General features: G+C 40.5%; 3 protein-coding genes across 5 annotated transcripts in view; 2 read left to right on the top strand and 1 right to left on the bottom strand.

The window, feature by feature from the left end:
• Positions 1 to 2,788: 2,788 nt before the first annotated feature.
• On the bottom strand, positions 2,789 to 22,607 carry canx (calnexin). Its single transcript, NM_001005668.1, is given in 15 exon segments — positions 2,789 to 5,483; positions 5,924 to 5,997; positions 7,806 to 7,938; positions 8,846 to 8,965; positions 9,508 to 9,723; positions 9,820 to 9,976; positions 10,073 to 10,186; positions 11,885 to 12,074; positions 12,785 to 12,977; positions 14,347 to 14,428; positions 14,878 to 15,019; positions 15,816 to 15,874; positions 16,306 to 16,379; positions 17,148 to 17,357; positions 22,564 to 22,607. Coding segments are annotated over 14 exon segments (1,815 nt in total). The 5' UTR covers positions 17,355 to 17,357; positions 22,564 to 22,607; the 3' UTR covers positions 2,789 to 5,429.
• Positions 22,608 to 22,857: 250 nt separating this feature from the next.
• Positions 22,858 to 59,689, top strand: ltc4s.2 (leukotriene C4 synthase, gene 2). 3 transcript variants are annotated; one of them, XM_031897591.1, is made up of 7 exons: positions 22,858 to 22,963; positions 26,037 to 26,278; positions 46,733 to 46,842; positions 48,048 to 48,147; positions 49,741 to 49,811; positions 51,403 to 51,484; positions 59,167 to 59,689. In XM_031897591.1, exons 3-7 carry the CDS (start codon positions 46,785 to 46,787, stop codon positions 59,276 to 59,278), a joined length of 423 nt encoding a protein of 140 aa, XP_031753451.1. In that variant the 5' UTR covers positions 22,858 to 22,963; positions 26,037 to 26,278; positions 46,733 to 46,784; the 3' UTR covers positions 59,279 to 59,689. The 3 variants fall into 3 exon arrangements, with proteins under 3 accessions (XP_031753451.1, XP_031753452.1, NP_001106565.1); XM_031897592.1 differs by lacking the exon at positions 26,037 to 26,278; NM_001113094.1 differs by lacking the exons at positions 22,858 to 22,963; positions 26,037 to 26,278 and adding an exon at positions 42,005 to 42,129 and having other exon boundaries at positions 59,167 to 59,687.
• A 6,878-nt stretch (positions 59,690 to 66,567) lies between these two features.
• pcdh12 (protocadherin 12) overlaps positions 66,568 to 72,089 on the top strand; it is an 11,470-nt gene continuing 5,948 nt past the window's right edge. The window contains exon 1 of the mRNA XM_004912811.4: positions 66,568 to 70,216. Within this exon, the coding sequence (XP_004912868.2) occupies positions 67,280 to 70,216 (2,937 nt within the window). The 5' untranslated portion in view covers positions 66,568 to 67,279. The remainder of the gene's footprint in view (positions 70,217 to 72,089) is intronic.

A 72,089-nucleotide genomic window follows, 5' to 3' on the forward strand; every position in this document is an offset into this window, starting at 1 on the left:
ACTGAGAGCTATCTCCCATACCCCTGTATTCCCTCACTTATACTGAGAGCTATCTCCCCTACCCCTGTATTCCCTCACTTGTACTGAGAGCTATCCCCCCTACCCCTGTATTCCCTCACTTGTACTGAGAGCTATCCCCCCTACCCCTGTATTCCCTCACTTGTACTGAGAGCTATCTCCCATAACCCTGTATTCCCTCACTTGTACTGAGAGCTATGCCCCCTACCCCTGTATTCCCTCACTTGTACTGAGAGCTATCTCCCATACCCCTGTATTCCCTCACTTGTACTGAGAGCTATCTCCCATACCCCTGTATTCCCTCACTTGTATTGAGAGCTATCTCCCATAACCCTGTATTCCCTCACTTGTACTGAGAGCTATGCCCCCTACCCCTGTATTCCCTCACTTGTACTGAGAGCTATCTCCCATACCCCTGTATTCCCTCACTTGTATTGAGAGCTATCTCCCATACCCCTGTATTCCCTCACTTGTACTGAGAGCTATCTCCCATACCCCTGTATTCCCTCACTTGTACTGAGAGCTATCTCCCATAACCCCCCATGACCTCTCTAACTCAATCATGTCCCGTTTGAGCACTGGAGACCAGAATTGGACAGCATATTCTAGATGGGGCCTTACCAGCGCTCTGTAAAGGGGAAGAATAACCCCCTCCTCCCGTGAATCTATACTCCTTTTAATACAGCTTAAAACCTTGTTTGCCCTTGCAGCTGCTGCCTGGCTGGTCAAAAAATGCATCACTAGTATATAGTCTATAAACCCTTGATGATTTTTCAGGGATTTGTGGGTTCTGCCCCAACTCTGTATTACATATTACCCCAACCTCAACAGAATTCAAGAGATTTTTATTTAGACCTTTTCACTTCCTGACACACTAAAGGTCCCCATATCGCCAAGCGAGTGGATCTTCACCCGATATCCCCACCTACGGGTGGGCGATATCGGGTAGCTAGTGGCCTTAAAAAAAATAATCTGATCGTTTGGCCCTGGGGCCAAATGATCGCATTACATTTGTGGCTATGGGGCAGTCGGTTCGGGGACCGCATCAACGAGCCGATACGGTCCCCGATCCGACTGGATTTTCTAACCTGGCCGATCGATATCTGGCCAATTTCAGGCCAGATATCAGTCGGTCAGGCCGCTCGTTTCTTCCCATACACGGGCCGATTAGCTGCCGATATCGGCAGTTTCTATCGGCCCATGTATGGGGGCCTTTAGGGTGAAGACACACAGAGCTACTTAGTAGTAGCTACTAAATGCCAGAAAATACCCTGCCATAGACAATACTGAGACTTGCCCCTGCTAAAACATTCAGAGATAATTATCAGTAAATGATCAGCATTGTCTCCTTTTGTAGCCGGGACTTCACCATTAAGGTCATGGTCCTGTTTCTCCTGGAATTTTAATGTTCCCACAAAGAATATTATATTACCTTCACCCCTTCTATAAAAATGATTTAACCCAGCTAGACTTTACCTCCTGTATTGGTTTATTTTTGTATGTGATCTCTATGCTTAGTGTAAACACCACTTTATTGTACAGCACTGCAGAATATGTTGGCACTTTATAAATATGGGTTTATAATACAGTAATGCTAATAATGCAAATGCAAAGTCCAAAGATAGCAGGTCAGACATGTAAACCCTGGTTTAAGTGCCGCGCATACATGTAATCTCTTGCAATAATGCAGCCCAGTAGCCCAATGTCAGTAATTAGTTTGGTGACTGGTCTGGGCGAATCTGAGGTGCATTTGGTGTTGGAGAGGGCATGGCCAGATGCACCCAGGTCCCTTTGGGAACTCAGATAAGTGCATGTATCCCACATGCAGTTTGTGTTACTGCTCTTTAGGGAGGGGAAATGCACCATAACAGATCACATTCATCCATGAGTTTGTACCCAGGTACATATATGTATGTGTATCATTCCATAGCACCTTCCAGGACTATAACATGTTTTTTGCACTCTTTTCAGTCCATTAAATATACCCGTTTAAATGTGCATTTGAGTTTAATGTGTATTTCTAGATTCTTCTAGCTTAAGGCTAATGTCCCACAAGGACATTTAGTCGCTGCAAAGTTCCAGTGACAAGTTGCTCATTCTTTTCCTATACATATACACACTGTATGTGCACTATAGTATAAAGCTACTGTTGGGCCCGACCTGTTTTTGCAGTAAAGCATTCATTTCTGTTACACCTTTTCCAGGCCTATACTCTATAGTACATTCAGTTTATTCTAATGCAGTAAAAAAATAACACCAATTCAATGTTTTCTTTCTGAAATAATAAGATAGGATTGTTTTGCCTCCAATAATAATTCTATTGGGTGTTTGAATGATTTTTTTTTTTAGTAGACTTAAGGTAGTGATCCCCAACCAGTGGCTCGTGAGTGACATGTTGCTCCCCAACCCCTTGGATATTGCTCTCAGTGCCCCCAAACCAGGTAGTTATTTTTGAATTCCTGACTTGGGGGCAAGTTTTGGTTGAATAAAAACAAGATTTACTACCAAATAAAGCCCCCTGTAAGCGGATAGTGTGCATAGAGGCTACCCAATAGCCAATCTTAGCCCTTATTTGGCACCTCCATTAACGTTAATGATGCTTGTGTTGCTCTCTAAGTCTTTTTACATTTGACTGTGGCTCACATGTAATAAAGGTTGGAGATCATGATAAGGAATAAACTACAGTAGTGATATTTCTGCTATGTTATAAATGAAGTGCAGCAAAACACATTCACAGAAATGAATAAATTGGCTCCAAAAAAAAACACACTTTTTCTTAAAAATTTTATTGTGTTCTGACTCTGAAACCCTACATGAACAATATAATTTACGTTGCCACAACAAGAGCAAATTAAAAGACTTTACACATTACAGTAAGTTGAAGGCCTGCCAGCAAATAAAATACATATTTTTTTTGTCATCATAGCTTGTGCCATCAAAACACTGCTGCAGCATTCATCCTTGGCTTAGGAGAGTTTTACTCATGCAGTAGTGCCACTGGGACAGGCAAAGAAAAGAAATGCCTTAGTGCACCCCAAGCAGTCATTTTGTTTGGAAATAGCAAGGGAAATATAATCAATCTATAGCAAAGAGAAAGAAATTTAAAAAGCAGTTATGGGGGATTCAAACCAGGAAGAAATCAAGTCAGAAAAGAATTGTTCCTAAATCTAGCATTAGCCTGTATCAGCGCTGAACAACCATGAACCCTCTTTCCATCTCACATCTGGGGGTCTAATTATTTGCTCCAACCATACCAGCCTGTTACACGAGTCTATTGTTCAGTTACCAGTCTAGTATACAAGGTTAACAAATTCCAAATCACAGAGAAAATCAGATTTTGCTTCCCGCAATTGTAGCTATGAGAGCCAATGCATATGCAAGAACATAGCATGACATGGTACCGAGGAAAATGGCTGAATAAAATCATTCATTTACAAAGTGATCAGTAGAAGAATGTGTCATTTAGGCAATGAAAATATATAACAGGTATTATTTGTCAACTACCCCAAAAGGGCCAGGCCGTCTAACAACTCAATCAGCACTGAAGATTTGACCAAAGAAATACATATGCAATTTGACAAGTGGACTTTAAAATAATCATTATATGGCAACAGCAAGTTGTAATTTTGGTCTCCTTGATTTCTCAGCAAGACAAGCAGACAAAGCCACAAGGACTGTCTCCAAGGTTGCCTTACTGTGCTATAAAGAGAAGAAGCTTAGGCACTGGCTGTAAAGTACCTGGCTGTCTGCATTTCATTGTACAGCTGGCATTACAAGTGTTAATGGGAAACCCCTTTATTTGTGTCACCGACAAACCATTCCCTGACCGTGTGATGCAACCCCTCCATTGTCCCATTGTGAAATGTTCGATCCTGGGGCTTGAGGTTCCTCTGCTTTCCATAGCAAGCGGGTGGCTCAATTTAGGGCTCCAAAATATTGGCAAGTTGACCTATTCTACCAAGATATATTGAAATTGCACATTAGGGCCCTTCTGCGCCCCCTACACTCCTGGGTCCCCCTGCAAACACAGGGTCTGCTTCCTTTGTAGTTACACCCCTGGTTGTGCACAGATTCTCTGGAAAGCAGATGGACTTCAAGTCCCAGAATCCATCACTTCACATTGGAACAAAAGGAATCTAGTCGCTGCAGCACAGGCAGACTATAATGGTTTTCTTTTTATCTGTGGAATTAGGTATGTCTGTGTTGAAAAAATTATATTCGTATATTCCTGACATTAAAAGAGGTTTCTCTTCAAGAGAATTTCTAGCAAACAGAGGCCAGCTACCACCTGTCATTAACCTTTTTCTGCAAAGGAAGTCAAAAATACACTAGAAAACCGCTTGCGCTCAGGCCCATACTACAGACAAAGTGTTAGTGTCTTATGAGACAGGTCCATGCAAGAACTGCACTGTTTGTGACCTGGAGAGAATATGCAGGCATTCATGCCAATTTGGGAGTATCCAATTCTGCTAGTAAGCAAATCACAGAAAAAGAAAAAGGCTAACACTGATTAAACAGCAAAGTTGCTTTAAATAAAGATGTGGAAACAGAGTTTCAGTGAAAAGACAAAAAACAAACAAACCAGGGACTGTCAACTTCTGTAAAACCCAGTATGAACACAAAGGGAAAGTTGCATATGGATATATTTACACTTGGGAGCACACATGGAAGTGAGAAGTATCCGGGACATCTGTTTACCAGGTAATTCTAGCATTTTGGTCCATAAAGACTTCAAGTGCTGGCGGCTTAACAATAACCAGGGATAACATGCATGTTGTCAGCACTACTGACCATGCTCTCTAGAACCAAAGCCTGTATTGAAAACACTTGTGTAAAACGGGGAGTAAAACAAAAAAAAAAAAAAAAAAAAAAAGATATGTCCCATGAACAGCAAGATGGGTTACTTTAAACTTGAAGGAGTGGAAACAGCAAACCAAGAAGCCATTAAACAAATAAAAAATGCATTTTAGATCTTACATTTCCTAAAGCTCTCCTCTGACTTTATTTTCTAGGATTAATACGTTTCATTACACTGAAGTATGGAAGAGTTTGGCAATACTAGATTTCTTCTCCTTTTAAAAAGTTTTAATTTAAAAAAAAAAAAACAAACAAAAAACAAAAGAAAAACAGTACAGTTAGTTCTTCATGTTACACTGCACATCCCACCAAGAAGTCAACTAGTATTAAATGCATTGAGATTACAGGAATGTTGCTTTTCTTTCATTACTTGGGTATCTAGACACGTGGTTTAGTTCTCAGCTGCGACTTGTGGGTGACAATGTATCGTGGCTTCAGTGTTACGATGTTCCTGGATAGTTTTCTTTCATCTCTGTAGAAACAGAAAGCTCTTTATATTAACTTCTGCCAAGTGTCCAAGTTCATTGGTGGATTTTTAATATATATTTGTTTTCTTAATCTCTTCGAGGTTTTCGATTTCTTGGAGATCTGTTTATAATGTCATCCTCCTGTAAAAAAAAAAAAAATAAAATAAAAAATACTTTATATGTGGCCTTTTGTGTAGATGCGGATTTGCACCTGTGTCTGTGTGGGTGTGTGGTGGCCCTGTGGGTAGAACCTCTATGGGGGACACAGGACTTCCCTCCTGGAAACAGGGGAGGTTCTTCTTCTCAGCCGGTTTGTTTTTTTTCTGATTAAGTGGCTTCTGATGTTTTGCTCAGTTCTTTGTTAATAACCTGAGGTGCCTAGTGACAGAGAGGGTTATGTAGAGGGGAGGACTGCAGCACAGACAGACTATCATGGTTTCCTTTATGTCCTGCCTCCTGATGGGAGGGGATTTAACACCATGGTTAAGAGAAAATGATGTATCGGTGAGCAAAATACCATTGAAACCTTTATGCAGGGAAACATCGGATTCAGTTGGTAAAAAACACACATCAATTCTTACCTTAGTTTTAATCTCCTCTTCTGCCTCCTCTTCCTCTTGGCTTTCTTGATCTTCAGCTTCATCCTGCTTTGGTTCTGTAAGGAGCAGATTAGACGGTCAGATTTCTTTGACCTTTAAAATGTAACTCTTGCCCAACAGCCCAGACATCTGCTTTGTTGTAGCTTTGTGTTGTACTTTCACATAGAGGCTTTGATAATTAAACATATTCAGTTGTACAAATGACTCCTCCTCCTACTGGGTATCTTGAGGGATACGGAACTGTGGTTTGAATTTTTGGTCAAAGGCCTTATGCCACTGCAGCTTGGAGAACTACTCATGAAGCAACTGTGTGCACTCTGGAGAATTTGATAAAAAAAGTGTTAAGTAAAAGGAGCAAGTTACTACCAAACATATCTGTTGTGCTGACATTTGGTGCCTAGTCACTTAGGAGGTAGTTTTAACAAGTAGCTCACAAACCCCGCCTTAAGAAGGCCATACATATTATAAGGCCATCAGGAAGAGGACTGCATTGACGAGCAGATGATCCAATGGAGAAATCATACAGATCTTCAGTCTAAATAAGCAGAATTTGCAGCTTAAATCTACCCAAGACTAGAGAAAGTAGCCTTGGACATGATCTGCCCTGCGAGGAAACTTAAGGCAACTTTAGAAACATGTTTTTTTTCCACCGGTGATTTACATTACAGTCTTTAAAAAAAAACATTCAGAGGTGACCTCTAGCTGTCCCGCAAATAGTCTTCTATAATCTCCTTGTGTGTCACTAGCCTAAAGAGTGACTGAAGTTTATAAGAGCACAAGTCACATGGCTGAGGGCACTTGGGAAACAAAGAATATGGCTAGTCCAACGTCAAATTCAATAAAAAAAAAAAAAAAAGTGCTTTTAACGAAAGGGTTTCAACACAGGATTCTGTTCTGGGAGCGCTATCAACTGATGCATTTGGTTTGTAAAAAAAAAAAAAAAAATGTGGAAGTCTGGAATCTCCTTAGGTAAGAACGTGGCAAAGAACACTTTTTTATCCCTATGCAAAAATTAAGATAGCTCTGCCGATTGTGAAAGCTAAATGATGGAATTTAAACAGTACCAAGAAAACTGGCCAGCAGGAAGGCCAATTTATATGCATTTACTGGGTGCCAATGAAGGCTTTACACCAGCCCAGGTTTGCAAGCAAAGCACACACCCCTGCTTAAAATGGTACAGCCCTTCCACTGTTTTTCTAGCTGTGGTACAACCCTTCCACTGCTTTTATAGGAAGAAAAGAAGCAGAATCTGTAAAACAGATGACTTAAAGTGATACTGACACGAAAAAACAACTTTTTAAAATATGAATCTACATAAAAAGTTACCTATAGGTCATGTTGACCATTTGTTGCTGATAGACCTGCTTCTGTAAATAATTGTTACTTAAAGTTCCTAAGCCTGACTGTTTTGCCAACCTGACTGTCCCTTCTCAGCCCGTCAGTTATAGCTTCTAATGCTTACGGCCTACTGCTGCACAAATATGGCCGCCCCCTCATGGGGGATCAGATAGGGAATGTCAAAGCATCTGACAAATACTTATGGCAAAATTATAAATAGCATGCAAAGACAGTGTTATGATAGATGTAAAAAAGGGTTCATTTCTGGTGTCAGTATCCCTTTAAAGGCAAGCTATAAGGAGAAGGGTGCTTCTGATGATTTGTCTTTGTTAATAAATTGTGCATTGTTGGTAAGTTGAGTGCAGTAGGTTTTTGCACATTTACTAGCACCCGCCATTTGCTTTGGGTGCCAGTGCTGGTTATAGAAAGCGAATACAAAATTAATCTTCAAGGGTATATTGCCAAAAACAAAAATTTAGATTTTTTTACTACTGTTGCGGCTTTATAGCTTGGAAACATTACTTACCACTTTCTTCAGCATCCTCTTCCTCTTCAATCTTATTGGCCTTTCCTTCTTCCTCCTCATCCTCCTCCTCTTCCTCTTTTACATCAGGCTGTGGAGCATCTGTCTTTTTGTGTTCTGCATCCAATGGCTGTTTCTGAATGCAGGATACCAAATAAATATTAGTTATAATGCCAGCATTGATTTAATATTTTAAAGGACAAGTGAAAATACAAACGTAAGTAAAATACACAATAAAACATGAATGATGCCTTGCAAATATATGTACTATGAAGAGAATTACATTGGACTAATACATTTAAAGATCAGTTCAAGGTGATACATATACAGGTACAGGACCCGTTATCCAGAATGCTCGGGACCAAGGGTATTCCGGATAAGGGGTCTTTCCGTAATTTGGAACTCCAAACCTTAAGTCTACTAAAAAAATCAATAAAACATTAATTAAACCCAATAGGATTATTTTGCATCCAATAAGGATTCTTTATATCTTTGTTGGGATCAAGTACAGGTACTGTTTTATTATTACAGAGAAAAGGGAATCATTTAACAATGAAATAAACCCAATAGGGCTGTTCTGCCCCCAATAAGGGGTAATTATATCTTAGTTGGGATCAAGTACAGGTACTGTTTTATTATTAGAGAAAAGGGAATCATTTAACCATTAAATAAACCCAATAGGGCTGTTCTGCCCCAATAAGGATTATTTATATCTTAGTTGGGATCAATTACAAGGTACTGTTTTATTTCTACAGAGAAAAAGGAAATTAATTTTAAAATTCTGAATTATTCGATTAAAATGGAGTCTATGGGAGACAGGCTTTCCATAATTCGGAGCTTTCTGGATAACAGGTTTCCAGATAAGGGATCCCATACCTGTATAACTTAACAATAATGTTGCCTGTGCTAGAAACTTTGTCATTTTTTTTTTAAGGTGTAGAAAGCATACAAGAACGTGTAATTTCTTTATGTGGAGAAAAAAAACTATTTTTGTTTTTTTAGTCAAGAGAAAATTGCGTTTTCTTTGGTTCTAACAAATGTACCTTTCCAGAGCAGCAGAAGAGAATGACCAGAAAAACTGGCAGAGCCACAGTCAGAATATAAACAATCCAGAGCCAGGGCCTTTCCTCCGCAGCCGCCATCATTTGTCCCACCACACTGGGCTGTAAAAGTAAAAAAAAATAATTTAAAAATGAAACTGCTAAAAATCTGATACATTCACTCTGAAGCACAAAAAGACTTGGTTTTTAAGGTTTTAGAGCAATGTCACATGAGGAGACTAGTCGCCCTGCTATTAATCCCCTCTAGCGGTTGGTAACTAATTGCCTTTTAATGCTTTCCTACCAACAAAAACATAATCCACCCGTAAGAAACCATGAGAGTCAGTCTGGCTTTCCAAACCACATCAAATTGTTAGACCTCAATCTGACAGGAAACCTATCCAATTGAGTAGGCCCATCTGAGGGCACCATACACGTGCAGATTATTTGCCAAAGTGCTCGAAAGTACCCAAATCTGCCTGTGGATGGCCACCTACAGCATCGTTCTAAGCTTCAGTACAGCAACCATAACATCAAACACTGATAACAGGGAACTACAACCAAGATCTCCAAATTGCATAGATCTCCTATCCTTGCTGGGATTGATACAAAGTAGTGTAAGCAAAAAATGCCTTAGTCTCTTAAAGCGTTAGTCAAACACCTACCGCAGATGCTCCATCAGCTGCCTTTTTCAGGCCCCATCCATCATTAGCCCAGTCGTCAGCCACATTTTTCTCTGAGGTCACAATAAAATTGTCAAAGAAAATATCAGAGGTCATGGACCACAGTTCAAGGCCAACTGCGTAGAATGGAGTCATCCTGAATGGTTCCAGATCTTCAAAGAAATCTGGATTTGGGATCTTTCTTGGTTTCCATATACCCTAAAAAGCAACAAGCACAGAATAAAGAAAAATGTATACATTGTGTCTTTATCGGTTTTTAAGTATTCAAAGTTATACATGATTTACATTTCTTACCTGATAGTTTGGATTATCAATCATTGGAGGCTTCCATTTGCCTTTGTAGCTGGGATTGTCAATAGTTGGACGTTGCCACACTCCACAACCGGGAGCAGACTCGCACTTAGGATTTGCCACTTGTGGTGCCTCCCATTCCCCATCCATATCTTCATCCCTATCAGGAAAAAAAAGAAATAAAAAAATGTCATGCTAGTCTATCGAGTACAAGTATAAGCATAATACTCTAGCATTAAAGCAAAGATCGCCATACCAATCCTCTGGCTTCTCTGCATCTGGATCAGGAATGTATTCAGGTTCATCATCCAGCCAGCCTTCTGGTTTGACAGCATTTTCATCTGGGATCTTTGCAGGAGCATCCTCATCCCTGAATATTGGGGGGGGGGAATTAAAAAAAAAAAAAAAAAAAAAAAAAAAAATTGTTTTTAGTACAAAATAGGGCCACTTTCTGACCCCTGCATGTAAACAAATAAAAGCAGTCATTGCTCCTCCAGTGACATAACTCAAACTTCAGCTTACCCATGTGCAGTTTTGGCAACTATGTAGATCACCTTAACAGGTTTTAAAGGAAAAGTAAAAAAATCTATTCTACCCTGCACACCATTTATTATTTTGAATGCTTTATTAGTTAATACCTGCTAAAACTTGGCTTCCGGTCATCTGAAATAGGGCGATACAGCGATGCAGAAGAAGCAGAATCCACTATGCAAAAATTTACTTCTCCTCCTAGCCTTCCTTCTGTATAGGAAGGAGTCTGGCTAGGATCGATCAATCGATTGTCGCATAGTGGATTCTGGTTCTTCTGCGTCGCCGTATCGCCCTATTTCAAATGGCCGGAAGCCAAGTTTTAGCAGGTATTTTCTAATGAAGCATTCAAAAATAATAAAATGGTGTGCAGTATAGAATAGATTTTTTTTACTTAAAAAAATTTAGTGTTACTCTTCCTTTAATGCAACACCACAATCAGTATAATATGATTATGCATTGCAGAGCTTTATATATTTTCAGTTACATAAGGGCAAGTGACAGAAGACAAACACTATAGCTGCCGATATCGGTCCCTTGGACCGATTTCGGCAGCTAATCGGCCCGTGTAGGGGCAGAACAGAGTGGCCTGGCTGACCGATATCTGGCCTGAAATTGGCCAGATCTCGATCGGCCAGGTTAGAAAATCCGGTCGAATTGGGGACCGCATCGGCTCATTGATGCAGTCCCCGAACCGACTGCCCCATAACTACAAATGTAATCCGATCGTTTGGCCCCAGGGCCAAACGATCGGATTATTTTTTTTTAAGTTTCTTGCTACCCGATATCGCCCACCCGTAGGTGGGGATATCGGGTGAAGATCCGCTCGCTTGGCAACATAGTGTATGGGCACCTTTACCTGGGAAGAATGAGGGGGAGCCATTGCAGCGCAATTTTACATGGGTAATAAATCTACAGATAAGGATAAATCTCTCCCATAGATTTTGCATTATGAAAAGGTTGGTAATTTAAGTTAATAAATTACCTGCATCTAATGTTACTCACTACAAACCTTTGACCATAAATTAAGAAAAGCCAATACATTTTGCCACAGAAAGAGGGATTTTAGTCTTCCCTGTAAAATCCTTTTCTCTCCTTATTATAAAGTTGGACACAGGCACTGTAGTCTTAGGGCAGTGGCACACGGGGAGATTAGTTGCTCCACGACAAATGTTTGTTGTTGCGGAGAACTAATGCAATGGCATCCCTCCGGCTAGAATGTAAATAGCCGGTGGGTGGCATACGGGTCAGTGCGATGTCCCAGAGTTGCCCAAAGTTTCCTCTCAAGACAACTTCAGGTGACTGCGGGACATCACTGGTTAGTTGCCCACGTCAACGAAGATTGAGAAACCCCTGGTTTCAGAATTAGATGGTAGGCAGACAGATGCATGCATACTTCTGCCCATATACTGTAGATCACTTGAATTCTTAGAGAAATGAATTACTAAGCAGTCTAAGACACAGAAATTGGCTATGTAACTATTTTTTAGACCGATATTGTATTATTTCTGATGTTCTCCATTGAGTTTTACCAGCTTACCAGTCATCAGGTTTCACAGCATCAGGATCTGGTATTTTTGGTCTCTCATCCCAATCTTCAGGCTTTTTATCCTCTGGATCTTCTATCTCATTAGGGGGATTCACAGGAGGGTTCACGTCATTAAGGAGATTCCCGCGGTTTACAACAGTTTGATCAACTAGAATTTCGAAGCTGTTGTCAGGATTCAAGACTGTTGGTAAGGTAAAAAAAATGGTAGTTAGAAAAAAAACAACTACATGTAAAATGTACATATAGCTTTATAGAGATTTAAACCATTTTACACTTAATTATTAAATGTGTAAGAATGTTTTTTTTAGGCTTTCCATACCAGTGCTGTGTCACAAATGTAAAGGTTGTAAACCTCCAGCAGTTTTCAGCTACTGTACTCAGCATTTGCTGGGGTTTGCGTCCCTACAGAATTATTCCAAACTTAAAATATTCTCTGCTGCAACTCCTCTCATTATACATTACATACCGTGTTTCCCCGAAAATAAGACACTGTCTTATATTTTTTTTAAGCTCCAAAATATGCACTAGGTCTTATTTTCAGGGGATGTCTTATTTTTCCATGAAGAAGAATACAGTACACATTTATTCCATTTTTTGGGTGGGTGTCTTATTTTCGGGGGGTGCCTTATTTTCGGAGAGGGGTGAAAAATCAGGGGGGGGGGTGCCTTACTTTCGGAGGATGTCCTATTTTCGGGGAAACAGGGTATGCAATTCTGAACTAATGTGCCATTCATCAGTCACACGTTCTGAACTTTCTCTTGCTCCTACAGACCAAGAAAAGGGAATATCCTTTTCCTTGCAAATATAATAGGTGTGTTCCAAATAGCGCATTTCAATTAGGAACCTTTAACCAGATATGCAGAGCAGGGAGGCGTCATCTAATCAAATTACCTAGGGTGTAAAGGTGAGTTTTTTTGTCTGTAAAGTAAGATTTTAGGTCTGCATCTGGTCGTTTTGCATGTTTCTCCTCGTATTCTCCAGTCTTTGGGTTCTTGTGCCGGAAAATGAAGTGCAGTTTGTAATCTTCACCACACTTGTCAGGGCCAAACATGATAGTGTAGGGAGTTTTATCATGGAACTGCTCCTGGAAATAGCACATTTTAAAATCTGTTAGATCACAGTAGTTAATATAGTGGTGGTTGAAATAAAAAAAAAAGTTTTATAAACTTGTTTTCACTAACCAACCTGCCTGCTCCAATCAATATCTAGGTAACAAACCCTATTATCAAGAGCTAAACAGGAGCCGAGCCTCTTGTTCTTCACTAAACTGAAGGGGTTTGTGGCATACTTCTACAGTTAATTTGCCTGATGCTCTGCAGCCTGTGAAATGTTTGTATGTATATCTTTATTTATAAAGCGCTACTTATGTACGCAGCGCTGTACAGTAGAGTACATTAATACAAACAGGGTGTTAAGATAATAATAGATAAATACAAAGTATAACAATAAATACAGATAAATACAGCTGCAATAAGTTAAGAGTCGAGGACACAAGAGGAAGGAGGTCCCTGCCCCGTAGGGCTTACAATCTATATGTTTGACCCATAAGCCTTGGCCCTTCTCCAAAAACCCAAATCGCTACAAAAGAATCTTCCTTAGCTCCCACTGCTTTCTTAATGTTGCATGTAGCACAGGTAATATCTCGGAAATAATTAACATACAAGGCCTCACCATCAGCCCTTCACCTAGTTTTTTTTTTTTTTTTAAATTGTTGTTGAGGACTCCCCCCCTTCCTTTAAGTTAGTGATTGGTAGTAATGTGTACCAAGACCAAAATGTCCCAATAATCTGCTACTCACTCCACTATGTCCACAAGTTACCCTATCCACTTTCTAATAATTGAATCCCCAACTACAACCTGCCTTTCCTTCCTAGCACTCCTCCACCGACTTGTATTGGAGAAGCTGCCCCCCAGGAGCTTAGAGAGTGAGCTTGCTCCTTACATGTAAATCAGAGCTGCCTCCCCACCATCTTTAGCCAAAACAGCAAATCTGTTGTTGTGGACAAGATATCGCCCTGCCCTTCTGTCCCCTTCATCACCCTACCAGTAACCTGCCCTTTCGTCCCCTTCTTTCCCTTTTAACGAACCAGCCTCCCTCATTTAACTCCATTGTCCCTTCTCCACCCCCACCACTTCACTGACCCCTGAGTGAATGCATAGTAAGCTGCCTATCCTCACCCATCTCTGAAGGTGCACTCAATGTTGCAGGCTGCCCCTTTATGTGAAAATCATTCAAAACCAAAATCTACCAAATTATAGTAGAGTTATATTCTATTTTTTAAAAATTAAATGCTTTCCGTATTTGATAATTGCTTTCAAGACTTGATAACTAGAGGTGTTATTCTTTTTTTCTAATTTCCTGTTTCCTTTTTTATTACATTATTCATAATAAACACTATCTGAATCTCCAGATATAAAAATAAATTATATAAAAAAAGAAAAAAAATACTTACAGGTTTCTGTTCTGGAGTCTTGGAAAGTAGTTTCACATATGCTCCCCCACATTCAATTCCATTTTGAAAATTAACTTCATATCTGCGAATGAAATGGAAAAACATATTGAATTAAATACATTTATTTTTAAACAGTGAAGTTTTAAGGCAAAAGAAAACTGACTGTGAGCCAGCTTCCATTTAAGGAGACTCCCTTAAGGGTGATGTCCCATGGGGAGATTAGTAGCCCACCAGTTTATCTCTGCTACTGTGGGACATTAAACTAAAGGTGCTGCTAATGAGGAACAGCCCCATTTAGCCATTCAAACATAACTATATGAAATCTAGTGACATTCTAGTGTATTTAGGATCTTAAGTCACATATGTAATCACCTTTACTCGGAGGAGTAGTGAAACGTTTTCAAGGGAAAAAAAACTCAGAAAAGTCCAGTTGTTTTAGACTTAATTCTACTAGATACTGTGACTTTGGCACAGGATTCTGCTAAAGTAATGCTATTAACTGATGGATTTTGTAACAAGATGCATACTCACTGTACAATTAGAGATTTCTTATCAAAGACAAAGGGCTTCTTCATTTTGCTGGCAATTGCATGGTGTTTTGCACGTGACATCAGGACAAGACCTAGGTCTCCAGGGAGCTTTGTATCTTTCATTTCTAATACTTCCCATTTACCTGGAAAAGAGATTAAGGATGTCTGTGTTGCTGTATATTTGCAAACCATTTAAAAAATGATCCAACATTTCAGTAGATAAGAAACAGGTGCCCTTAGTGGATGCAAGTATACAAGATTTTCACAATTTAACAAATGCTTTCTTCCATTGTTACTAACTTATTACAGGAACTACAGACGTTCACATGCTGACATTTTCGCATTTATCTGCATATGACATGGCAAAAGTAAGATCCTAGCTATAGAGAGCTCCGATGAATGCCTTATTGGTTTGTACTTGATCCCAACTAAGATATAATTAATCCTTATTGGAGGCAAAACAATCCTAGTGGCTTTTATTCAGGCTTTAATGATTTTTTTTTTAGTAGACTTAAGCTATGGAGATCCAAATTACAGAAAGACCCCTTACACCAGGTCCCACACCTGTACTGGATTTCCACCATAAATCTGCTAAACTTGTTTATGCCTAGGGACAAGACGTATTATCTGCCATCATTTTTCTGCTGGCTGAAAAGCACTTATTTCATGGCATGGCTGGAAAATGCCAAGAATACACCCCAAAGGTGTTAAGGTTATCTCTGTTAGTGGTTTGGACTAAGCACTGTAATACAGGAACACTATCATCTTACTAACAGGGGTCCTGTAGCAGACTGAGAACAGGACAAGCTGTTGGAATTGAAACAGTTCTACAGCAGTAAAATATAGGTAACTAAAAGTAACCAAAAGGTAACTAAAAGAAACAGTTAAATATCTTGTGGCAATAGAACCCTGATCATTCAAAATGGAATGAGCCATTACCATCATACTTGGCAATCTCTTCGTCTGTGTCATCTTTCTTGGCTTTGGAGAGAATCCACCTACGAAGCACAACACAATATTATACTCAACACTACAGCTGATAAAAATTCAACCTCATTTAAAGGAGTAAATAAAAAAAAGTGCAGCCATCATTTCAGACTACTTTTACTTCATTTATGGGAGGGTTGTAACTAGCTACTTATCTCATCCATTTTGGTGCTGCCACCTTATAGAGATAAACGCTAAACTGCTGGTATTTACATTAGAGCTTAATGTAGGGGAAGGAATATCTTGCAAGGATACTGCTATATTTAAGCATTTCCTTTGTTTGTTGGTAATCTAATCATTATATTAGCTATAATTACTGAAAAATAGTATTAGTTGGAAATCCCAAGTTTCAATATCAAACACTAGCTCTCCCCACAAGAGATTTTAAGAAAATCAAAGGGTGTTATTTTGTTATTCAGATTGCTTTGGTTATTATACTGACCCATCCAAAGTTCCTTTGTCAAATGATTCTGAAAAATATACTTCTCCTGTTGGTACTGGGGCTTTGTAAGTCACCTAAAAAAAAAAACAAGACACATTTTCATTTTGTTTGAACTAAAGCAGAACAAATTGAGAGAAAAAAAGTTTAAAGGAGACATATTGGATAAATGGGAAAAACCCTAATTTTGTAGGCAATTATGAATAATATACGGTGCTGGTTTAACTTTGTGCTTAGCATTAATCCTATCTGTAACAATGGCCCCTTTATTGGAGCTCCCTATAGATCCTATAACTTCTGTCAGAATTTGAAAGGAGGGGTGGGCGTGTCCTAATGGTCCCTGCCAGAAGCACAGTAGGAGGGGGAGAGCCAATCACAGCCCTGCACTCACACAAGCAGAGACAGGCTTCAGTTCCCTATCAGGTCTGCCTAGCTGCTGATTGGTTTCTATCCTACAGTGCAGTGTACGGAGGGCCGCTGGCTCCCCAGCTCATCCAGAGAATTCAGCCAGCAGGAAGTGGAACTGAGGGGCGGGACTAGTGGGGTTTTTGTGGAATTTCTCAATAAATCAGTCAGAAACACAACTTTTTAAGCACAATCCTTCTATATCTAGAGAAGTATAATTCTCTGGTACATTCATAATTTTTATAGGATATGTCTCCTTTAAACTATGTCCATGGCCATCACAAAAGGGTATAATTATCAAGATACGAAAATAGAGCTTGCCACAGATAAATTTCACAGCTCTATTTACGTCTGTAGGATTTTAGGGGCACCAGTAGGAAAATAAAAACCTTTATGTGCAACATTAGTTGAAAGGCACACTATAACGAAATGTTGTTAACCTTAGGAGCAGGAGGCGGTGTGCTGGTCTCTGGCTTTAATTCTTCAGGATCTTCTAGTTCATCATCGATGTCTAGCCCATCATCTTCATCGTGATCGTGGTCGTGATCATGGTCATGATCGTGGTCATGATGGTGCCCGCCATGCGCATTTATTGTTGCTAAACCATGCACCAGAAGAGTCACTAACAGAAACCATTTCAGATCCATGATCTAGACAGGATGCAAAGATTTACAAATATGAGTGGTTACATTTAAAATAAATCAAAAGTAATTATAGAGCTCTCTCTGGTAGTTTGGGTAAAATATTACAATTCAGTATCACATTCTCACTCTTCGTCCTTGCCTTGGGCAAGGTGCACGATACTGTGCATGTGTACCCAGACCAGAACGTAAAGACCCATAAAGAATAAGATGCCAACATGGTGCTCTTTGAAGGACAATAAATGAGTGTTGATTTTTTGTATACAATTTAATAGCTGTATTATACATTAAATTATAATTATTTAATTAAAACAGATACAACAAATGAACTGGATGCAGTTCATTTGTTGTATCTGTTTTTATTAAATAATTATAATTAAAATTAAGTAAACAGAGCTGCAAGTCGTAACGCTCAAACAGCCGGGAGCACAAGCACTCACTGTTCAGTGACCCATGAGTGCACTGTATGGATTCATGCAATTACCACTGAAGCGAATAAAAAAAGGCTTCGTTTCTGAGGTCCATATCAGTCATTTCTGTACATGAATAGTAAAAGGATCCATCATTAACTAATCACCACAAATTGATTTCCACTATAAGGTTCCTGTATATGTAAAATATTTAACACAACTACACTTCAGATGTTTTGTAGCATAGCACATATCAGTCTTAAAATGTTTCATTTTATGTGTGGTTTATACATGCTATTTCCATGTCTGGTAGCTAAAAGCATAACAATAAAGCTTTACAAATGAGACTAATAATGATAAGAATTAAAGAGGCCATACAGATCAATCCTGTAATCTTGTTGTAATCTTATTGTCCTATACAAGAGGCACCCCCAACAGCCTGCCCAACAAATATCCGGAAATAATCCTATTGTGCTGAACTGCACCAGTGCATTCATTTGGTCCTCTCTTGCTGGGCTTCCCAATGCCTCATTATAATCCAATCAAACAACTGCATCACCCTAACTAGGCCCATTGTAATGGTGGTCGTGTTAGGTAAAGATATGCTTGTTTGGGAACTGTTTGCTTTAGGGCTCTGGCACACGGGGAGATTAGTCGCCCGCGACAAAACTCCCTGTTCGCGGGCGACTAATCTCCCCGAGTTGCCATCACCCGCCATCCCACCGGCGAAAATGTAAGTCGCCGGTGGGATGGCACACGCGGCGGCGGCACAATTTCGGCAAATCGCCGAAGTTGCCTCGAGAGGCTTTTTTGGCGATTTCCCAAAATCGCACCGCCGCGCGTGCCATCCCACCGGCGACTTACATTTTTGCCGGTGGGATGGCAGGTGATGGCAAATCGGGGAGATTAGGCGCCCGCGAACAGGGAGTTTGTCGCGGGCGACTAATCTCCCTGTGTGCCAGAGCCCTTAAAGGTTACATCTTTGTAGTCTACAAACAGTCTACATAACTGATGAGTGATACTGGTGCACAAGGAGCTGCTCTGCTCTTATTACCTGATTATTCATATAAACATGTCCCTGACAATACTGGTCAGCCAGGAGCTGATATGATTGGTCTCACATCAATGCAAGCAAAAACTAGCTGATTAGATCACAGTGTGAGCATGGTAAGTGCATTTCTTGGGTGACCACTGAGTTGATTCAGAGGTCACTAGTGCACAATTGTTCTAAAAACCATCAACAAACTGGTTTGTGACCATAAACATCCATGTCTACCTAATCTACAGGGATTAAACAGTCCTGCTTTGAAAATGCTAATAGATATTTGGTGGGGGGGGAGGGAAAGACTAATGCAAGCAGGTGCAAACCTGCTGTTCTATTTGACCAGATGGCTATCCCCTGAGATGCATCACAACCCTTAATATTGAGGGGGATATTTAAATTCTGTAGAATACAATGGTGTTTTATAGAGCTTATCTACTATGTAACCTGTACAATTTAGCCCTATTTCAATTTGAATGGCTGCTGCCATGGCTACTCAGAAGCTTTGTTTATATAAACCGTAGTAGTCTTTCTGAAGCAAACACCATTTTTACCAGTGTAACATTATATATTATATTAGAATTACTCTGATTTACTATCTTTTTTGGTGTTACTGTTCCTTTAGGTAACTGTCAAAATACCCAAAACATACTGGGACAAATAAATACATAAAGTTGTTAGAGATGATTCTTATTGACTTCTACTGAACCTGGCAGAGTTTTTTTTCTGGCAAATTTGAGGACATTTCTTTAATAAATACCAACTATGCATGGTTTGAAGGAATATCCTTGAGTATCCTTGAATATCCCCGAGAAGGCAACATTTCTTTTGGGTAATGGAAAAGTCAGTATGATCCAACAAAATTTATTTCCCAGCTTAGAAGGCTGTATAAAGTGTATACTACTAATTAACAAATTTGTGTCACATGGGGTGATTAGTTGCGCCGAGACAAACCTCCGTGGTTCCGGGCAATTAAACTCCCCACGATGCTATCCCACCAGCAAGAATGTACATCACCAGTGGGATGGCATACGCGTCACTGCAATGTCCCGCAGTCGCCCAAAGTTGTCTTCAGAAGAAACGTTGGGCTACTGCGGAACATCGCAGTGACGTATATGCCATCCCACCGGCAATTTACATTCTAGCTGGTGGGACGGCATTGCAGTGAGATTAGTCGCCCGCGACAATGGAGGTTTGTCGCGGCGCGACTAATCTCCCCGTGTGTCACTGCTCTAAGGTGAAGATACATAGAGCTATTTAGTAGAAGCTACTTGTCACGGCAATTAAACGACAGAAAATACCCTGCCATAGACTATACTGAGAATTGCCGTAGAGAAAATTATTAGTAAATGATCAGCATTGTCTATTTTTGTAGCCATGACAAGTAACTGCTACTAGTAGCTCATTGTGTCTTCACCCTTAAAGTGGCCATACATGGGCTATTTTAGCTGCCCATTCGGCTCCTTCAGTCCATGTCGGTAGCTAATCTGCCCTGGATGGGGCACTCCAACGGGCCTACCCAAGTGATACCTGGCAGAAAATCAGCCATACATTGATTGAAAAGGTTCTCGCTGCAGCAATGACTCTTTGGTGCAGTACTCGCACGGACAGCCTGTATCTCAATCATTTAATCCGATCATTTGGCCCTAAGGATCTGTCCACCTCAAGGTGGGCATATCAGAGAAAGACATGTGCCAACGTTGCCAATGTATGGCCAGCTTTAGAGGTTATGCTGCATTTACTGCAATTAGGTGGAGTGGACATGGCTGCAGAGGTGTAGGTTTTAAATTACAAATTAAAAACCCATATTTCTCACACAATAGTAACTCAATCTTAGCTGCATGTTTGTTTCAGGTCAGTAAATTGCAAAATATCTTGTGCAACTAAAACTCCAAACTGCATTGGTGGCATGGTGTGAAGATATATTATCTTGCAAAATTGGGCTACAACAATGAGATCAGACAAAGTTCTACTTTGCTGCAAATTCACATAGGGCAGTGGCTTCTGTTTCATTTTACTACTTAAACCGACTTGGACCCAGAAAGGTCACAAACAGTTTGCATAGTGCAATAAATCTCATGGAGGACATGTTGTATATGCAACTCTTAAAGTGGCTGTTAACCTATAACTTTCAGCATCCATTAACAAGTAAAGGTGGGCATACTTTAAAAGATTTGATGAGATTGCCAAATTAACTGATGTTGGTCCAATTAGAACACCGATGTGGTGGGCCAAATCAGGACAATACATTGGACTTGGTCCTTATTACATCAGATTTCTGGCTGAACCTCGGTCAGATTTTGATTGGGACAGGACATTGGTTTGGCCCCATACACAGACCAATAAACTATCAATTCCATTAAAGGTCTGCATCAGCAGCTCAAATCAACCTATATCTAAGCAGTTTAAAGGAACAGTAACACCAAAAAATGAAAGTGTATAAAAATAATATATTATATACTATTGCTCTGCACTGGTAAAAGTTGTGTGTTTTCTTCATAAACACTACTATAGCTTATATAAATACCCTGCTGTGTAGCCATGGGGGCAGCCATTTAAATTGAAAAAAGGAGAAAAGGCACAGGTTACTAAGCAGATAACAGATAAGTAGCATAGACTCCCATTGTATTCTACACATTTTATCGGTTATCTTCTTATGTAACCCGTGCCTTTTTTCCTTTTTCAATTTAAATGGCTGCCCCCATGGCTACACAGCAGCTATTTCTATTAACTATAGTAGTCTTTCTAAGGCAAACACACAACTTTTACCAGTGCAGGGCAACAGTACATTATAATTTAATTATTTTAAAACATTTTTATTTTTTAGTGTTACAGTTCCTTTAAGACTATGAATGATCTTTCTCTGACTTGTCCAAGCAAGCAGTGGGCTAAATTAGGGATGATCTGGTCACTTGGTCTCCAAGCCAACAACTCAGTAGCCCGGCAGGATACGGTTCTCACCCAACAGGATTTTCCAGCCTTTATGAATGACATCTGAATGAATACTGGTCAGAGGAGCCATAATTTTGGGCCAGTACATGGGCCATTAGGCTTGGTCAGGAGAAGCCAAGTCACCAACCAATAACAATAACTGTGTATGGAGCTTGGGGTGTGGAAGGATTGGTTCCCTGCCCTTCATTATTATAATGGCAGATTCCGGCAATCACGGATTCAAGCACTTCCTTGTCAAGATTTGATTCAGAATTATACATACATTTAACAGCTATTGTGTATTTATCAATAACAAGAACATACCTGCAAACTGCAGGGAACTAATGCACACCAGCCCCATAAACTAGGCCTCTATCCACTAAAACCGATGCCTATTGGCCAATTAAGAATTCCCCCACCCAAATCTGACTTCATATAGTTTTTTTTAAAAAAGTCACTTACCCTCAGCTACATTGTTTCAGCAGCAGGCAGCAGCAACAGAGCAGAAAATATAAACCGACAAATACTGATCTCAGTTATTTCACATAACCTTATTTTGTTCAATTAAAGAATCGGGGAAAGTTGCGCAGAATTGCATTTTCTTTACGCAAACACGGTGTTGTATAGAGTTACCCTTTAAAGGCTGGGTAGTGATAACGCCTACCAATGAATGAAGAAGCGAAGGGTAGAGTGATAGTGACCGTACCTCGCTTTCTAACTACGGCAGGGCCTATGCCTTGCCCTTTCCCTCAGTCTAATCATGACTTATCGCTAAATGGCAGCGCACTTCTAAAGAAGGCTTTTGTAAAGGAACGATCCATCATACACTCACCACAGTGACTCAGCCTGCCCCGCACTCCGGTGCCCTCCAAGCCCGCCGCTGCAGCAAGAACACCGTCACGTGCCCAGCCGGGAGTGAAGCGAAATGGGGAGGGGCGATAGGCTATAACTGACGGGCGCTGTTGTCTGAAAATCCTCTTTCAGCTCCACCTTCCTAGCGCATATACCATTGGCTAGCAAACAACACTAGGCCGCGTCTTCCTCTAGAAACGTAGCGATTCATTGGCTACCAGGAACTGTCGATCAAGTACAAGGGCGGGCACCTTCCAGGACCTTCTCTTCGTGGATTGCGATGATTGGCTCATGTGAGAGCTAGGGCGATAGGCGATTGGCTGGGACGGTTTCCAGCCCTTCCAATCAGGTCTGAGGTTCTTGTATCACATGACCTCGAGGTGAGTCAAGAGGAAGTGGTTTTAGATCAGATAGGAAGCAACGTAATCGATAGTTCTAGAATCCTACTCGCTGTCTACAGACACACTGAGTCAATGAAACATATCAGGGCGCTGAAGTCAGTGTTGCGTAATTCTCTCAGCTAGAGGGCGTGTCAATAGAAACGCATGGTGGCTCAAGTCTCTTATAATAAACAGGGCCAGAGTGGATTGTACCACCTAGGCAGCTTGTTAGGGTGGTTTGTCTTGTGTATTTTTTAGCGTGGTAGGGGGACTCCTTGGGGCATGTGTGCTTAGTGTTAAAACAGGTTAACGAAAAGATTGTTAGACGATGGCTCTGCTCAATGCTTCATTTATCTAGATTGTGGGGTTTGATCCTTTTACACCATGGCTTTGCTTTTGGGGCCATGAAGGTGGGGGCAGTTTGGGCCTCTGTGTGCATGAATTGCCAAGGCCTCCTTTTAATCAAAGTCTTGACCTGTGCTGAGTCCTATGGGGTGCCATTTGTCCCAAACACATTTTGTCTGCTGGAGTACATTCTGTGTGCAAAGAACAATCCTCCTTACACAGAATGAATGTTATGTATGGCCATTATCACTGGTTACAAATACAAAAAACATTTCTGAGAATAAAATCAATTTTATGCACAAAGGGATATTATATTACAAACTCCATTGTTAATTTTCTCAAGCGTTCTGTCTCACAAATGTATAACATCCATATAGCCGAATGAGTTCTGTAAAACAAAACTTTGACAAAATATATAATGGTGTAACTGAGTAGCATATTCCAAGCTAGCTTTTCATGACAAAATAAATGCTTGTGACAAAAAGGATGATTCTATAGCTCAGAATTCATTCTAAAATGAATACTCTGTTCCACAAAACTGATAAAATATCCATTTGGTTAAACAACAATGTTAGTCAAATTACTGAACCAATAAGAATCAAGTATATTTATTATCCAATAGCATGCAAGATTTAATTGAAGTCCATTTACTGGTCTTCCTTCCCACTGTTTAAATTGTTTCCATAAAGTGTTGTTTCTATAAAGAGTTCTAACTTTGTATGATTAAACATTCCTGCTGCTAAGGGTTTGGCAGGTGTCAGTAAGAAGGTGAGCCCAAAGTTTTTGCCCCCTAATTGTGTGTAGTACACCCTCAACTGTCCTTTTTACAACTTTTTAAAGATTTGGAGCTACACTTTTATATTCTTTTAAGGCAGGGGTCCCCAACCTTTTTTTTACTTGTGAGCCACACTCAGATGTAAAAAGTGTTGGTGAGCAACACAAGTTCTTTAGATGATGCAAAACAAAGGCTGTGATTGGCTATTTGGTAGCTCAAGTGGACTTCTAGCCTGCAGGAGGCTTTGCTTGGAGTAAAACTGCATCTCTGTGCTTCCAAAACTTGCCTCCAAGCCAGAGATTTAAAAATAAGCACCCATCTTGAGGCCACTGGGAGCAACATCAAAAGGGGCGGTGAGCAATATGTTGCTCACAAGCTACTGCTACAAGCGATTTGACAAAATTAGATAACTGGGCAGCAAACTGGAAAATGAGGTTCAATGTTGATAAGTGCAAAGTTATGCACTTTGGTAGAAATAATATAAACGCAAACTATCTACTGAATGGTAGTGTGTTGGGGGTATCCTTAATGGAGAAGGATCTAGGGGTTTTTGTTGATAACAAGTTGTCTAATGCCAGGCAGTGTCATTCTGTGGCTACTAAAGCAAATAAAGTGCTGTCTTGTATAAAAAAGGGCATTGACTCAAGGGATGAGAACATAATTTTGCCCCTTTATAGGTCCCTGGTAAGGCCTCACCTTGAGTATGCAGTGCAGTTGTGGGCTCCAGTCCTTAAGAAGGATATTAATGAGCTGGAGAGAGTGCAGAGACGTGCAACTAAACTGGTTAAGGGGATGGAAGATTTAAGCTATGAGGTTAGACTGTTGAGGTTGGGGTTGTTTTCTCTGGAAAAGAGGCGCTTGCGAGGGGACATGATTACTCTGTACAAGTACATTAGAGGGGATTATAGGCAGTTGGGGGATGTTCTTTTTTCCCATAAAAACAATCAACGCACCAGAGGTCACCCCTTTAGATTAGAGGAAAGGAGTTTCCATTTGAAGCAGCGTAGGTGGTTTTTCACGGTGAGGGCAGTGAGGTTATGGAATGCCCTTCCTAGTGATGTGGTAATGGCAGATTCTGTTAATGCCTTTAAGAGGGGCCTGGATGAGTTCTTGATCAATCAGAATATCCAAGGCTATTGTGATACTAATATCTACAGTTAGTACTAGTGGTTGTATTTATAGTTTATGTATGTGAGTGTATAGATTGGTAGGTGTGGGTTAGGTGTGCTGGGTTTACTTGGATGGGTTGAACTTGATGGACACAGGTCTTTTTTCAACCCTATGTAACTATGTAACTATGTAACTACTGGTTGGGGATCACTGTTTTAAGGAAAGGTTATTGCTAGAAGCACCAGACTTTCTGTCCTTTTCCCCCTCCCATGTTTCCAACCTCTTTATATATGATTTCTGCACCTGTTTTACAGTGGTGCAGTGAAACAGTGAAAAGCCTCTTTGAAATCTTTAAATCCCTGCAACTCCAGTTGTTAAAAGGTTAACAGTAAGACTGCAGCATCCCCTTAATCACATGGGATTCCTTTTCCTCCTCTAACTTACTCAGCCCACTCCCATAGGAATTGACTTTAGCTCTTGGCTAACTGAGCGTGCTTAGTTCTTCTCAGGTTACCAAATGCCCTCCAGTGTAGCAGCCAATAAAGAGATAGCAATGCTGGTTTCCATAGAAACTCTGCTCTGCTCATGTACTGTTTGCAGATGTAAATGTCACTAAAGATATGTGAGAGGGAAAATGGCTGCAAGGTGAAAGCTGCTATTTGTTTTAGGAAAATGTGATGGTGCTGGTGAATGGAGAGAATATGCAATACAAATGGTGTGGTTTGGGTGGGGTAGATGTGCCCAACTTTTATACAGGGTAGAAAAACGTAGGGTTGACATCCTTTAAACTGCCTCCTGTAATATTTTACTTCTCTCTTTGGCTGCTTTCCTGTTTTTTGACAGATGGTACCTACCTGGCTATTGGATCCCATGACAATGTCATTTACATATACAGCACCAGACAGAAGGACCATAGGGTGGACAGAGAGTGCTCTAGAGAGATCTCATTGGAAGAAAAAGATAGCCCCCGTGGAGAGGGTGACAGCTTTACCTCTGACAGAGTTCACCGGTATACACATTTTGGAAAGTGTGTGGCGAGAGACTGTCAAAGCTCCACACTTCGGCTTTCTATCTTCTTCATTTTGGTCTGTACCTTACACTTTACTTTACAACTCATCTTTCAGGTTTAGGTACACAGAGGTCCAAACAACCCCCCACCAGCCCAGTAAATGACTGTTTGTGGTATCTTACAGCAGCCCCTTTGGCATTTGCCAAAACCCAAAGATTACTAGTCTTGGCCTGTCATCATTGTAATCAGCTTATTCTACTCTCACTGTCAGTTCCATGGAACATACTTTTCTTACCTTTTACATTTTTATTTTCTTACTTTTTTCTCTCACACCGGATCGTATTTTCCTAATAGGTACCCAAGGGGCCATGCCTAGGGGGACAACTTTAGGGGGTGACCTCTGGGTGCCTATATGGTGAATATAAATAAAAATTGCCCCAAAAAGGTCCCTCTGGTGAAGACACACAGAGCTACTAGTAGCAGCTACTTGTCGTGGCTACTAAAATAGACAATGCTGATCATTTACTGATAATTGTATCTACGTGTGTTTTAGCAGAGTCAATTCTCAGTATTGTCTATGGCAAAGTATTTTCTGGAGTTTTTCATAGATTCACTGTTTGCAGGCCAAAATAGGCAGGTCTTGTGGGGGAGGGTAATGTTAAACACAGATGGGTTTTCATAAATGAGTTGTGACTAGGCTGAATCAGGGGTATGACCTTGCATGAGTGGGCCGTTTTTCTTTTTTGGGCTCAGTTTGGCAGGCTCTTTACTAATGGCCCACTCGGGGGTGGGCCATAACCATTAGTCAGTGAAAAGATAGTTTAGCCAGCCTGGGTTTATTGTTTGGCAAAAGAAAGTATTGGACTATTTTGTTTACATTATTACATAATTTGTATGTAAATACCTGCATCAATATGAGTAGCAACTTTCACCTAAGAAATTTACATCCAGAGACATAATTTTGATGAAGTTTAAGAGGTGACACCATTGTGGCTTAGAAAATATTCAGAGCAATTGTGTAGGATACCATGTTGCTGGATTTGTGGGAAAAAAATTGTGTCTGAAATTGTACTTTGCACACCGCAACTTACAAAAGTACATAGTAACATAGTAACATAGTAAGTTGGGTTGAAAAAAGACATACGTCCATCAAGTTCAACCATAATGCCTATACCTAACCTGCCTAACTACAAGTTGATCCAGAGGAAGGCAAAAAACCCCATCTGAAGCCTCTCTAATTTGCCTCAGAGGGGAAAAAATTCCTTCCTGACTCCAAGATGGCAATCGGACCAGTCCCTGTATCAACTTGTACTAAGAGCTATCTCCCATAACCGTGTATTCCCTCACTTGCTAAGAATCCATCCAGCCCCTTCTTAAAGCTATATAATGTATCAGCCAGTACGACTGATTCGGGGAGGGAATTCCACAACTTCACAGCTCTCACTGTAAAAAATCCTTTCCGAATATTTAAATGGAACCTCCCTTCTTCTAAACGGAGTGGGTGCCCTCGTGTCCGTTGGAAGGACCTACTGGTAAATAAAACATTAGAGAGGTTATTATATGATCCCCTTATATATTTATACATAGTTATCATGTCACCTCTTAAGCGCCTCTTCTCCAGTGTAAACAGACCCAACTTGGCCAGTCTTTCTTCATAACTGAGACTTTCCATACCCTTTACCAGCTTAGTTGCCCTTCTCTGGACCCTCTCTAGCTCAATAATGTCCCGTTTGAGCACTGGAGACCAAAACTGAACAGCATATTCTAGATGGGGCCTTACCAGTGCTCTGTAAAGGGGAAGAATAACCCCCTCCTCCCGTGAATCTATACCCCTTTTAATACAGCTCAGAACCTTGTTTGCCCTTGCAGCTGCTGCCTGGCATTGCTTGCTACAGCCAAGTTTATTATCTACAAGGACTCCAAGATCCTTCTCCATTATGGATTTGCCTAGTGCAGTCCCATTAAGGGTATACGGGGCTTGCATGTTTTTACATCCCAGGTGCATGACCTTACATTTATCCACATTAAATCTCATCTGCCACTTAGCTGCCCAGATTGCCAGTTGGTCAAGATCCTGCTGCAGGGATGTCACATCCTGGATAGAATTGACTGGTCTGCAGAGTTTTGTGTCATCTGCAAACACTGATACATTACTCATAATACCCTCCCCTAAGTCATTTATGAACAAATTAAACAAAAGTGGACCCAGTACAGAACCCTGAGGGACCTCACTGAGAACCTTACTCCAAGTAGAGAATGTGCCATTAACAACCACCCTCTGTACCCGATCCTGTAGGCAGTTTTCTATCCATGTGCAAACGACTTCACTAAGACCAATAGACCTTAGCTTAGAAAGCAGTCGTTTGTGGGGAACGGTATCAAATGCTTTGGCAAAATCCAAATAGATTATATCTACTGCATCCCCACTGTCCAGCTTCTTTCTTACCTCATCATAAAAAGCAATTAAATTGGTCTGACATGACCTGTCCTTCATAAAGCCATGCTGATTACTGCTCATAATGCCATTCTCCACTACATAATTTTGAATGTGATCCCTTAACAAGCCTTCAAATAACTTGCCCACCACGGATGTCAAACTTACAGGCCTATAATTGCCAGGCTGAGATCTTATTCCCTTTTTAAATATGGGAGTGACATTCGCCTTCTTCCAATCACTAGGTACCATACCTGATGAAAGAGAGTCTGAGAATATCAGAAACAAGGGCCACTGCAATTCTGCCCCTAGCTCTCTCAGTACCCGAGGGTGTATTCCATCTGGCCCAGGTGCCTTGTTTACATTTATCGTGTGTAACCCTTTAAGCACCATATCCTGTGCCAACCACTGTGTAGTTGGAGCTGAGGCAGCTATTGGGTGGGACTTGGCCCACTGGCTCCTCTACTGTATACACAGAAGAAAAGAACTGGTTAAGCACATCTGCCTTTTCTGTATCCGCTGTAACCATATTGTTATTATAACTCAATGGGGCCACACCCTCAACCTGCATCTTTTTACTATTAATATACTTAAAAAACTTTTTGGGGTTAGTCTTGGCCTCGGCCGCGATGCGCTCCTCATTTTCTATCTTTGCCTTCCGGATTGCTGTTTTACAACACTTGTTATAGTGTTTATAATCATTAAACGCAGCTACTGTCCCCTCTGACTTATATTTCTGACCCTTGTGTGTAAGAAGCCTTATAGAATGCTACTGCATAAGTGTTGGTCTGGTCAGCTAAGGTACATAGTTGGCATAATATTGGTGCTATTATGTCTGTGAGTTTTGTACCCTTGTGACAGAATTCCAACTGCGCATGGTGCATTTGAGGAGGGGAAGGATGATGCAGCAGCCTTAATTTTGTCCTCTGTTTTGGCAGCTTCCAGGTATTTACTTTTAACAGAAGGTAAGTCTAAAAGGAATCATTTATGACTGCAGGTGCAGTGAGTAAAGTGCAATTTTAGGTACATTGCTATGTACCCCCCCCCCCACACACACACTATACAGAGTTTTCCCTCTAGAATTCCAGCATCACTGCACCATTGGGAGTTGCACCTGGCTTGTTTGAGGACAATGCATTAAGATTGCACTTGCAATCTCGCTGAAGATGGTCTGGTCTGATTTCCATCATATACAGCATTCAGTGTGCAAGTGACATTTTTCCATCTTTATTTGGTACAACTGTGTAGTAGGGGTTGATGCAGGGCATTGTGGGAACCCTGGAGCTACCGTCTGGTTAGGAGTTGGCAGTAGCTCCTGGGTTCCCCTTATTCAATCAGCACTACTGCACTCGATTAGGAACAGGAGGCAAGGAGGACTGAGTGGTGGCGAGTGCAACTGTATCTTTCAAAGTAACATAGTAAGTTGGGTTGAAAAAAGACATATGTCCATCATGTTCAACCATAATGCCTATATATAACCTGCCTAACTACTAGTTGATCCAGAGGAAGGCAAAAAACCCCATTTGAAGCCCCTCTAATTTGCCGCAGAGGGGAAAAAAATTCCTTCCTGACTCCAAGATGGCAATCGGACCAGTCCCTGGATCAACTTGTACTAAGAGCTATCCCCCATACCCCTGTATTCCCTCACTTGTACTGAGAGCTATCTCCCATAACCCTATATTCCCTCACTTGCTAAGAATCCATCCAGCCCCTTCTTACAGCTATATAATGTATCAGCCAGTACAACTGATTCGGGGAGGGAATTCCACAACTTCACAGCTCTCACAGTAAAAAATCCTTTCCGAATATTTAAACGGAACCTCCCTTCTTCTAAACGGAGTGGGTGCCCTCGTGTCCGTTGGAAGGACCTACTGGTAAATAAAACATTAGAAAGGTTATTATATGATCCCCTTATATATTTATACATAGTTATCATGTCACCTCTTAAGCGCCTCTTCTCCAGTGTAAACAGACCCAACTTGGCCAGTCTTTCTTCATAACTGAGACTTTCCATACCCTTTACCAACTTAGTTGCCCTTCTCTGGACCCTCTCTAACTCAATCTTGTCCCATTTGAGCACTGGAGACCAGAACTGAACAGCATATTCTAGATGGGGCCTTACCAGCGCTCTGTAAAGGGGAAGAATAACCCCCTCCTCCCGTGAATCTATACCCCTCTTAATACAACTCAAAACCTTGTTTGCCCTTGCAGCTGCTGCCTGGCATTGCTTGCTACAGCCAAGTTTATTATCTACAAGGACTCCAAGCTCCTTCTCCATTATGGATTTGCCTAGTGCAGTCCCATTAAGGGTATAAGTGGCTTGCATATTTTTACATCCCAGGTGCATGACCTTACATTTATCCACATTAAATCTCATCTGCCACTTAGCCGCCCAGATTGCCAGTTGGTCAAGATCCTGCTGCAAGGATGCCACATGTAATTGGAAATTTTTTTTTACACCAGCACATCCTTACCTCCTCCAGAGAATTACTACTTGGTGCACAGCCTAGAGAGCCGGCACTCTCCACACAGTCCGGTCAAAATATTTCAGCCAGCACAACAAGTAAAGTGCAATCAGGGCTTAGCCCCTGCGTGTTTATCCAAAACACGAATGCCTGACAAAGGGGTACGCCCCCGAAACGTTGCTTTTTGAATAAACAAACCCTGAGGGACCCACTGAGAACCTTACACCAAGTAGAGAATGTACCATTAACAACCACCCTCTGTACCCGATCCTGTAGCCAGTTTTCTATCCATGTGCAAATGACTTCACTAAGACCAATAGACCTTAGTTTAGAAAGCAGTCGTTTGTGGGGAACGGTATCAAATGCTTTGGCAAAATCCAAATAGATTACAGTGGCTTGCAAAAGTATTCGGCCCCGTTGAACTTCGCCACATTTTGTCACATTACAGCCACCAACATGAATCAATTTTATTGGAATTCCACGTGAAAGACCAATACAAAGTGGTGTACACGTGAGAAGTGGAACGAAAATCATACATGATTCCAAACATTTTTTACAAATAAATAACTGCAAAGTGGGGTGTGCGTAATTATTCAGCCCCCTTTGGTCTAAGTGCAGTCAGTTGCCCATAGACATTGCCTGATGAGTGCTAATGACTAAATAGAGTGCACCTGTGTTTAATCTAATGTCAGTACAAATACAGCTGCTCTGTGACGGCCTCAGAGGTTGTCTAAGAGAATATTGGGATCAACAACACCATGAAGTCCAAAGAACACACCAGACAGGTCAGGGATAAAGTTATTGAGAAATTTAAAGCAGGCTTAGGCTACAAAAAGATTTCCAAAGCCTTGAACATCCCACGGAGCACTGTTCAAGCGATCATTCAGAAATGGAAGGAGTATGGCACAACTGTAAACCTACCAAGACAAGGCCGTCCACCTAAACTCACAGGCCGAACAAGGAGAGCGCTGATCAGAAATGCAGCCAAGAGGCCCATGGTGACTCTGGACGAGCTGCAGAGATCTACAGCTCAGGTGGGGGAATCTGTCCATAGGGGAACTATTAGTCGTGCACTGCACAAAGTTGGCCTTTATGGAAGAGTGGCAAGAAGAAAGCCATTGTTAACAGAAAACCATAAGAAGTCCCATTTGCAGTTTGCCACAAGCCATGTGGGGGACACAGCAAACATGTGGAAGAAGGTGCTCTGGTCAGATGAGACCAAAATGGAACTTTTTGGCCAAAATGCAAAACGCTATGTGTGGCGGAAAACTAACACTGCACATCACTCTGAACACACCATCCCCCTGTCAAATATGGTGGTGGCAGCATCATGCTCTGGGGGTGCTTCTCTTCAGCAGGGACAGGGAAGCTGGTCAGAGTTGATGGGAAGATGGAGCCAAATACAGGGCAATCTTGGAAGAAAACCTCTTGGAGTCTGCAAAAGACTTTGAGACTGGGGCGGAGGTTCACCTTCCAGCAGGACAACAACCCTAAACATAAAGCCAGGGCAACAATGGAATGGTTTAAAACAAAACATATCCATGTGTTAGAATGGCCCAGTCAAAGTCCAGATCTAAATCTAATCGAGAATCTGTTGGAAGATCTGAAAACTGCTGTTCACAAACGCTGTCCATCTAATCTGACTGAGCTGGAGCTGTTTTGCAAAGATGAATGGGCAAGGATTTCAGTCTCTAGATGTGCAAAGCTGGTAGAGACATACCCTAAAAGCCAGGCAGCTGTAATTGCAGCAAAAGGTGGTTCTACAAAGTATTGACTCAGGGGGCTGAATAATTACGCACACCCCACTTTGCAGTTATTCATTTGTAAAAAATGTTTGGAATCATGTATGATTTTCATTCCACTTCTCACGTGTACACCACTTTGTATTGGTCTTTCACGTGGAATTCCAATAAAATTGATTCATGTTTGTGGCTGTAATGTGACAAAATGTGGAAAAGTTCAAGGGGGCCGAATACTTTTGCAAGCCACTGTATATCTACTGCATCCCCACTGTCTAGCTTCTTACCTCATCATAAAAAGCAATTAAATTAGTCTGACATGACCTGTCCTTCATAAAGCCATGCTGATTACTGCTCATAATGCCATTCTCCAGTACATAATTTTGTATATGATCCCTTAATAAGCTTTCAAATAACTTGCCCACCACTGATGTCAAACTTACAGGCCTATAATTGCCAGGCTGAGATCGTACTCACTTTTTAAATATAGGAATGACATTCCTGATGAAAGCGAGTCTGAGAATATCAGAAACAAGGGCCACTGTAATTCTACCCCTAGCTCTCTCAGTACCCGAGGGTGTATACCATCTGGCCCAGGTGCCTTGTTTACATTTATCTTGTGTAACCCTTTAAGCACCATATCCTGTGCCAACCACTGTGTAGATGGAGCTGAGGCAACAGTGCAGCTATTGGGTGGGACTTGGCACTTTGGCTCCTCTACTGTATACACATAAGAAAAGAACTGGTTAAGCACATCTGCCTTTTCTTTATCCGTTGTAACCATATTGTTACTATAACTCAATGGGGCCACACCCTCAACCTGCATCTTTTTACTATTAATATACTTAAAAAACTTTTTGGGGTTAGTCTTGGTCTCTGCCGCAATGCGCTCCTCATTTTCTATCTTTGCCTTCCGGATTGCTGTTTTACAACACTTGTTATAGTGTTTATATTCATTAAACGCAGCTACTGTCCCCTCTGACTTATATTTCTTAAAAGTAAAAAAAAAATTAACTTCTTTACCTCAGTGTTAAGCCACATAGGGTGATTCTTAACACTTCTACTTTTTCTTATTAATGGAATAAATTGAGAACAGTAATGATTTAATATCATTTTAAATGAAGAACACATAATGCCCCAATCTATGCCCTGAAGCGCTGCCCTTAAGGAGCTAAAATTTGCCAATTAAAATTCATTGTCTTTGTTGCCCCCGTGTAAATTTGTTTCCTGCACCAAACATCGATTGAAATAACATTATGGCCACTATTACCCAGGGGTTCAACCACTTGCACATTTGCTATACGTTCTGGGTCATTAGAGATCACTAGATCCAGTATAGCATGGTTCCTGGTTGGCTCCTCAACAACCTGTGACATAAAGTTGTCATGCAGCAAGTTTATAAACTTGTTCCCATTTACTGTCCTGGCAGTACTATGGCTCCAGGGTAATTAACCCTGAATGGGATTTTTTGCGCAACTGATTGACCGATTTATCTAATAGGGTAATATTTAGTTAATTGTACGAATGTACCTTTAGGATGTTAAATTAGCTAAAAAATGGTAACTGATGGATGAAATGCCTTGATCAGCTTTGCATTTTTACCACCATATTAATAAAATGGGTAAAAGCCAGTGTCAGACTGAGACCCCCAGGGGCCACCCAGAAAACCTTAGACCAAGGATCCACTCTCCAAACTATTTTTCCTTATTTCCTCACTCAACCTCTTAGTTCTCCAAGTCTATTTTTTGTACATGCTAGCATCTATTCTCTATCCTTCCATCTACTCCTCCTCTTTTTTCCTATTCAGAAATAGGGAATGACCATGAAGTAGGCCAAATGGTTAGGAGCAGGAGAGCCCACTAACCCCTGGACTCACTGGGAGTTTTCCTGGTATCCTGGTGGGCCAGTCCGACACTGGTAAAAGCTGTATTTAAGATATTTTCTTGGTTTCATTTGTGCACAGCAGTTAAAATCTCTCAAAGGAGGTAGAAATCCTATTGTTTCTACCTCCATATCTGACAATTCAGCCCTGAACGTCTGTGGAGGGTGGGAACGATTGAAAATCGTCACACGTGGGGCCTCCTTTACCATGAGGTAGTGTGTAGCTTGGCATACAGCTAAACTCCTTCCTTTATTAATTTACTGAGAAAGATTGTTAAGCTTCAGCTTTATTAACAAAGGGAAGGTAAAAATCGGGAATAAAAAAGGACAGTGCTTACTGGTACTGTACAGCATAATATAGCATATACTGCATTAATGCACTCAAAAGTGCATTAAACACTGTGTGAAGTACAAGAATAAAATACACAAATGCATTAAAGAAGAGAGGCATCTGTATAAATATAAGGCCTAGATGCCCGTGCAATTATTGGAATATGGGTGCCTTGAGGTGATGTCATATAACATGAATATAAACTTCATAAAAGTATAAAACATAAAAATAACCATTTATATTGGTACACCAGAGCTAGGGATAGATAATAACCAGTGATGCTACCGCAAGGCTGGATGGGGTAGTATTTTTGCAGATGGAATACTATAGCTGTTAACAGTAGAAAGTTGTCATCTATGCTGATCCTTTTCCTGGATTACACATGGTCACATAGTAAAGGTATTGTAGGTTAAGGGCCATACACATGCAGATTCCAGCTGCTGATTTGGTCCTGCAGACCGGTTCGGTAGCTTATCTGCCCGTGTATGGGCACCCCCAACGGGCCTACCCGACCGATATCTGGCCTAAAATTGGGTTCGATTTTCCCATCATATCGGGAATTGCATCGTTGATGTGGTCCAGCTGCCCATATACCTGTCATTTAATTAATTATTCCTAGGGCCAAACAATCTAATTAGTGCAATATTGCCTATCGTAGGCGGCCATAACGGGAGACGATCTGCTCGTTTGGGGATGAGATAGTACGGTGTGGCCACCTTTAGAAAGGACATTTTCTCAAAACACAATGATTGCAAACATTAATTACGCCAGTAGGTGGTGCAGTATATAAAAAATTACACAGTGCTGGAGGCATAACGGTAGGCTTTTCTTATTAGAAGACCAGTGCTCGGTAAGATAATTTGAAAATTCTTTTGCAATTTGCAGTGTGGCTATTACTCAATTTAAAAGCAGTTAAGAACTTTGCAGTCAGTTTTAGTACCATCTGCATCAGCTGCTGTTTCTTCTTCATCTACCCCTGGTACCTCAGCAGTTCCATTTGTGATTACTGGCTCTCCAGAGGGTATCTTTTCCTGAGAAAGCGTTTCCATTCTTTCAGTGGAATGTCTTTATTATTAAAGTGCATCTCTCTTTCTTGCATAGTATCACAAACATGGGACCCAAACTAGATGAACCTTATATTTTATGTGTTTTTAATTTTCATCTTCCTTACCTTTTCCTAGTTTCCCCTTTTCTACCTTTTTCCCAAATGTTTTTATTGGAATTTGATATTCATCCACCCCCAGAAGCCATTCTCAGACCTAATAACTTTCTCCTTTTACAATCTACCTTTTTGGACCATCTCAAAAAAGCCTCCATTACCTTTTTCAGTTCTTCCTCTTCTCCAGCTTGCATGGATGGAATTTTTTTCTATAAAACTTAACTATACGTTCTTTAAAAACTTTGTTTTGAAAAAGACAACAAATTCTCTGTGTGACCACTGCACTTACCAGTGTCAATATATTTAGGACATTAAGACATTTTACTCCATATATAATAAAAGACACAAAGTTTGCACAGGAGAAGTAACCTATAGCAATCAATCAGCAGGTAGCATTTACTGGTCACCTGTTTAAAAGCAAACATCTTATTGTTTGCCATGGGTTACTGGTTCTGGGCAAACTTGGTCCCTTTTATTACATATGGGGGAGTGTGCATAAAGTGACAAATCTCTCCATGTTGTGTATTTATTACATCATGCAATTTCCCTGCATGTCATTGCCCTAAAAGAAGAATGTAAGTATAGGATAACAGGGAGAAGTACATAATGTCATAAATACACAGTGGCAAATCTGCCTGTTGTATCAGCTTGGCTTTAGTCTGTTTTAAAAGGAACACTCTTCTTAATTACTATTGACACCCTAGAGCAGCGGTCCCCAATCTTTTGTACCTGTGAGCCACATTTAAATGTAAAAACAGTTGGGACACAAGCATAAAAAAAACTTCCTGGGGGTGCCAAATATGGGACATGACTGTCTGCTTGGTAGCCCCTATGTTGACTGGCAGCCTACAGGAGGTTCTGTTTGGCAGTACACCTGCTTTTTATGTAAACATTTAGGTGATAACATGTTCTCTCAAGCTCTTCAGGTTGCTTCCATAACATAAAATAAAGTACCAGTGTGAGAAAGGAATGTATTAATTCAGCACTGTTTATTAATGTACAGGTGTGAGACCTGTTATTCAGAAAACCCCAGGTCCAAAGCATTCTGCATAATGGGTCTTTCCATAATTTAGATCTCTATACTTTGTCTGCTAGAAACCATTTAAACATTAAATAAACCCAATAGGATTGTTTTGCCTCAATAAGGATTAATTATATCTTAACTGTAATCAATTACAGGGGACGGTTTTGTTATTGCTTAGAAAAAGGAATTGAATTTGGAATCTGTGGGAGATGACCTTCCCATAATTCAGAGCTAGCTTGCTGGATAACAGGTTTCCAGAAATCTGATCCCATAACTGTATTTATAAAGCACCAACATATTCTGCAGTGCTTTACAATAACTGGGTGTGTATACTGACCAGCTCGGTTAGACACCAGTGGTAGGTTTAGCGTAGACCAGAAGAGGGAGCAGCAGCCCATAGAATAATTATAAGGTGATAGGCAGTGGCCTTAGGCACTATACAGCTGTTTCTGGTTCACAGGATAACCAGTTACCTACAAGCGCCTCCCTGTAAAAACCCTTGCCGTACAGCTAAGATATTGTATGGCCAATAGTTGCACATAGGTTATTTCTCTATAAATATTAGTGTTGTAACTAGAGTGCACTGTTTTTGTGGATTTTGGATAAAGCTTATTTGGTACGGTTTTCAGTAAAAGCATTTCCCCTTTGGCTGGACATTAAAGGAACAGTAACACCAAAAAATGAAAGTGTATAAATAAAAGTGTAACTAAAATATAATGTGCTGCTGCCCTGCACTGGTAAACGTTGTGTGTTTACTTCAGAAAGTCTACTATAATTTATATAAATAAGCTGCTATGTAGCCATGGAGGCAGCCATTCAAAGGAGAAAAGGCACAGGCACATAGCAGATAACAGATAAAACACTTTTGTATTCTACAGAACTTATCTGTTATCTGCTATGTAATCTGTGCCTTTTTTCCAGCTTGAATGGCTGCCCCCATGGCTACACAGCAGCTTATTATATAAATTATAGTAGTGTTACTGTAGCAAACACACCAGTTTTACCAGTGCAGGGCAACAGTGCACTATATTTTTATTACTTTAAAGCTCTTTCATTTTTTGGTGTTACTGTCCCTTTAAGACACATTCACAGTGTACAAGTTGCAATTTTGAGGGCAGGTATTTAACGATTTCAAAGAGGCTGTTTACATGTTCTTTAACCCCTATCCTGACTTGAAGCATCCTAACACAGTGCTGTCCAACTGGTGGCCCGCTCTGTGTGGCCCCCCACCTGTCTGGCTGCTTACTTTTCTGTAAACTTAAAATGGTATCGGTAATGAGATTAACTTGCCCCCCTGCGTGGTTCACACCTCAAATTCAGACTGTAATTGCTGTATTGTTTAAACATGTATTGTTCACACCTCAGGCTCAGACTGTAATCACCCACATTGTTCACCTGTTCACACCTCAGACTGTAGGAGCTGTGCCAGCATTGTGTCACTGTATGTACCTGGCCAGCCCTTTGCTGCTGATGTGTATTGCACAGGAAGGGCATGGCACACACAGGCAGCATAGGTCAGGCAGTGTATGGCACACATTGGTAGCATAAGGCAGGCAGAGCATGGCATACAAAGGCAGCATAGGGCAGGCAGAGTATGGCACACATTGGTAGCATAAGGCAGACAGAGCATGGCGCACACAGGCACTACTCTGCCTGCCCTATGCTGCCTGTGTGTACCATACTCTGCCTGCCCTACGCTGCCATACTCTACCTGCCCTATGCTGCTTGCGTGTGCCATACCCTGCCTGTGTGTGCCATACGCTGCCTGCCCTATGCTGCCTGTGTGTGCTGTATTCTGCCTGATCTATGCTTTCTGTGTGCATACTCTGCCTGCTCTATGCTGCCTGTGTGTGCCATACTCTGCCTGACCTATGCTGCCTGTGTGTGCCATACTCTGCCTGCCCTATGCTGCATGTGTGTGCCATATTCTGCCTGCCCTATGCTGCATGTGTGTGCCATATTCTGCCTGCCCTATGCTGCATGTGTGCCATACTCTCCCTGCCCTATGCTGCCTGTGTGTGCCATACACTGCCTGCCCTATGCTGCATGTGTGTGCCATACTCTGCCTGCCCTATGCTGCCTATGTGTGCCATACTCTGCCTGCCCTTAGCTGGCTGTGTGTGCCATACTCTGCCTGCCCTATGCTGCCTGTGTGTACCATACTCTGTCTGCCCTATGCTGCCTGTGTGTGCCATTGGAAATATTAATTGTATGGTCCCTAAGGTGTGTAATTATGTGCTGGGGGTTGCTGTGCTATCCACAGGGGAGGAGTGATGAATGGAGGGTGATATCCCTACAGTGAGCACCAACCATTTGGGTTTTTGCTGCACTACCACCATTAGTGTGATAACATGGGTGTGGTTTAAAAAGGTAGAGTGGTCAAAACAGACTTCCATTATCAGCCCTCCACCATGTAGGCCAGAAACATTCTGTTCCTCAGTACCACAGAAGTTGGACAGCACTATCCTAACATATAGTGGCTACTTTCGAGGTCAGAATGCAGTAACAGCACTGACATGTAACTTCCAGGGCTTTGCCTTTTATCAAGCCACAGTAGATTCAGCCTTTGAGGGGGACAAAGTTCCCAAGTCGTATGTCTACAGAAACAGTTGATTCATGTTGCTTGTATAAATACAGTATATGAGGCACAGACCATCAGCCAACTATTTTAATTCCACTGAATGTTTCTGAGAACAAGTGCGAGGGCAGACGAAGTGTATATTCTCTTCTCTCAGTCCACCGCTTTTCTGCCTGGCGGATCTGCTTCCATACGCCACTCTGTGCGCATGCACTAAAACCTATGGCAACAGCTAGAGTATGCGCACACAGAGCAGAGCGGAATGGTGGGCGGCCTGGTAAAAGCGTAAGCGAACATTTTCCAGGCCGACCGCCAGTCCATTCTGTGTGCGCACCCTCTGGCTGTTGCCATAGGTTTTAGAGTTGAAACAGTTTTCCATAAATTGTTACAAATGGTATAATTGCAACATGTAAACACCAGTCTCATTTGCTCAAGGGCTAGGTCTCATAGGGCTTGTTTAAAAACGCGGATTCAAGCGTAAGTAAGCACAAGATGAAGCCCTACTGAAAATAATGGAATACGCACTATAGCAATTTGCACGAGGCACTTGCAAGCTGAAACCCGCCACATGACACCAGTGCTGGCGTTTTTCAGCAGAAACGCTAATACATAGAAGAAACACCATACCTTTGAACTCTATGGGATCCACATGTTTAGAAATACACTTTGCTGAAATACACAGCATATTTTCAATATGGCGGTCAAACACTGGTAAGATGCACATATACATATTTGCGGCATTTTATGTTGGTCACGTAATTATGTAGCGTATTGACAATCAGTACAGCTACATTATGCACATGAATTGCTTTTCAGCTTGGTTTTTGTTCCCACAAACATTTAATAAAATTCGTCAGCGATGTCTTCCTCCAAGGCTTTTTTTGATACGGAACGGCATTACGAACAAACATAACAGCGAAAATGTGGGGAATGAGAAAAAAACAGAAATGCATGTTGGGAAAACAACACTGCAAGCTGAAGATGCAAGCTGTCAGTGCTTACCTGTTGGTTCAGTGTCGCTCTTTTCAGATTTCACAGGCTAAGCCCTAATTTTATTAGCTTTGATATATAAACTATAGTAGTCTTTCTAAGGAAAACACACCAGTTGTACCAGTACAGGGCAGCATTACATTATATAGTAATTACTTTCGTACACTTTCATTTTTTGGTGTTACTGTCCCTTTAATGGGATTTTATAATGTGCATTCTATATCCGGCTGATTTTGGCCAGATAACAGTCGAGTAGGCCCGTTGAAGGGCTCCATGTACAGGCAGATTAGCTGCTGACTCTGCCTGTGTTTGACCACCTTAAGATATTAATGTCAAGAAAAATAAATATACATTTTAAATTAAAATAAAAATGAGATACAAAAAAAAAAGTAACATTTTACACAGCAATATCTGAGCCAGGGTAAATGATTAAATAGAATTATAAGGAAAGGCAGATTAAAGATGATAGTATTACAGATAGAATGACATTTGCAAAGAACCACCAACAGTTAAACGAGAAGGAAAATCATTTTAGCATTTTACTGCCAATAGATTTGCCACAATTAGTGCCACCTAGAACATATTATTTATTCTGCAGAAAACTTTACCATACCTGGGTAAAGAGCCCTAGAAGCTCCCTCTGATAGCAGCTGCCATTTTAGCTTGGTTTTGGTAGCTTCCTGCTGCAGTTATAGCACTTGGAAGCTCAGATTACATATTCCTAAGGGCGGGGGAAGTGAGTTCTTATGCATTCTCATGGGAGGGGGGAGCAGGAGAAGGGAGGGGTACAGAGGAGAGAACTGAGCTGACTCAAGCCCCAAACCTGAATGAGCCCTAAAAGAGAGAAAGTCTGATACCGAAGAACATGTTCACAAAAAAGGAGACAAGAAATCCATTCTTGGTAGAGGACTCTCTGTGAGTGCTTATGGCTGTATTTACATAGACCTTTCTGATAAAGTTTACTTAGTTTTTACCTTTCCTTCTCCTTTAAACATGGGTTATTCCATCAATACACTTATAAAGGACAACCACTGACACAGCAGAATTTTTTATCTAGAACAGATTGCTAGAGGAACTGGGAAGTAAACTCACACAGGTCAAGTTCACACAAAAGCCTTTTTCAGAATGCATCCAGCATTTCTGCACAAATACTTATAGATGGGAAATTTTTCCAGCCCTGTGGGAAGAGTTCTCTCTGCAAGTTTTGTGAGCACTGGGAGTGTGTAGAGCCGTGTTGAGCCCTGCTGTTGAAGACTGAAGTTTGTTAAAGAAAATACTTAAAATAGAAGCTTGGTTGAATTGTTTTAACCCTCCATAGTAAGACAAGTAAGTACAAAATGTGTTTGGACTTCTTACAATCAGTTGGTACAATGCAGTCTGTATGCAAGAAATATTTCCAGTCGTATTGTTTTTTATTCACAGGCATTTTCCCATGTGGGATATGTGTTCGATGTGGAACTGAATAGATTAGTCTATATCTGTAAATGGCTGTTTTTAAAGGCTGTTATATTTTAACCCAAAGGTTTCATTAATAACTAAGCAAGAACTCTGCTAGAGTAACGAGAGGACTGGATGTTATAGTTTAGACTTTGGGAGGCTCCGATTACAAATTCCTGAGTTATACAAGTATGGCATTCTACATAATCAGGTTTTAAAGGGTAACTGTATAAAGCTGTATAAAATATGAGTGCCCCCCAAAACATTTCTATAACATGTCATCCTGATTTTGATAGATATTATACTGCATGTTGTGTTTTCCAGCAGAAGGCAAATTATATAGCAGTGCATGAAGCATTTAGAAAGAGAGCAACTCCTGAGTGAGATATTAATAGTGAAATATCAGGTTGGAAATTGTTCCTCAGTGCCAGTTTTGTGTCCTTTACCCCTATATATTTTTAGCTATAGTTTTAATATATCTATATAATACCTATCAGCATTCCTAAATACAAATGTAAAACATGTTTGCACTGAACTGCCTAGAAGATTTTTCTCTCTCTTAATCCTACCCACTTTTAGTGCTCAGAAATTTGTGACTCTTTTGGAAAAATATACTTGCAACTGACAGGTTTGTTATATTGCTGTCAGGACTTCTGTGTGCTTGGTTGGAGGGTGTTAGAATTTGCTTTGAAATGGATAATTCAGCCTGAATATTGTATATTGTAGCCCACAGCTGCAATGTGTAGATAGATAAAATTGTTATATATATGTTATATAAATTGTACATGTGGTACAAATAGTGCTGGCATGCGCAACATTTTTGGCACACCCTCTCCCTCTGGTGCAGTTATGGTTAGGGCCGCTTTAAGGTACCAGCAGAGTTGGGCAGAGTTTCTTGGGCAGGGCCCCTATTAACCCAAGACATCTGTGATAGAATTACCCTCAAGCACATGAAGTTCAATATAGTGAGGCAGGCAGTGAAGAAATGGTCTGCACTTACTGAGGTAGACATGATGCTCAAGTGTGCGGCCCTGGACCTTGAAAGAGAAAAATTATAAAATGGTGATGCCACAAAAAAAAAGGGAAATAAATTAAAATAACCATACTTTTAGTTGATTAAAACTAGGGGTCCTTCTGCCAAACATTATTGCAGATGAAAGGTGCTTGTTGGCCCCTATCCTGGAGAGCCTGGGCAAATGCCCTTTTTGCCCATTTCTTAAAATTGCCCTGGTTATGGTGCCCACCTGAAAAGTTATGCACACCAACACTTTTTGCAATTATACTTGTGAATTTAGAGTACATAGAATGCCAGTACGTGTATTTGCAGTAGAATATAAAATATCCAATTCATCCACAAAGTAAGGCACAAGTGCCTCTAGCAGCTCCTATTCATGTGAATGCAAAGGCCTGATTCTGGGTGCTCTGCAGTTTACAATGATGACAAATAATGCAATATGGACATATTGTAAGCTTTGACTGTATACCACCCCCAAGCATGTACAGTGGCAACCACGGGGGGGGGGGGGAAGGTTGTTGGGGCATGAGGATTAGCGCCCCCCACTTTTGCTCCCTAGACATAGTAAACTGTGCATGACATGCCCCAAAAATACTGCAACACCCCTTCAAACTCTCATTAACCATAAGGGGTTACTTAAGTTTGTAGCTAATTTAATTTTTGCAGAAGCTTCAATTATTGTTTTATATTCTGTCACACTGGAGCAGTGCTGTCCAACTTCTGTAGTGCCGAGGGCCGGAATTTCTCTAGCATACATGGTGGAGGGCCGCTAATGGAAGCCAGTTTTGACCACTCCCTCTTTTTAAACCACACCCACTTGAAACCACACCCATTTTATCACAATGGTGGTAGTGCAGCAAAAACCCAAATGCTTGGTCCTCACTGCGGGGATATCAACCGTCATTCATATGTGAAAGAATTATATTATGTCATATTAAGACATACCCTTAAATCCATATGCCTCCTCCTCCTCTGTGGATAGCACAGCAACCCCAGTACATAATTACACACCTAGGGACCATTTAATGGCTATTTCCAACTGCTAACAAACTCCCAGAACAAACCCCTGCCAGGTTCACCTCCCACAGGCAGCATAGGGCAGGCAGAGTATGGCACACACAGGCAGCATAGGGCAGGCAGAATATGGCACACACAGGCAGCACTCTGCCTGTCCTATGCTGCGTGTGTGTGCAATACTCTGCCTGCCCTATGCTGCCCGTAGGAGGTGAACCTGGCAGGGGTTTGTTCTGGGAGTTTGTTAGCATTTGGAAATAGTAATTGTATGGTCCCTAAGGTGTGTAATTATGTGCTGGGGGTTGCTGGGCTATCCACAGGGGAGGAGGAGGCATATGGATTTAAGGATATGTCTTAATATGGCATAATAAACTTCTTTCACATATGAATGGAGGGTGATATCCCTACAGTGAGCACCAACCATTTGGGTTTTTGCTGTGCTACCACCATTAGTGTGATAACATGGGTGTGGTTTAAAAAGGTAGAGTGGTCAAAACTGACTTCCATTATCAGCCCTCCACCATGTACCACAGAAGTTGGACAGCGCTATCCTAACATATAGTGGCTACTTTCGAGGTCAGAATGCAGTAACAGCACTGACATGTAACTTCCAGGGCTTTGCCTTTTATCAAGCCACAGTAGATTCAACCTTTCAGGGGGACAAAGTTCCCAAGTCGTATGTCTACAGAAACAGTTGATTCGTGCTGCTTGTATAAATATAGTATATAAGGCACAGACCATCAGCCAACTATTTTAATTCCAGTGAATGAGTGATTATGAGAATAAGTGCAAGGGCAGACGAAGTGTATATTCCTGCCCTACCCTGCCTGTGTGTGCCATACTCTGTCTGCCATACCCTGCCTGTGTGTGCCATACTCTGCCTGCCCTATGCTTCCTGTGTGTGTGTGCCATGCTCTGCCTGCCCTACCCTGCCTGTGTGTGCCATACTCTGCCTGCCCTATGCTTCATGTGTGTGCCATACTCTGCCTGCCCTATGCTTCCTGTGTGTGCCATACTCTGCCTGCCCTATGCTTCCTGTGTGTGCCATACTCTGCCTGCCCTATGCTGCCTGTGTGCCATGCTCTGCCTGCCCTACCCTGCCTATGTGTGCCATGCTCTGCCCTACCCTGCCTGTGTGTGCGCCATACCCTCCCTGCCCTATGCTGTCTGCAGCATAGGTCAGGCAGTACATACAATGTCTGAGGTGTGAACAGGTGAACAATGTGAGTGATTACAGCCTGAGCCTGAGGTGTGAATACTGCAGGGGGTGAACAATGCAGGGATTAAAAGGTGTGAACACCACAGAGGATTACATTTTTAAACAATACAGAGGGTTTACAACCTGAATCTGAGGTGTGAACCATGCAGGGGGCCAGTTAATCTCAGTACTGATACCATTTAAAGCTTACACAAAGGTAAACCATCAAAGCAGCCAGACAGGTGGGGGGCCACACAGAGGGGGGTCGCCAGTTGGACAGCACTGCACTGGAGGATCAGAGTTCAGGATTCTCAAGATACCTTTGAGAAGCACGGCAGGGCTAATTACTGCAACAATCCAGGATGTTAATGCTACTGTCAAATGAGGCTGTTTCTGCTTCCTCTCTGTATCTGCACTCAGTAACATAACTATTAGCGTCAGGGCTAGGGTGCAGGCCGAGCAGCCGGGCCCACTACACCAGACACAGTTTTCGCCATGGATTCACATTGATGCAAGCGTTTGGAGGGCTAGGGGGGGTGCAGGCCTGGGTGCACCCCCGCACGTTCAGTAGTTCTGCACTTGGTTACAATGACAGGCACAGTGTATGCTTAAGTGCAGACACGTGGAGTGGATTTTAGTGTAGAAATGCAAAATTATGCATTTTTCTATACACCTTGAGATGTTTGGTGAGGTTGGAAAAGGTGCAAATCTTGCCTAATAGGCCACCTTGTGCTAGCTAACATTGGCTGATCATATTAGGCAACAATGCAGGCCATCAGGACTGAATCAACAAGCCAATGTGGCCCTTGTTCTGACAGGACTTATATATATCAGACAAATGAGATAAGTGAGAAAAACACTTTCTTTAATATTTGTCTGTACTTGATGTTGGCTATATGCTGAAAAAAGCTTTTTGTGGAGTGGCCATCATTTGCTACAATTATACTACTTTTGTGTTGTAGCCTATCTATTACACTAGAACAACCCCCCCCCCCCCACAATTAGTGTTTTTCAAGAAACTGAAGAAATGGTCTAAAATCTAAAAAATTGTAGAATCAGGGAGATGCATTATTCATTATATATTGGCGGGTCCACAACAAATGGTGTAAAATACAGGAAAACCTTAAATAAGGGTATGTAACATTGAGCTTTGAACTGTGTATAGAAAAGGTATTACACACTGATATACTGCACAAATTACTTTTTTGCTAAAAGAAACTCCATGAAATAATTTTTATGATTGACTTTAATGTCCACCTGAACAGGTCCCTTATGAATTATCGTATGAGAAGGCAGATACGATTCAGAAAATAAAACATGCTACATCACATAGTTCTTCTGGGTGCTGTCACTCTGCTTGGAGTCCTGGAACAAGGTACAGAAAACAGTGCTAAACATTGTCAACAATTCGCAGAATCTGTTAAGCCAGTGATCCCCAATCATTGACTCAGGGGCAACATATTTCTCATCACCCCCTTTGATGTTGCTCCCAGCGGCCTTAAGGGAAAACATGATTCAGTTAATAGAGCTTCTCCAGCAGATGGAGGCTAGCCATATTCTTCATTTCCCAGGGTACCACAGCGATGTGACCTGTTCTTTGTTGACCTTCAGTCACACTTTACTGCTGCGCTGCAAGTTGGAGTGATATCACCCCCTCCCAGCAGCTGATCAGCAGAACAATGGGAAGGGGGCAAGATAGCAGCTCCAGTAGGTATCAGAATAGCACTCAATAGTAAGAAATTTAAGTCTGGCTTGGGACTCCTCCAGTTACATGGGAGTAGGAGAAACAATAGGTTACCTGAAAGCAGTTTTAATTTGTAGCGCTGGCTCCTTCTGAAAGCTCAGACTCAGGTACAATGCACTAAGATGGCGCCTACACACCAATATTACACTGACCTAGCTGGATCTTTTCAGTAACATACTTCAGAACCTAGATCCTAGATACACACAGCTGGAATGTGAAGAATGTGCCAAGAGCTAAATTGCCACTTACAGCTCAGCTTGCCTTTTGTGCCATTAAGGTAAAACGACACCCCCGAACAATGTAGGTCTCTATAAAAGTATATTGCATAAACAAGCTCATATGTAAAACCCTGCTTCATCTAAATAAACCATTTTCATATAAGATAAATATACTTTTTTAGTAGTATTGGGTAAACTTAAATATTAAACATTGGGTAAACTTAAATAGAAAATTGCCATTTTAAGAATTAAGGGCTGCCTCATGGGATGAAAGGATTCACAGTGCACACAAACAAACAAGGGCACACATACATGCTAGGCCCCATCAACCAATTAATGGGCAGAGTTCTGTCTTTTGCTTCCACACCTCTTTCTGTTACAGTTAAAACTGCATTATTTCTGGTCATGTGATCTCTGAGGGAGCACACAGCCCATCACAAAATGGTGGCTCAAGAGAAAAGATGCAAAAGGACAATATTTAATGATGTATATTTCAGTTTGGCGAAAATTTTTAATAGGTCGCAACATAATATAAACTGTTGGTTAAGTATTTATTTTTGGGGTATATTTCCTTTAAGGCATAATTATATAGATATAATTGTGGTACTCTTCTTGCAGCTTACTTTTCCTTACAGGTGATTGCAGCTCGACGAAAGTATGGCGTGTCCCCTCCCAGCACATCTGGCCCACCAGAATTTGACAGAGTCTTCAGAGCCCAGTAAGGAAAACAAAAGAAAGTTTTCTAAACAAATTCATTTAACCAGGTTTGATGAACTCATAAATATGCCAAAAACTAAGGGTAGGCATAAAAGGCATTTGCCTAGTGTGCAACAGTGTGGGTTGCCATTGGATCAGGTCCTGGGTGAGGGAAATAGCGATCTTGGAGAATTATTGCACCAAAGAGGCATATAAAAATTTAAATCATTTTATCAACAACACAAAATGCACTTGGTTGGGTATAGAAAACAACTAATACCACAATATTACAGCACCCCACTATGGGCATTACTGGTTGTCTGGTCCAACATTCTTGGGCCAGGGTTAAAGGATTCTTCTGATGGATACTGTTATGAACTATAGTTACATGGGCAAAACTTGCCCTGATTCATCCAATATACTGTCCAATCAGTAGTTTTCTTTTATTGAATTCATTTTATTACACCATTAAAAGCTAAGTGCTAATTGGTCGGCGCCCTGAACAAAACTTTAGCCATATTTCTACTGGCACCTAGCATATAACTAGCATAATAATAAGTGGTTTCATCATGTAGACATTGTAAGTCATTTCAAATACAATTAATTCTTTTATGGTTGGTGTGTAGCCTGAGATACTGAAGTCTATAGCACGGCCTCTCACTGTGGTACGGGAATTCCAGGTGAGGGATCAGTTGTTGGTTGTTGGCTTTAGGCCTGTCTATATTTGAGGAAGAAAACCCTAGTTAACAAATTAAATGAAAATTATTATATTTGGTCTTGTATTTATTGAAAAAAAAAAAATGATCATTCAACTTTACACTACACAATGGGTTATGTCTATGCCACTAAAAGGCTCTAGGTTCAATTGTCACACATACATTTCATTAAGTTGAATGCCATAGATCTATGTACAGGTATGGGATCCATTATCCGCAAACCCATTAATCAGAAAGCTCCAAATTACGGAATGACCAACTCCCATAAACCCTATTTTATTCATATAATTTAGTTTTTGTTTTTTTTTAAAATTATTCCCTTTTTCTCTAGTAATAAACCAGAACATTGTACTTGATCCCAATTAAGATACCTTATTGGAGGCATTGTTTTCAGTTTCACCCAATTTTAAGGGAAAATTAATCCCCTCATTGGTTTCAGTTTCACTCAGCTTCAAGGGGAAGTTAATCCCCTCATTGTTTTCAGTTTCACCCAGCTTTATACCATGTATACCAAGTAAAAATAATTTTAGCAAAAGTGCCCCTAAATGTAATCATTTTAAAATGTTGTTAATAAGCAACTTACTCTTAGCAACCCCCCTCTCAAAAGTATTCTCTCATGCAGGCTCTCAGTACTTGGAGTTCTAAACCTAAAACTCATAGTTGCCCAAGAGATAGATTGTGATGTACCACTAGATCTTCAGCCTGAGACTAGTTGCACACACTGTACCACTTGGTAATGCAGGTCAGCATTCATACACGTAGGAAGTGGTTGGAAGAAGCAACAGATATATAATTAAATATACATCATTTTCTAATAGCTTAATATATTTAGTGATATATTAGTAAAAATATGCAGCTTTTGCATTTGTGCCTGACCCACTTTCATTTTTTTATTTTAGGGTAAACTGCACAGAATACTTTCCAATGTTCTTAGCTGTGCTGTGGTTAGCTGGCATTTTCTTTCATCAAGGTGAGTCCTTAATGCATGCAGCAACTAAAGGTGAAAAATTGCTCATAATAACAAAGCGTCACACAAAAATATGTTGGATTTGATTGGTAAAATTAAACAATTAAAGAAATGAAAGACTGATTTTCATTTAAAAAGAATCCTTTACATTTAGGGCAGCCCTGCTCAGTGCATTTAGCAGCCTGGTCCCTGATTTTTTCAGATGATTTTGTATGTTTCTGCTAAGATGAGCAGTTGGGCTACGGTAAGGGCAGACGCTAGCCAGGAATGGTGAATGGATTTAACTAATCAATACATTACCATATTTCAGCCAAAAATTGACTGAATTATGCAACAGAGGGCTGTCAATAACAATCCATAAAAACTGTTTACACATAATAAAAAAGCATTGTTTAAAGATGGAGTACACCTTATTAGCTCTCTCCAACAGTGAGCGTGTTGGTGGGCGTTGGCACAGCTGTTACCTAGGCACAAGGATGTATGCTGGCACTGTGAGCAGACCTTGAGGATTCATATGAGAGGAGGGGAAGGGGACCAGAGAATACTTTGTAATAGCATATGAGTTTTTTTTCACAGGTGCCATACTCCATACTCCCAAGAAGTTTTACCAGGGGTGCCTATTGGCTCCATTGTTCTTATTTACCAATGTAAATGCAATTTGGTAGATGCAAAAATGCTTTCCAAAAAATGTTTTTACCAATAATGCAGTATTCTCTACCAGATTCAATGAAAAATAGATGCTGCAAAAAAAATGCCTTTTTCATGAAAACAAGTGCAGTGTGCTTTGGCCAAAAAAATGCAAAAAGCAATGTTTTGTACTTAGTGTTTGTGCTAGAATCCTCTCCCCCTTTGCTGTTGCTCCCAATGAGTTTGCAATTTGTGTTAATGTATTGATCAGTTTTACTCTGAAGAAAAGGGTACTGTGTTATCCTGAAACGTAAGTCTGTGCTGCAATTATGAATTACAAATTCCTGGCTGCCTTTGAGTTTGCTATACAAGTTCATTGGGATATATAAATTAGGAACCCTCCTAACCCTATAGGAAGGTTGTTTTAGCTCATAATTAAGTATTTAGCAGACAGAAGCTATTGATTACATTTTGGTTTAGGATACTGGTTATGTATCTGGACGGCAGGAAATGTACAGAGGACACTCAAATACAATCAAGGACAGATATTGGACCCCTTATCCGGAAACCCATTATCCAGAAAGTTCCGAATTACGGAAAGGCCATCTCCCATAGACTCCATTTTAATCAAATAATTCACATCTTTAAAAATGATTCCTTTTTTTTCTGTAATAATAAAACAGTACCTTGTACTTGATCCCAACTAAGATATAATGAATCCTTATTGGAGGCAAAACAGTCCTATTGGGTTTAATTACTGTTATAAATAACATTTTTAGCATACTTTAGGTAGAAGATCAGAATTACGGAAAAACCCCTTATCTGGAAAACCCCAGGTCCCGAGCATTCTGGATAATGGGTCTCATACCTGTAATAGCCTGTACTTTCACTGCTCAGTAACATTTTTGCTTCAGGGGGACATGACAAAATGTTTAGTCTGTTCAGTCTGAAAGTCTTGTTTTTTTAGGTACAGCTTCTGTCTGCGGACTTCTTTACCTTCTTGCTAGATATCGCTACTTTCAAGGCTACAGTGCTTCACCAAAGGAAAGGTAATGAATAAAGTACATTTTAATGCCTATATATATTATATGAATAAATCACAAGAAAGATAACAGACAAATAAAACTAAACTCCCAAACAATGGTATAACTAGAACTTACTGGGATCCAGAGCACAATTTTTTGTGCTCCATTTGGGCCTCCCTGCTCCTGAGCCCCCAGCAGCTGCTGGATCTACTGTTTCATGGTACACCCTGCTTCTGATATAATTAGTACAGCTATCTAGTTTCTTTATATCAGTGTAAGTTTTCCAGTTGGCACCATTCTAAAGCAGGAAGCCACGCCACATTGCTGTGGGGAAAAGATAGAAGTCATTAACACAAATACATTGTCTTCTCGAAAATCAGAAATCGCTGAAGTTTTGCTTTGAAACTGAGAGTTGCCCAAGTCTATTTTATTTCTGGTTTTTAAAACTAGACAATGATATCATCTATCCCCAAGCACCACATCATGGATCATTCATTGGCTCTACTACGTACTGCAACTAATACGCCTCCATAATCCATAATCCTGCTGTCTGCTCCTTTTTTATATATGTGCTAATAGTACAGGTATGGGATCCGTTGTCCAGCAATGAAAAGCGACAATATACCGCAATGCAATTTCTCACAGTTCCATACACTTTTCACAACAAACAATTTCTTATTTCTGACTGATTTGATTTTTTTCTCAAATTAACAGTCCTTTATAGTATTTGATATTAATAAAATATATTGATATTAATCCATTTTTTTAAAGCAATCCTTATTAAAAACAAAGGGAGAAACAAGGTAAACTCCACCCAAACACAACTTAATCTCTTTGAAAAGTAAACATTATTTCAAGCAATTTTGCAATAAACATCAATTAAAAAAAGCAGCCTTTTCATGAATTTAATGTAATAATATGGTTTGGAACAGTTCCCTAAGCCCCGCCCCCTGGTACACTGCTGATCTGGCTGGCTACTTTAAAACATGTTAGTAGTCGACCGCCCTGAGCCTGCCTTCAGCATACAAATCCCACAATTCCCTGCACACATGGTATCAATAAGGAAATGTAAATCACAGTGCAATGCATTGTGGGTTATCTAGTTCCGGTGTGCTGTCTGAAAGCTGGGGAGAAGTTCTAACAACTTGTAACATTCATGTTTCAGTCCCTCCTCCCCTGCCAGGATTTCAAATGATGAAGAACTGTTTTGCAGATGGATTTTAGCATATAAAAATGGTATTTATTCATAATATACATATTGTGTCGAAGCCAGAGTTCCACTTTAAGTGTGCAGTAACCATGGTTCTCCAAGTTACCAGAAGACTCCTTATTAAGTAAACCCCAATTCCCAAGCAATCCAGTAGATAGATGTTTGTAGTACCTGTATAGAGGATAATCTTCATCTGTTATTGGGTGAGACTTTAAAGCTAACTTTTAATATACACACATATATATATATATATATATATAAATTTTTTTGTGGCCCAGTAAAATAATACCTTTATGTATTTTATAGGGATGCACCGAATCCTGGATTCGGTTCGGTATTCGGGCAGGATTTGGGATTTTTTCAACAGGGTTTAAATTCAGCCGAATCCACGGTCCTGGCCGAGCGGCGGGCAGCAGCTAGCTTTTTTTTTTGTGGTGGGCCCAAGGTACCCCAGCCCAAAGCTTTTGGATAATATAGGCAATATGTATCCTCTCATTAATCTTAATAATGATTGAGTTTTGTAAAATTTGGGAGTGTGGGCCAATGAATTAAGATATGAAAAGGAATGATATGTACGATGGAGTCCACTTCCAATGAGACTTTATGAGTGATTATGTTGGAGTAAATTATGAGTGTACCCAACTAGGTTTTGAAAGTATTGATTTTAAAATTGGTGTGTATTGATACCTTACAATTTTCTGTTATGCACATATTGAGGTGATTTATATAGTCTTGTAGACATGGTTTGTGTTATGAGTTATACATCATAATTATTCGATAGATTGAGTTGTGTTTTATTCATATGCATATGATAGTTGGTGATGTACACTGATTGGTTAACGTTTGTATTTATATGTGTGTTTTGCTTCCTGTCACTATCCTGACAATGATACTGGGCGGATCAAAACGCATAGATATGGGTACAGAATAATGCAAATCTAATTGCCGTGGCGTGCTTTCTACAGGTGCAGGTATATATATATATAAGACACAAGAGCACACAATGGGAAAACAAATCATTCTTGGGTTGTTTTTATTATTTACTAAGAAGGAGGAAAAGGAAAATGTAAGAGGACAATGACTTGATGATGGGGGCGGTAGGTTGATTGCAAAATGAAAATAAATAAATATAAAAAAAAGTAGATTAAACATGCATAGCACTGATAATACTGTCACAGACTCAATGAACCAAATGTTAAACAGCTTTTCTTTTAATGTATGTAAAACTAAAATAAAAGCCTTTAAAAATGAATACAGCTTACAGTAAAAGAGGCATGAGGCCCAGCTATTGTTGCAAATGGAGGAGGCTTCAAAACTAGGTCAAGTTGTTGTTATGGGGGACTTTAATTATCCGGACATTGACTGGAGTAATGGGGTGGCTAAGTCAGAAAAAGCTAGTAGGTTTGTAAATATGCTAAATGACAACTTTTTATTTCAGGCAGTTCAAGAACCCACTAGGAATGACGCTATTTTGGACCTGGTGATTTCTAATAATAATGAACTCATCTCTAACATTTGTGTGGGTGAGCATTTGGGGAACAGTGATCACAACATGGTCTCCTTTGAGATAATGCTGCAGAGACAGCGCTATAAGGGAGTAACTAATACGCTCAATTTTAGACGTGCAGACTTTGCCAGTATAAGGGCATCTCTGCAATGTGTCAACTGGGAAAGGCTTTTCATGGGGTTAGACACAGAAGGAAAATGGAACATCTTTAAAACATTGCTTTGTAGGTATACACAACAGTATATCCCCCTTGTAAGCAAGGAGAGGCATCGCAAAGCAAAACCTTTATGGCTGAATAAAAGTGTTATTGTCGAGGTTGGTAAGAAAAAACGTGCTTTTAGGGCATTCAAGTTAGCTGGGACAGCAGAAACTTTCATCAGGTACAAGGAAGCAAATAAAGCATGCAAAAAAGCTATCAAGCAAGCTAAAATAGAAATGGAAAGGGATATTGCTGCTAGGAGTAAAAAGAATCCTAAATTATTTTTTAATTATGTGAATAGTAAAAAAATGAAGCAAGAAGGGGTGGGAACTTTATTATCACGGGGGGGTAAGTTGGTTGATGAGAATGGGGAAAAAGCTGAAATTTTGAACTCTTATTTTTCATCTGTCTATACATCTGAGGAGCCAGATAATGAAGGCTTCCCTTGTAATATGCCCAGTTCTAGTAATTTAGCTATTGGCGCATGGGTCACTCGGGAGGAAATTCAAAAGAGACTTGAACATGTAAAGGTAAACAAAGGTCCAGGGCCGGATGGGATTCATCCCAGGGTATTAAATGAGCTGAGCGCTGTGATTGCCAAACCTCTTCACTTAATTTTTCAGGATTCATTGAGGTCTGGCATGGTGCCAAGAGACTGGCGGATTGCTAATGTGGTGCCGTTATTTAAAAAGGGATCCCGTTCTCAGCCTGAAAACTATAGGCCTGTTAGTCTGACATCAGTAGTAGGAAAACTTTTGGAAGGGGTAATAAGGGATAGGGTACTTGAATACATTGCAGTTCACAATACTATTAGTTTGTGCCAGCATGGTTTTATGCGTAACAGATCTTGCCAGACTAATTTAGTCGCCTTTTATGAGGAGGTGAGCAGGAACCTCGATGCTGGAATGGCAGTTGATGTCATCTACTTGGACTTTGCTAAAGCGTTTGATACAGTACCTCACAGAAGGTTAATGATCAAATTAAGGAATATTGGCCTAGAACATAATATTTGTAATTGGATAGAGAACTGGCTGAAGGATAGATTACAAAGAGTGGTTGTAAATGGAACATTTTCTAATTGGACCAGTGTGGTTAGTGGAGTACCGCAGGGGTCAGTCCTTGGGCCTTTGCTTTTTAACTTGTTTATTAATGACCTGGAGGTGGGCATAGACAGTACTGTTTCTATTTTTGCTGATGACACTATGGGGCTGATTTACTTACCCACGAACGGGTCGAATGGAGTCCGATTGCGTTTTTTTCGTAATGATCGGTACTTTGCGTTTTTTTCGTATGTTTTGCGATTTTTTCGGATTCTTTACGAATTTTTCGGATCCAATACGATTTTTGCGTAAAAACGCGAGTTTTCCTATCCATTACGAAAGTTGCGTAAAAAGTTGCGCATTTTGCGTAGCGTTAAAACTTACGCGAAAAATGCGCAACTTTTCGCGTAAGTTTTCTTTTCAATGATTTTTATTTGCATTTTAACTTTTACAGGTTGGATATCAATATAATGTCATTTTGAACAATCTATATCCTTAAAGAGAGAAGAGAGAAAAGAGAGAAGAAGGAAGAGAGAAGTGGTCCCATTCTTGATAAATAGTGGGGCCAAAGGGTGAATAGGAAAGACATAACAAGAAAATAAAAATAAGAGAAAAAAAAATAAATTAAACTTGACGGTTTCTTTATATTCAAAATTGGTCATTTGAACTTAATAGTATGGTGTAGCCTTTGAGGTCCCATATTAAAAATAAAACTCAATAAGGTCAGCATCTGTGGGAGGACCGTTTGTATTCAGCCCCAATAAAGTTTACCTTGATTCTTATTTGTCTCGACTGTCCTTTCAATAGTTAATTTAGGATGTAAATGTGGATAAGGTTTCTGCTGTTCGCGTAAGTTTTAACGCTACGCAAAATGCGCAACTTTTTACGCAACTTTCGTAATGGATACGAAAAACTCGCGTTTTTACGCAAAAATCGTATTGGATCCGAAAAATTCGTACAGAATCCGAAAAAATCGCAAAACATACGAAAAAGTCGCAAAATATTCGTTTTCAAGTCGGAACTTTTCCAATTCGGGTCGGATTCGTGGGTTAGTAAATCAGCCCCTAAATTGTGCAAAACTATAAGTTCCATGCAGGATGCTGCTGCTTTGCAGAGCGATTTGACAAAATTAGATAACTGGGCAGCAAACTGGAAAATGAGGTTCAATGTTGATAAGTGCAAAGTTATGCACTTTGGTAGAAATAATATAAATGCAAACTATCTACTGAATGGTAGTGTGTTGGGGGTTTCCTTAATGGAGAAGGATCTAGGGGTTTTTGTTGATAACAAGTTGTCTAATGCCAGGCAGTGTCATTCTGTGGCTACTAAAGCAAATAAAGTGCTGTCTTGTATAAAAAAGGGCATTGACTCAAGGGATGAGAACATAATTTTGCCCCTTTATAGGTCCCTGGTAAGGCCTCACCTTGAGTATGCAGTGCAGTTTTGGGCTCCAGTCCTTAAGAAGGATATTAATGAGCTGGAGAGAGTGCAGAGACGTGCAACTAAACTGGTTAAGGGGATGGAAGATTTTAACTATGAGGTGAGACTGTCAAGGTTGGGGTTGTTTTCTCTGGAAAAGAGGCGCTTGCGAGGGGACATGATTACTCTGTACAAGTACATTAGAGGGGATTATAGGCAGTTGGGGGATGTTCTTTTTTCCCATAAAAACAATCAGCGCACCAGAGGTCACCCCTTTAGATTAGAGGAAAGGAGCTTCCATTTGAAGCAGCGTAGGTGGTTTTTCACGGTGAGGGCAGTGAGGTTGTGGAATGCCCTTCCTAGTGATGTGGTAATGGCAGATTCTGTTAATGCCTTTAAGAGGGGCCTGGATGAGTTCTTGATCAATCAGAATATCCAAGGCTATTGTGATACTAATATCTACAGTTAGTACTAGTGGTTGTATATATAGTGTATGTATGTGAGTGTATAGATTGGTAGGTGTGGGTTAAGTGTGCTGGGTTTACTTGGATGGGTTGAACTTGATGGACACTGGTCTTTTTTCAACCCTATGTAACTATGTAACTATGTAACTATTGGACCCCCCCCCCCCCCCCCCGAAAAACAAAAGGTAATTGAATCCAGAGGAAAACTTCAAGCCACATCACCCGATTCCCACTTAAATGGTGAGTTACCTCTCCAAGGTGATGTTTTTGCCTTCCCGTTCTTTGGCACCAGTGACGGAGCATGATTGCATACACGTGTGAGCTTTGGCCTATAATCTGCACATACATCAGTGTTATCAGCTAATGGTGCCTGTGTTCTGATGTTGCGCATCAGTGCTCCTTTGCACTTTGTCTCTTGAGCCCATAAAACACAGTAGTAGTAGATGTTAGGTTATCTTGATTACCAGAGAGAGGCTTGCATTTGTCTTTTATTGTTGAAGACTTTTTTTTATGACCTGACCTATCCCCTGACAACTGTTGTCAGGTACTTCTCTTGACCCTTCACCTGTGATGCCCGAAACTCATGGGAGAGGCTGGATTGGGGTCAATCAATTGTCCCCTTTATCAGGACCCTCCCCCACTCTGTTCCATCCAAACTTCTGACAGATACCAAAGATTGCCTCTGTTATTTATATACCCATGCCCTTCAGTGATGTCCAGAGGATGGGTTGCAGGCAAGTATATAAGTCAGCATGGTGTGTTGGGCAGCTTAGGGTTGCTGCAGGATGAAGAAATGTTGATCTGCCTTAATACAATTGGTCTCATGCCTTGGTACCTTGACTCAGCTTGCCTGAAAGGCTATTTCCCACTGCTCAGTCTTCCTGCAGTACTTTCAGACAACACTTGTGTTAGCGAGACTATATTTAATATTATTTCAGAATTTACTTACAGGTATTTATGACCGCAAGTGCAAAGGGCATGTTTGTACTTAGGACTAAGCCAACTACTTGTCACGGCTATTAAACGCCAGAAAATACCCTGCCATCAACACACATAGAGACAATCATCAGTAATTATCAGCATTATGACAGGAAGTATTAGGCTTATGGAGTAAATTCTTTATCTGCATTTTTCAGCTGGCAGAAAAGTGCCACTAAAGCCTGTCATTTATTTCTATGGAAACCACCTGACAGATGAAACACTAACAGGGAATAGGTGTATTCCATTGAACTAAATGATAGGCACGGACTTAATGGAGATTCTTCTCGGACGTCTCGGTCTCGGCACAATCTTAATTTTGGGGAAACTTAATAACCCTTTTCCATATCCAATTACTTGTGCAAACATTTATTTATCATTCCCTGTTAGTGTTCAACAGGCTTGCATAGTTAGAATAATAAATACATTACTAAGTTCTGGCAGGGGCGATCAAATTAATAGGAAAGTATACACATTTTCTTCACAATTCAGATTTTCCTTGGACATTTTTGTAAACAAACAATTAACATAAGAAATTTTATGCAGGATGCAATTAAACTTTCTGTACCACCTTGTCTGTGATGTTGATCGATGAGAAATCTGTAGAATCTACTATAGTGTCAGTTCTATGCCAGTGCCATAGATTATACCTTTGTGCAGTAAAAGAGTTAGTCATCTGCCTATTTCTGTCGATACATATTGCTTGGCAGAACTGTGCCAAGCTTATTGAAAAGTATGCCCAGCACTATGCTGTGAAGTTCTAACAATAAATTCCTACTTGTAATGCTTTAATAACAAACTGCTAACATAGCAATAAAGAAAAGCTCCAATTACAGAGCAAAGCCCCCTGTTGCACGGTTGGTTTCATCTTATTCTTTTCTCATTTCAGGCTTGGCCCTATGTATCTCAATGCTGGGATCCTCTGGCTCCTCATTGGTCTGTCAGCGGCAGGGATCCTACATGAGCTGCTTTCACATTATCTGGGTTTGAGAATAATATAAATTCCCACTGAATCCAACAATGAAAGAAGAGCAGTTAGATGTAATGTGCATACAAAGCCACTTCGTATATACGCCTGGCCTATTTCCATCTCCTATATGTACAGACTAATCTATATTTCAACTTGTGTTGCTACTTTTTTGTGTATTTTTTAAAGAAATACAGATTGTTTTGATTTAAAATGTGGGGTCAGTGATACCTGGTAAGCAGATGGCAAATTCTGTAGCTGGGCTTTCATTTACTTTTGTTTCAGTCCAAAACGTCTCTATTGCCCCATAATTTAAAGCACAGTAAGGATAAGTATAGTATTGGCAAAGGAAGGTTAAAAATGATTTTTCCATTATGTTTTCTCTAACAGCTGTGGATAAAAATAATTTAAAAGACAATTTTAATAAACATATAATTGAAAGTGATTGGTGGCTTTGGGGCAGTTTCTGAGACAGTTCTCTCATTCGAATTAAACTTGATCATTGCTGCATTTATAAAATGTCACCATAATGCTTGAATCGTTTGAATTAAAATCTGGAGTTTACATTCTAAAATCCCAAATTTTTCGAGTTGAATGCATTGTTAAAACTCAAAAAATTTGAGTTCAAATGGACATTCGTTTCCACGAATCCTCTTTATTTTTCCCAAACAGGAATTGTTCCAGCAGCCATTTTAGGAGCATTGGCACTCATTCTTGGAAACCAATAATGTGTTTAAGTTTCACTTTAAACTGGGCGAAAAAAAAAAAAAAAAAAGGATTGGATTAACTTCCCCTTGAAAAATGTGAAAACTGAAAGCAATGAGGGGATTAAGTTCCCCTTGAAAATTCCCCATTGAAACTTGTCCTTGAACAGGGTGAAACTGAAAACAATGATGGGGTTAATAGTCACCGACTATACTATTCCTCTACTATTCTGAGCCTCCATAGGACTCAATGGTACTTGATAGATCAAATCTGTCGAATTTTTATTTTACAAAAAAGTTAACTAAACATTAATAAATTTTTTCTGGGAAAAGAGAAAAAATCCAACTTTATCTCATAATTCATTAGTAAATGTGCCCCATACTGTTCTGTTTCTGTTCTATTTTTCTGTTTGCCAGTGGCTTTCAGTTTATACAGATGTTGTGCTTCTTTCTGATCTGGTTGCTAAGGCCAGCAACAACCAGAAGGCAAATTTACTCAGAAGGTTGCTTTTTATTATTATTTTTTATAACTTATCTTCGCTGTGTCCATCCCAAGGACAGGGTCGGACTGGGGGGTGCAGGGCCCACCGGGGCTCCCGCCCCAGGGGCCCTGCAGGTGCCCCAGCCGCGTCCCCTAACCCCCCCCCGAAGGGCCCCCGCCTGACGTCCTCCCCGAGCGCGTATAAATTGAACGCATCAGGGGAGGAACAGTCAGTAGGGGGGAGCGCCGGCAAAGGTCGGACTGGGCCGCTGGGGCCCACTAGGGCCGGGCCCAGTCCGACCCTGCCCAAGGAACTAAAAGAGCTTACCTCTGTGATTGCCAAACTACACTATTCAATTTTCCATGAGTCTGTATTGTCTGTCATGGTGCCAAGGCATTGGTAAATTGCTAATGTGATGCCATTATGTGCCATAGTTATGAAAACTATAGGCCTGTTTGTTTCACATCAATGGCAGGAAAGCATTTGGAAGGTGTAATAAGGGATAAAATACTGTAAAACTTTTCCATGACAGTACTATGAGTTTGTGCCATCAAATCTTGCATAATTGCCTTCCATGAAAAAGTGTGCCGAAACCTAGACAGTAGAACTATTTAATATTTTGCTAAAGCATTTGATACAGAAGTTTATTGGCTGAATTCAGGAACATTGGCCTGCAACATAATATCTTTACTTGGAGAGAGACCTGGCTGAAGGATAGATTTTAAAGAGCGGCAATAAATGGAACATTATTAGTATTATTATTACTAATTTGATCAGTGTAGTGGATTACTGTATGGGATATTTCTCTGTAGAGGAATTGGATTACATTGGAGAACTGGGCAGAAAATTGGCAAATGAGGTTCAGTATTAATAAATTCAAGTGTAGAAATAACATTAATATAATTATTCAGTACATTTCTCCTTAATTGAGAAAAATTTGGGGATTTTTATGCACAACAAACTGTAACTCTAGACAGTGTCAGTCAGTAGCAACTAATGCAAATAAAGTACTGTCTTGTATAAAAATGGCATTAAATTAAGGATAAAAGGATCATTTTGGCACTTATAAGATCCCTGGCAAGGCCGCACCTTAAGTATTTAAGTATTGTTTTGGACAACTCCATGTTATCAGTCCAATAACTAATCATATTTTGTTTTCATTAGTCTTGCTAGAGTTTACTGCTTATTTAATACTGTGGGTTAAGAGTAAAAGTGCCACAGTTTGTTATGCACTCACCCCTGGTAAGTACGACCATGATCCAGTCCTGGATTTTATATGACTTTTATCTTCTTTTGGCTTTTACATTTTTGTTTTAAGCTACAACAGGCAGGACATAGCAGATGTTTCTTGCATTGCAGTAGCATTAAATTATAGTTGTAAAACGAAAATTTAGTCATGTTTCTGGCTGAAGGTACCGGGTGTGTAAGGATACAAATCCTGACCTGGTTCCTTACCGAACCTTGGTCTTTGACCCTTGAGATGATGAAAAGCAAAAACTGACCAGGTGTTCCGGAAATGCAGTCAATGCAGGGTTAAAAGATGTTTCCTGCAATTGTAAGCCATTGGCTGAGATTAGTCCCCAAGCAGTTGAGGGAAACTTGTGTGGGGGGGAGGGAGAACTTAGACATTGCTTCCTAAGAGGAAACTGAGCGGATGGCTGTGTGGTATTGTTTAGCATTTAACAATATTCAGCAACATAATTTACTCCATTGGTGCCAAAAATAAAGTATCTTGCAGGACACAATGGTAGCAGCTTGCTTAGCCTCCATGCTTTCCAGCTCCTATATAGTTCAGTAGTACATGGATGTTTCTACAGTGCCATAAAGCAAAGAAATAGACACACATAGGTGCGCTAACTCCGTGTTACCAGTAAGAGAATGACCCACATATATAGATGGTGTATATGCTAAGCCATCTAACAAAATGGGGTAATGTAATAAAAAGCGCAATGCTTGCTACAGGTCTTATCACCTATAGCAACCAATCAGAAGGTCACATTTATGGGTCACCTGTTTAAGGCGAAGACACACTGAGTTACTAGTAGCAGCTACAAAAATAGACAATGAAATGAAAGGCATTTCTTGATAACTGTATGTTTTTGCAGAGGGAGTTCTCAGTATTGTCTATGGCCGGGTATTTTCTGGCGTTTAGTAGCCGTGAAAAGTAGCTGCTACTAAGTAGCTCAGTGTCTTCACCCTCAAGCACAAACATCATATACTTTTTAAAGAGGGGGCTCTTTAGTGGCTGAGGTCCAAGAACAAATGCCCCTTCTGCTCTACCCAAAACCCTTCTTGTTCCATGTTGCAAGGCTGTGCTATATTAATTGTTTTTGATATTCTGTATCTGTCTAATTCAAAGGGACCTACTTTAAACAGGAAAGGGAAGGCTAGGAGAAAAAGGCTGTGTTGCTTTCGTATAATTTAGGGCCTTGATTTTAATTCCAACAAAGGATTCAATATGTAAAGGGCTTCCTGCAGACAAAGCTTTCAAGCGATAAAAAAATGACTTCCCCTTGACTTTCTGTAGGACAAAAGAAAACCCAGCTCAGAGTCTGTTCCCTTTATAGGCAGATGTGTGCCAGACTGTAGATGCAGATATTGTATTTTGCCCATGCAAGCTTCTTAATTCTTTTTAAAAGGGGTTGTTCACCTTTAAACTACCCTTAAGTTTGATGTAGACATTGATATTCTGAGATAATTTGCTGTTGGCTTTCATTTTATGTTGTGGTTTTTCAGTTATTTAGCTTTTTGTTTAGTAGCACCGCAGTTTGGCATTTCAGTAGCTATCTGGTTGCTAGGGTCTTGCATACCTTAGCAAGCAGGCAGTGGTTTGAATGAGCGACTGAAATATGAATAGGAAAGGGCCTAATTAGAAAGATAATAAATAAAAAGTAATAATAATAACATAGTAAGCTTACATAGCAATAGTTTTTTTGGTTGCCAGGGTCAGTGACCCCCATTTAAAAGCTGGAAAGATGTAGAAGATGAAGGCAAATGATGAAGAACAAATAATTAAAAAAAAAACAATGAAGACCGATTGCAAAGTTGCTAGGAATAGGGCATTCTATAACATACTAATAGTTAACTTTAAGGTGAACCACCCCCCCCCTTTAATTAATTTGATATTTATGCCATTAGGTGTAGCCTAACGTTACAGATGTATGGTAACTAGCTGGCGCTAAAGCTCACTGCTTTTCTGACCAGAGCTTGTGAGTATAAGTGCAACATGGTCTTACTATTCAGTCATACTGTTTGCTGTGGGACCAAAGACTTTACATGCGCTTCCTATTTAGATTGCGCATTGCGAATGGGGGAGGCCTCGGGGCGCCCATATTACAAATCCAGTGCTGACAGTGCCGTTTCTGCTGTGCACAGTGGGAACCTTCAGGTGGCACTTTACCAGGAAAGGCAGAAATCTTTCCCTGTAACTTTAATAGATGATCCAGAACCACTACTGGCTGCAAAGCCTTAAAATGCACCTATCACCCTCTAATTGTTCCCCCCGCCAGAGGTGCGGGCTAATAGGGCCTGCATTCCAGTTTTTTTGTAAAAATAATTCAGCCCTTGCCTTTAATTAGCCTTTAATTATATAAAATGGCAGCAATAGCTGCACTTGGCACTTTGCAAGGTAGTGTTAGGAAAAAGCAAGGCCATAACTAGGGATAGGCAGAAGAGACACCTGCCTAGGGTGCCCGGTCAGCTTGGCTGCCCCTGGGTAAAAGATAAAGCAGTTAAAACCTATGTTTGCGACAACTTGGCTACCGTCTGGGCATCCATCAACAGCAAAAAAATAGACACTCAGGCTTTTAAGGACTTGAAAAAGGGCCACAAGAATAAAATGTGATATTGCATAATGGTGGAAAATTTCACACATTTTGCTTGGAGAAAGTATTTCTATCTAGTGTCAGAATAAGATGCAAGGTGCCCACCAGAAAACCTTAGACCATAGGTCAACTCTCCAAAGAAGTTTTCCCCTCTCCTAAATCATTCTATTTATTTCCCTAGCATATTTTTTTTACATACTATAGTCTATCCTTCCCTCTATTTTTTTCTCATTGTTTTTATAAAGAAATAGGAAATGGCAATGAAATAGGCTCAATGGTTAGGAGCAGGAGGGCCCCAAGACATTTGGGCCCACCAGGAGTTTCCTTGTATACTGGTAGGCCAAACCGACACTGCTTTTATCCCTAAGAATAATTAATTGGGTACTATTACATTGTCTTCATTCCAAATCTCCACTAAGAACATTGTCTAATGTTATGTTATCAGGAGACACGGTAATGAACAGGTTAAACTGAAGCGTACAGGGAAGGACCATTAGTCTTTCTGCTGAGCTTTGGCTTTTTCTTCTGTTGAACTCTACCCAACAGGAAGCAGCTTTTGGAGATCTCTGCCGCCGCCATGCAATTGGCTCAGATCTCTTCCTGATGTACATACAATCTTGGCTCTTGAACATGGCACTATTACAAATGGTGCTCCAGCTTACCCTCTTACCAGACCTGGCAGGATGAAACTTCTCTAGACATGCACAAGGCATTCTGGGAGATAAAATCATAGGACATCCGCTATGGAACTCCCATTATAGAATTTTAGGTGTTCCTTCCTGTTCAGAGTGGCATTTAGCAGGATTCAGCAAATTAGCATTTGCCTCATCCTGATCCAAATGGTGATGCTACTGGGTGGAAACCTAAATCTTTTTAATCTTCCTTGGAAACAAGGAACTGAATAAACATGAGAGCCGCTGCTCCAGTTACAACTCATCATTCATTATATTGAATACACAGGGTTTTTTCTACTGCAGGTGGTTCCATGCCTTTTTTTATGGGATCCAATGTCTACCTCACTTACTGCCCTGGCACAGAGAACTCTAAGGCTGATGCTCTTTCCACCCTTTCCAGAATGTTCTCCTCCCAAAATGATGCTTCTTCATTGCTGGAGACCATTCTTCAGCCTCGCAATTTTCTGCTAATTCAGCATTTACAGCATTTAAAGATGGTGTCACTACTCCCATAAGAGTAAAACCCCCCCATAGTCATTAAATTATATGATTATCTCTGCAACCTAAACAGCCTTAGACTGGGCCTATTAGGCCCACCAGATAATCTGACATTAAGGGCCCTTTCTCAAAGGGCCGGTACAAGTAGGAAGCTTTAGGGAGCAGACGTTGGCTCCAGGTGGCCTTGGGTGCCCATATCTATCCATCTGGCTCTGCTTTCTTATCCCAATTAAATGTAGACACTTCAAAAAGCAATAGGTGTCATATAGACATGTGGTGGAAATAAGAAAGGATTTATTGAAATTGTCCTTGGCTGGACCACATGGGGAAGTCCAATGGCGATTTTGGCCAGTCCATGTCATTGTACCTTACATGACAGCAAGTATTGGACTGTAACTGTGCTTGCTTTCTTGTGTTTGCTGTATCTGCATAAAAACTGAAACAATAGTCCCTTAGCTATTTTGAAAGGTTGCCTTTAAATGTATGAATGCAGAGATGCAATGATCTGTGGCCACAATAATTTAGGCGTGCTGATTCTCAGCCTGTGGATAAACACAGGTCGATATTCAGCCCCTATGCTAGCATAAGCCTTTCCCTGAGCGTTGGCCCTGGTGCAGACAAAATGAGCCTATTTCTGTGCCAAAATGTGCAAGTATGCATTTTGGTACCAAAATCCACTTTGTGTGCCTGCACCCGAGCTGACGCAAGCTACGCAAACAGCATGTAGAGTTTGATGAGTACTGCACTGGGCTGCACATACTGGGAAACAGAACAATGAATACCCTGTGTATTAGGAGCACTGCCATTTTTGCTATGAGGCAAAGTGGGAACCGTGATCAGGCAGCACTTTACCAGGGGTGGCAAAAAGCTGCCCCAGTTTAAAAGCTTTCTTAAAACTGGACATTTACCTCTGTTAGTGTACAGAATGCAACCGAACTCTCTATACCAAGGGTCCACAACCTTTTTGACCCGTAACCCACATTCATATGTAAAAAGAGTTCTGAGATGCCAAATAAGGGCTCTGATTGGATATTTGGTACCTCTTATGTTGACTGGCAGCCTACAGGAGGTTCTGTTTGGCAGTACACCTAGTTCTTATGCAACCAAAACTTTCCTCCAAGCCAGAAATTCAAAAATAAGCACCTGCTTTGAGGCCACTGGGAGCAACATCCAAGGGGTTGGGGAGAAACATGTTTCTCTCAAGCAACTGATTGGGGATAAGTTATAATATAATTGAAGGAGTAAGGGAAAGATGTCAAATTAACATATTTGGAAAAATCAATTTATATTTGCACTAACTGGCGTAACTGGTATTAGCAGGAACATTTATCCAACACTTTATTTCTTTCATTTGCTATGCAAGAAAACCCTCATTTCCCAGCATGGAGCAGGAGGATCAGTTGGATAAATCCCCTTATGTTCGCTATGATTTTGAAAGTGAACCCTGAGAAGTAGATAAATGGTTAACCACAATATGCCATACATTTCAGAAACTGATTGTTCCGTTGAAGAAATGAAAGGGTTAATGAAGCATTGTCCATTCATACATCTTGTGGTTCCTTCCTTGCCTCTTTTCCTGTAGGAGGAGACCTGGTTTCCCTGGGAAAACAAGTCATAACTTTTTTTTTCATTGTCATTTCATGCCACCCTGTGATTTGACACTTTTCTGTCTCGCCTTGCGAAACCAAGAATCTTTTGTTTGACAACACTGCAATATGTTAAAGACTTGACGAAGCAGATATGATGAGGAGAAAATAAGCCGCTATTCCATTTTTCTCATGCTGCTGAATCTACAAGCCAGACTGAATTAATTGTTGCTTTTTCCTTATTCATTTATTGTAGCCTGCTGCTACATGGAACACGTCTCTGGAACAATGAATGGGATTCCTCACATTACCTGCCAGGTTGTTGCTCTTCTATTAATATGCTCCTTCTACAATGCATTTAGCAAGAATTCAGCATCCTCAATGGTGAGATTCCGAACCCAAGAAGAAGTTGCTGTAGGCACTACCATAGGCAAAATATCTGAAATGCCAGGCTGGTCAGTGGATGAGAGCGAAGAATATAAACTCATACAGGAACCAAAGCCTTTCCCAGTGGACGTGGGATTGAAAGATGGAACAATTACAACAACAGGTCGTTTAGACAGAGAAGAACTTTGCAAGCCTCATGGTCACTGTCTACTAACTTTTGATGTCCTGGCAACAAAGGCCTTGGTTTTGGTGCATGTTGAAATTGAGGTTTTGGACATCAATGATAATGAGCCATCATTTCAAAAACCAGAGCTGGATTTAGAGATTTCAGAGAGTGTGTCACTACGGCACCGGATACCACTGGACAGGGCCTTTGATCCTGATAGTGGGAGCAATGCATTAAAAGGTTATAATCTTTCTCCAAATGAACACTTTACTTTGAATGTTCTTTCAAATTCTGATGGCACTAAACATCCAGAGCTGTTGGTGGTTAAAGAGCTGGATAGGGAAATTCAATCTTCTTTCCAACTTGTCTTAGTGGCATTAGATGGAGGGGTTCCACAGAAATCTGGGACCACACAAATTAGGATTAATGTTTTGGATTCTAATGATAACAGCCCCACATTTGGAGAAAGCTCTGTTATCCTTGAAGTCCCTGAGGACACATCACCTGGCACCCTTCTACTAAATCTCACAGCCACTGACCCAGATCAGGGGCCAAATGGTGAGATTGAGTTTTCATTCAGCAAAAATACAGCCCACCATGTTCTTAGCATGTTCAGCATTGACCCCAAATTGGGTGGATTAGTGCTGAAACAATCATTAGACCATGAAGACAGACGTACTTATGAACTGGACGTACAAGCAAATGATTTGGGCCCTAATCCTATCCCTAGTCATTGTAAGGTGCTTATCAAAGTTGTTGATATTAATGACAATGCACCTGATATACAAGTTAAATGGGCTTCACAGGACTCCAATGAAATTATGGTATCAGAGACTGTTCCTTTGGGTAGTTTTGTTGCTCTAGTAATGGCCAATGACCCGGATTCTGGTACAAACGGGCAAGTGGATTGCCATCTAATTCAGGAACAGGCCCACTTTAAATTACAAAGAACTAATGGCAACAGTTACATTCTATCAACCAATGCCATTTTAGACAGAGAGAAGTGGGAGGAATATAATTTGACTATTCAGGCTCAAGATCAAGGAGTCCCTTCATTCTCAACAAAAAAATCACTGAAAATTCGTGTGACTGATGCCAATGACAATTGCCCACTGTTTGAAAAAATCAGCTATGATGTCTCTGTGGTTGAAAACAATGCCCCCAATACCCATCTCCTTACAGTGCATGCCGTGGATCTTGACGCTGGTATTAATTCTGAAGTGACTTACAGTATTATTGACTCCTTTCTCTCAGGAACAGCAGCCTCTGCCCTTGTGTCAATTCACTCCACTACTGGAGAAATATATGCTCTGCGGCCTCTGGATCATGAGAAAATTACTGAAATCCAATTCATGGTTAAAGCAGAAGATAAGGGCAGCCCAAAACTCAGCAGTAATGCTTCCATCAGAGTGTCCTTAATAGACCAAAATGACAACAGCCCAGTCATTGTACAACCACAACTCAGAAGAGGCTATGCAAGTATCACTGTCCTAGTGAATATGGAAACAGGCCTTCTGTTTTCCTCCATGGAGGTAAAAAATGTTCAGGCACTTGGAAATGTTATACCTGATTTTGGTGCAAATAATATATTTACAGACATTGAAGATATCAACATACACCCAGTTCTTCAAGTGGTGGCCACAGATGCAGATTCTGATGAAAATGCTAAACTGACCTACCATCTGGCAAATACTTATCAAGGATTGTTTGCCATAGACCAGTACCATGGGCAGTTATATATAAATTCCAGTAATGTAAGTCATCTAATTGGAAATGCCATGGAGTTGGAAGTTTTTGTCAGAGACAGTGGAATCCCTCAGCTAGAAACCAAGGGTCGCCTGAAAGTTATGTTTAGTAACCATCTCGATCATCTGAAAAACTCAGGAACTGGATTTGGTGGGGGGTTAAGTGTTTCCATGGTTATAGTTATCTGTCTGGCTGTCCTGCTGGCTGTATGTCTCCTAGTTTTAGCACTTATAATGTCTTTCTGCAGGGTAGATAGAAAGGACAATAGAGCATATAATTGCAGGGAAGAGGAATCAGCTTACACACATCAGCCCAGAAGGCCTCAGAGGCAGATCCATAAGGCTGACATTCATGTTGTTCCAGTGCTGAGGGGAAGACAAAAACACCCAGGATCACCGTCTGAAACGCACAAACCCTTTTCTTTGACTGATGAATGTAAAGAAAAACCTGAAGATGATGCACTTCATACTCCATTTCACCTCACTCCTACACTTTACCGCACCTTAAGAAACCAACATAACCATGAAACACTAAATGATGACCAAGAAGTGGATCAGTCTTTGTTATTGCCTCTCTCAGTTTGCCAAACTCTGCAATACCAGAGACAAAGGAGCTGTTCAAGGGAGAATCTTCAAGATTTTAATAGCACACTTCCTGCTTCTTTCAAAACCTTAAAGAACCCTGGAAGCCCTCAGGTGAGGCCAGAATATCCCCCTAGTTGTTCTGAGCCATTGCTATACAATAAGGAAGATGTGCACCCTGCTACATCACCAACTCTTAGAAGGCAGAGGAACCGAGAGATATCATCTCATGAGCAGATTCTGAGGAGCCTGGTGCGCTTGTCTATGGCGGCTCTAGCAGAAAAAGAAGCAGTAGAACTCACCATGCAATCACCCCATGTGCAGGTAAGTCTTCATTTTCTACTACTGCATGCAAATAAAGGTGCTAAGGGTCAGTTTTGGTTAAATATTATATGGTAAAAAACTAGTCAATGATGTGTTACCTAAGCAAAAACTGGTCTACATTTCCAGAGGCTGTCCAGCCAAATTCAGTGCAGTGTGGGATACCTGATTAAATGCACAATCTGAGTAAAACCCACCTGGCTCGCTAAAGCTCTCTATACCCCTTCTTCTTCCTCTCCTCTTTCTCAAACTGTTTTTTTTTCCTTTTTTGTTGTTAAAATGTTAAAATCCTAAATAAAAACTTAAAAAAAAATATTATATGGTATAAAATGCTGAGGTCACATTTGGCATCTATCTGAGCTTTAAACCTGGATCAGCCGCTCCCTGTAAAATTATATTATTTATCTATCTGTCTGTCTATATATCTATATCATCTATGTGTCTATCTACCTCACTGTCTCCCATCCATCCATCCATCATGTATGTATATATCTGTATGTATACATCTGTCTGTCTGTCTCCCATCCATCCAACACTGATCTATCGATCTATCTATCTATCTATCTGTCTATCTATATCATCTATGTGTCTATCTACCTCACTGTCTCCCATCTATCCATCATGTATGTATCTATCTGTCTGTCTGTCTGTCTCCCATCCATCCAACACTGGTCTGTCTATCTATCTATCTATCTATCTATCTATCATCTATCTGTGTATCTCCCACCCATCATTTATCTATGTCTATCTATTTGTCTGTCTGTCTATCTATATCATCTATTTGTCTATCTACCTATCTGTCTCCCATCCATCCATCATGTATCTATCTATCTATCTGTCTCCCATCCATCCAACACTGGTCTGTCTATCTATCTATCTATCTATCTATCTATCTATCTATCTATCATCTATCATCATCTATTTGTCTATCTACTTGTCTCCCATCCATCATGTATCTATCTGCCTATCTATCTGTCTGTCTGTTTGTCTATCTTTATCATCTGTCTCCCATCTATCCATCATGTATCTATCTATCTATCCATCATGTATCTATCTATCTATCTATCTATCTATCTATCTATCTATCTATCCATCATGTATCTATCTATCTATCTATCTATCCATCATGTATCTATCTATCTATCTATCTATCTATCCATCATGTATCTATCTATCTATCTATCTATCTATCTATCCATCATGTATCTATCTATCTATCTATCCATCATGTATCTATCTATCTATCTATCTATCCATCATGTATCTATCTATCTATCTATCCATCATGTATCTATCTATCTATCTATCTATCTATCTATCTATCTATCTATCTATCTATCTATCTATTATCATCAATCTATCATGTATGTATGTGTCTGTCTGTCTTTCTGTCTGTCTGTCATCTATCTCCCATTCATCCAACACTAATCTGTCTATCGATCTATCATCTATCTATCTCATCTATCAATCTATCATCTATCGATCTATCATCTATCTATTTCATCTATCAATCTATCATCTATCTGTGTATCTATGTCTATCTATTTGTCTGTCTATCTGTCTGTCTATCTATCTATATCATCTATGTTTCTATCTACCTATCTGTCCCCCATCCATCTATCCATCCATCCATTATCTATCTATCTATCTATCTATCTATCTATCTATCTATCTATCAATCATCATCAATCTATCTGTATAAGTTCACTGTAGAAGTGCAGTTCCCTGGCAACCAATCAGTATTTGCCCTTTTTTTGGCAAGATAGAAAATTAAAACAAAAGTCTAGTTTGCAGGCTGCTATGAATAACTGTATTTGTGCAATTTAGCTCCTAGTCAGTGTTACATTTTAGGTGGATATAGAGTTCCCTTTCTCTC

This window comes from Xenopus tropicalis, chromosome 3 (genome assembly GCF_000004195.4).
Source record: "Xenopus tropicalis strain Nigerian chromosome 3, UCB_Xtro_10.0, whole genome shotgun sequence".
Classification (NCBI taxonomy): domain Eukaryota; kingdom Metazoa; phylum Chordata; class Amphibia; order Anura; family Pipidae; genus Xenopus; species Xenopus tropicalis.

What these genes read in the sequence shown, in the direction of transcription:
- ltc4s.2 (XM_031897591.1), top strand. Translation starts at nt 46,785, where the DNA reads ATGCTACATCACATAGTTCTTCTGGGTGCTGTCACTCTGCTTGGAGTC. An exon ending in GACAGAGTCTTCAGAGCCCA is followed by an intron (nt 48,148 to 49,740) that starts GTAAGGAAAACA and finishes TTTTTATTTTAG; the next exon opens with GGTAAACTGCACAGAATACT. An exon ending in TGGCATTTTCTTTCATCAAG is followed by an intron (nt 49,812 to 51,402) that starts GTGAGTCCTTAA and finishes TTGTTTTTTTAG; the next exon opens with GTACAGCTTCTGTCTGCGGA.